Source organism: Adiantum capillus-veneris, chromosome 16, assembly GCF_014529385.1.
Source record: "Adiantum capillus-veneris isolate H3 chromosome 16, ASM1452938v2, whole genome shotgun sequence".
NCBI lineage: Eukaryota > Viridiplantae > Streptophyta > Polypodiopsida > Polypodiales > Pteridaceae > Adiantum > Adiantum capillus-veneris.
Window position 1 is genome coordinate 141,184,064 of NC_140946.1, and position 72,089 is coordinate 141,256,152.

Sequence of the window (72,089 nt, forward strand, 5' to 3'; positions counted from 1 at the left end):
CTGCACTTTGGAGACCTGTTCAGAATCTTGTGCGAAAAACCCCTAAAATTTGTTTTCGCTGCGCGAGGCGCCTTTGGCATCTGGTCGTGGATTGCGAACGAAGAGATTGTGATGCTCTTGCTCTCTTAGCCTCTCTTGCCTGCACCAGGCTCTGATACCATGTAAAGAATGAGGATGCAAGAGAGCTACACAAGACAAGCACAAAGCACACAGAGATGGAAAGCTTCTTCTTCTTCCTCACAGAAAAGAGAGTACAAAATGACTAAGTGCTAAAGCTGAAAAGTAGCACATATGTACATGCGGTCACTAAGTGTGAACTCGCTAGAAGCGTACTAGGCTGGCACTATAAGTGTAGTCTAGCTATAGAATCACTGGCAGAGATCCTCCGTGTCGGTCACCTAACGCGCCAGTGAGTAAATGCCATAAGCGGCCAAGACCCGTAGTGGATGCCAGCTCAAGGTGTAGAGCTCGACATCTCAACAATGACAACCGACAAGGTAAGAGAAAATTCAATGGAGTCACTACTAAGCAAATAGAAGGCTCGATGACTGCCCAATGTTCCCTATCGCTTGGTGTTGACCTTGATGCTAAAGCCATTACAGGTGACGTCAAAGACCTTGAGGAATGATAAGCGACAATGGAAAGACAAAATTCAGTGAAGTCAATACTGAGCGAATAGGAAGCTTGGTGACTATCCAATGCTCCCTATCGCTTGGTGCTAACCTTGGTGTAACCAACAATGAAGACCATGGTGATATGATTACAAAAATATATTTGAGTCAATACTGGGCAAATAGGAATCTTAGTGACTTTCGAACGCTCCCTATTGCTTGGTGTTGACCTTGCTCTTAAAGTCATTACATACAACAGTTGAGTCAATACGAGGAAAATAGGATGCTTGGGGACTGTCCAACATTCCTATCGCTTGGTACTAACCTTGGGGTTAAAATCATTACATGCGACAGTAGAGTCATCACTGAGCAAATAGGAGACTTGGTGACTGCCCAATCCTCCCCATCACTTGGTGCTGACCTTGGCAAATTGGCGTTGGCCCAGTACACTTCCACGGATATCACATTTTTAATTCCATATCTATCAATGAATAATCCCTTCAATACTTTATTAATATTTTCCATGCTAATAAGTACTCCAATAATGTACGTATCCCAAAGGCACTTTTTTTCCAATGGACTTTTTCCCTTTGTTCATCTAGGTATTAGACCCTAATTTAGAACCTCATCATTCTACTTCCCTTGTACATACTTTTCATAAATAAACAGTAGCCTCATCATTATGCTATTACAACGAACAAATGCAACATCATCTCTCACATCAGACTATTTAGACCAATGAAGATGCTGCAGCAAAGTGAACCTCATCAACAAATCCAATGACAAAATGAAGAGGATCAGCCCATCAACAACCAATCAAAAACCTTCCATAGCCTCCACGGACACTTTTCAACAGTGCGCGAGGACGGGCACTAAAATCGGAAGGGGGGAATGTTAACTGAGTTAACATCCGTTAACAAAAGCTGCTAAAGACCAAAGATGTACGAATGCACATCAAGGATGAATACGAAGAAGCAGTAAAGATTGGAGTCACACATTTTTCACGTTTTCCCAAAATGGTCATGTATTGTAAATTCCCGATTTAATTCAAGCCATTGTAATATTCTAATGTGTTACGGGCTCAATGGGAGTTCCAAGCTATAAAGAATAGGTCAGCTAGTGTGCCTAGGTTGCGGATTCAGTAAGTGGTGGAGCCCTAAAGGCCTTGGGCACCCAGACATTGCATATTTTTACCCTAGGTATATAAGGCAGTGTGTATAAGAAATTAGGGTTAAAAAGATCATTTGTTGAGAGCACTCTTTGGTGAGAGCTCTTGAGGTGTGTGGCTATGGAGTCCTTGAGCTTCTCCTTGCTCATGATATTTGATTAACACTAATCAATGATTCATTCTCTCTCACTATGCCTCTCTCATGCTTCTTATGATTGCCTATGATGCTTAGATTAACTAGATCTTAACTAATTAGTGGTTAATCCTTCTCTAATCTTGTGTGATTGCCCTCTTTTGCCCTCTTGTGTAATCCTTCTCTCTCACTGTGCCTCTCTCGTGCTTCTTATGATTGCCTATGATGCTTAGATTAACTAGATCTTAACTAATTGTGTAATCCTTCTCTCTCACTATGCCTCTCTCATGCTTCTTATGATTGCCTATGATGCTTAGATTAACTAGATCTTAACTAATTAGTGGTTAATCCTTCTCTAATCTTGTGTGATTGCCCTCTTTTTCTTGTGTGTGCATGTAGGTTTGATTGGAGTGTGGTGCTCAATAGATCTATGTGTGTGTGCTTGCAATTAGTGTGTTGCATGATAGGATTAGTGTTGTGTGCATCTTGCAATCATAGTGTGTGTGATTGGGTTGATTAGAGGTGAAGAGAAGTGGATTTGGAGATTGTCCTGCATTGCGGCTTAGCTCCTCCAAAGGCCGAGAAGCACACCACGTAGAGTTAACATTTGTGTTGCCACGATTAGCTCACTAACCGTGTGAGTGTTTCCATGCCCTATCTCGGTAGCTCATCCTGCCGGATTGATAATTTTGTTGGTCATTGGAGCTATTTCAACGATGGAACCCCCAACATACTCTCTCTCTAAAGAACTTGTGGATGGTTAATATTGGTGTTGATATAAAACCAAGTCACTTATCTACCAAGACATTGGAATAGAAATAAGTGATCCTTTTTTAAAAATCTTCTTTAGAGTGTGGATAATAAAGACTAAAAATTGGTGATTGTGCAAAATTTGTAGGGAAGATATGATAAGGTGTGAGACACAATTGCATGTTTTTCAAAGGTAATACTAAGATTTTAATTGATGCATACAAGCATTGAGAGTGGTTGGAGTTTGAGTTGTTTGTAAATTAAGTAGTTTAAAAGAACAAAATCCTTCATGTATAGTGAGAAATATAGGGCATAGGAAATAACCATTTGTTGTATTGCATACTTGTAGAGATACCTGATACAAAGAACATATGTTCTCCTATGAGGGCAATGTATAAGCAAAAATATTCACAAAAGGATCAATATCAGGAGTTAAGAGCATTAAAATGTGATGTATGTGGTTTATTCTTTCCAGGTTCCTCGCTCGATTTATATCCCTCACTTGCTTTTTTCCGCTCATTAAATGATATCACCCGCCAAGGCTACAACCACCCCCAACAAAACATAACACATGACTCTAAACATATCATGTCATCTTGTGTATACATAATAAATCCTTTCCAAACCAATCAATTGGGTTGCTTCATCCAATAAATCTATATAGTGGCTCTTCAAGGAGCCTGGGTGCAAAAATATAGACTAAATGCAGTGGGGAGCAAGCTATATGTTGACCATAACTCTTCACTCAATCCGAATTTTCACATTAGACATTAAGATAAAACACCCTAAATGAAGTTTTTAATCTATGATTCAAAGGGTTTGGACTCATTCATAATGGTTTAGGAGATACGACCAAAATAGTGTCCTTGCTAAATCCACCAGTGAATCTGAACAAGTACTTGAATGAGAATGGCTAGACAAAGGTGCATCCAGCTTACTGCCATGCAAAATATGCACCAGCTATTTTGACATACCTCTGGCCTACTCATTTTAAAGGAAACCCAAATATTGGGGATCTTACATCCTCCCATACTTGAAAGATTCAAGATGTCCTCACCTTGACATGGATAATTGTGTCTCAAAAAATCATCCCATTCCCAAGTAGCATCTTCCTCAGGATAAGTTGACCGTTTAACAAGGTGTTTATTACAAAGAAGTTTGGTTCTTTTGTGAAGAATCGTGTCAGGATGTACTTCAAAACTACCATTGATTGAAGTAGACAAGAGAGAATACTCAAGAATTTCACTTGATTTAGGTACATATTTCTTAACTAATTTGACATGGAAAACATCATGTACCTTGATATCTTAGTGGTGGTTGTGTTGGCCTATTATGCTAATAATGAGGATTCAGGTGACCCCTATTGTAGAAACATTCCTCAATGGTATGATTTGTCCACTTATTCTCAATGGCACACCACTTCTGTCTAGGATATTGTTGTGGCAACAAGGGACACTGATGTGACATCAAGTGGTCTCCTTCACATGTCAAGCAACGTCTCACTGGTGGTATTCTCTGGTTTTGGAATTTCAAGATATGATGCATTCTCTTTATAAGTTCATCTGCAAGATGATCCATATTCACTTGCTATTGTATTGGTGTTGTCCTTCTTTTATTTGCATCATTAGCTATATCTCGTGAGTCATTTGAAGCTATATACATTTCTTGTCATACCTCTTTGTAGATTGTGTAGCTGGCTACTAAATAGACAGTCTCTCTTGAGACCTCATCTAAAGTCGCACACTTTTTCAAGTGTAGGTCATTCTTGAGATATTTATTCATGATTCCCTCAATGAACAACACTACTAATTGGTGATCCTTCTAGGGTTTCTCTCGTGGTGGGCACCTCTCAATGTGTTGCTTGAATCACAATGTAGCCTCTTGTACTCTCTCATTCTCTTTTTACTTGAAAGAATAAATTTGGGACACTTTATTGTGCTTAATCTCTCGCATGGAAAACTCCTCAACAAAATCTTTTAGCAACGCTTCTATGTTTCCATAGTCTTCCTTTTTCAAAGGTTGGAACCATGTAAGGGTAGTGAGTTCCAAAGTTGATCCAAAAACTTCAAACTAAATGTGGAAATTTGTGGCATGTTCAACTCTCAATACATGCTTGAATAATGATGAATGTGCATGGGGATCCCCTAATCCGTTGAACCTCAATGCCATGCATTTTGCAACTTGATACGGACACATGGGCCTTGGTTCAGTGACATATCTCATCACTTCCGGAGCTCCTCAAAACGATTCCTCATAAACTATAGGTATTTGTGTGCTAGGTACAACTCTTGGTACTTCTCTCATAGTTGCATCTGGCACTACTCTTTCGGTAAGGTGTGGCATATATGACCATGTAACGGTCCTAAAGCAACCTTTGTCTGCAATTTTCTCTGGATGAGTATCCTCCACTCTAGTTGTTCTTGTGGTAGAATCTACTCTTCTAATGCTTGATTATTCTCTCAGCGTTGCTGATGATTCAACAACTCCAATCGTGGGTTTTAAGGTTCTTGGCTCTAGGCTTACACTAGGAGTAGTAGGTATGGTCAATTGGTCAATCACTAGAATCCCACAAAAAGTGATTATTTGAAAATCCTTTCTTGATATTGCTTCAAATTTGTATTCAAACTTGTCTATGATCAAGACAGTCTCTATAGCTGTTGAAGCAAAAACATATAGGATATTCTCTTTTGCGATCGCCTAGTATCTAATGGATGTCCCTTTGTACATGTTGATATCTTCTCCTATGGATGTCCAATAGAGAGATATGGATGTATCATCTATCAAGGAATGTTTTGTTTTCAAGGAATGGACATGCATGAGATGTTCTAAAGATGGAAATGGCCATGATTCAGGCACTATATCTCTTTGTATTTCATATACTACTCATCCTAGGTTGTCTACTAGGTTTGGATCTTATACCACTTTATAAGTGACACTAGTGAGATCCACATATCTATCATTTAGATACTTCATAGCTGGCTCTTCAATGAATCCCATCAGATGATCATCAATTTGACAAACAAAGTGATTATAGGGATCTGCATAGATCCTTGCCCAAAATTGGTTGTCAAATTGATACACTAAGCTCATGTCATAACCCATTGCCTTCAGTGGCACTATGCTAGAACTAGTTATCTCATGTACTTTCTTGCATAAATTAGAATCCATTTCTAGAAACCAAAAGACTCTAAAGTTGTTTCAGACACGTAGTCCTCAATGATATGTTCTAGGACTTCCATAGGCTTTGCTATAAGTTCTTGATCGATCCTCTCATCTAATGAGATGCTACTCTTAGTCTCTCTCTTTGACCTAGCCTTTGGATTATTAAAAATTATTAGATCTTAAAAGCGTGAAATAAAAAACAAATTGATTGTTTACGCAAACCCAACCTGCTACCTATTAACACTAGGTTGAAAATGGGACACTTTTATGTCTTGTCAAGTGACTGCTTGAAATAATTGAAACAGACACTACAAGAGGTTCTTCATATTAGCGAATATTAGCGACACTAGCACTGTGACACTAAAATGTGAAAACCCACGGCGTCGCTATGCTCGTCACTATACTATGTGTTAAATAGCGACGCTCAAAGCGGCACCGACAGGGGTAAAAAAATAAACTGAGAGCCCCAAAAACTCAAATTTCAGATCTAAGTTTTGACGCTCTAACGAAATAGGTATACATGCACCTCCCCCCCCCCCCCCCCCCCCCCCCCCCCCCCCCACACACACACACACACACACACGCTTATCTAGTCTATAATTCTTGGACTAAAACTTGGCCGATTGGTTCCTTCTTTGGTAATCTCATTCTCGCTATCTCTCATCTTTCTCGGTTTCTCATAACCTCTGTGACCGCTTCTCCTGTGAATCTTCATTTGTAGCACTCCCTACTCGGGCAACACATGTAACATGAAGAGTATTTAAGGACTCTTCACTAAATTCCAACTCTTAAATACCCTGAAGATATAGATCACCATGTTGGCATGTGACATGTATGCTGGCATATGACACTTACCAAACCTTTGGCTCATTCTCTTAATTTGACTTTTTCTCTCCCTCATCTCGATTATAGATATATGCCTGTCATTGCCGGCTGGCCAAGGTGCTTCCTTGCCCATAACCTTCGGCCTCCCCTTTTTTTACTTCAAACACAACCCTTGCTCGCATGATAACATGATCTTCCTGTGTCCACACACTTTCTCTCTTGCGGGCCGCATACATACAGGTGTGTTCAATCTCATACTCTCTCTCTTGCATCTCCATACATGTAGGCGTGCTCAATCTCTTCAATCACCTTCGTATGGTGCTGCTCACAAATCCTTGAGAATCTTGATTGCTGCGCGTAGATGTACACAAGGTACCTTACTCAACACACACACACACACACACGCACACACACACACACACACGCACACGCACACGCACACGCACACGCACACGCACACGCACACGTACACACACACACACACACACACACACACACACACACACACACACGCACACGTGCACACACACACATACACACAAATGAATCAGTATCGTAACTATATCACAGAAGCATGCTGACCTACTTTTAGGTGCTGAATGATAACCATGATGGCTCACATCTGGAATCCGTACCCTTGAGGTTTTATGTTTGGTCTTGCATGATAATGCTGTCATTCACGAGAACGTGCTCTTGAACACACACACACACACACACACACACACATTGAATGTAAAAAAAATGATGTTGTATTGTTGTATATGAAATGTTAATTGAGTTTTATAACATTTTGTTTTAAAATATTGATATTTAATATATTATTTAATACAATTGTCTAAGTATGGTTCAATTATGAAGGGATTTTTCATACTTAGACACACACACACACACAATGTGTCTTAGAGAGAGAGAGAGAGAGAGAGAGAGAGAGAGAGAGAGAGAGAATGTAAACACATGCATAAACAAAAAACACATACACACACACACATTGAATGTTAAAAAAATGTATGCATACATGCATAAACAAAGAATGCATACACACACACACACACACACACACACACACACACACACACACACACACACAGAGAGAGAGAGAGAGAGAGAGAGAGAATGAGAGAGAGAGAGAGAGAAATAAAGCAAAGAGAGAGAGAGAGAGAGAGAGAGAGAGAGAGAGAGAGAGAGAGAGAAAGAAAACAAAGAGGGAGAGAGAGAGAGGGGGGAGAAAGCAAAGAGAGAGCGAAAGAGAGATAAGGGGAGAAAACAAAGAGAGAGAGAGAGAGAGAGAGAGAGAGAGAGAGAGAGAGAGAGAGAGAGAGATAGATAGATAAAAAAAAGTAGAGAAAATTTGAAATGAAATGTTATATTAAGTTTTAGGGCTAGGTTAGATTTAAGTTGGATTTAAGATTAGGTTAAATTACATTTAGGTTTATGTTAGATTTAAAATTATGTTAGACTTAAGATTAAGTTAGATTTAAGACTAGATTGGATTTAACTTTATGTTAGATGATTAGATTAAACTTAAGATTAGGTTAGGATTACATTTAAATTAGATTAGATTAAACTTAAGATTAGGTTAAGATTTAAGTTATACTTAAGATTAGGTTAGATTACATTTAAATTAGATTTAGTTTAGATTTAAGATTAGGTTAGATCACATTTAAGTTTATGGTAGATTTAAGATTAGGGTAAGATTTAAGGTTAAGTTAGACTTAAGATTAGATTAGGTTTAGGTTTATGTCAGATGTAGATTTTGATTAGATTTAAGATTAGGTTAGGTCTAGGTTAGATTTAAGATTAGATTTTGGATTTAGTTTTTATATTAAAGTTTACCTTCAATATTACGGCGTAAATTTAGAGTTAGGCCAATGGTGATCCCTCTCTTCCTCTCCACGGATGCGATCACTTGGTGTAATCATATACATGCTATATGTACTTATCTATTAGAGTTTTTAGGGCATGTTCCTCGAACAAGGAGCTGCTGTGAAGAATTGTTAAGCTGTTGTGAATTGCTACAACTAAAGAAGAGGCAAAGGGGTTTTGTCCACTACATGCATTGTCATGTAGACGTGGGTGTGTAGATTTCTCACGTCTAGAAATATAGGCATTGACCAACAAAGACGAGATTATAACCCCATGATTCGGATCTCCGTGCACCTCTAGACAGAGGTGTGCGGGGATTGGACATGACTAGAGAGTGTGAGTGTTGGCGGATACGCCGCAATGGACGTTAGCACAACGAGAACTCACCTAACAAGATTTGTCAGCTAAGCACAAAGCTCAACCCGCAGGCACATGGAAGCAAGCATAGGGTGTCAACCTACGCTCGACCGACTATTGACTACTTCCTACAGATGTCTCTAACCAATGTCTAAGCTACAGCCTTCAAGAGTACACAAGAGGAGATTTCCTAAAACGCTTTCAAGAGCCAAATACCCATCAAACCTTCTCGAAGCGGCTAAGAAACTTGAAGGAAACCCTATTAACACCAATAGGCCGCTCTCCCTAAGGTCCATGAACCAAAACCCCAACCCTAAACACCCGGTAAAAAATCACGTAGGATGTCTGGTCGAAATTTTCAAGTCGTCGTTTCTGAAAACTAAAGTGCCTAATGTGTAGCTCTACTCATTTCGAACGAGTGGATATGCTGAAATGAAGAAACAGACAACGTATGCTCACCGAATCACCAGATATAGCTCGTGGGTCAATCTCGCAAAGCTGGACCGTACACCTGCAATGTAGGTGTTGGCGTGTAGCTCTCTTCGGGGGCAACACACTGCACTGCTCCTCACTCGATTCCGATCACCAGTGCACGCTTAGCATCAAGATAAAACTCTCACTCTCTCTCATACATAGAGTACGCTCAACTCACACAGACAAAAATTTATAAAAATGACAAAGCTTTTTTTCATTAAGGTCAAAAGTGGTATAAATACCTTACAATCTCAAACCCTAATGTTCCAATTTAACCATTCACTCATTCTAAATGTCAAAAATGGGATACAATCTAGAAGCTTCTTCAAGACCCACTATTTACAAAGGTGAAATGACGGTTTCTTTTCAATTAAGGATTAATTACAAAGAAAAATAATATCCTGCCGGGCAGTCATCCTCCGTTGGGTGTGTCCAGCCGCTAACACTCCCCCCCTCCTAGATCATGTCTTCCTCGACATGGCGGTAGAGTTGCTTCTTCAGTGGAGGCTTTCGGGCATCTTTAGAAGAGACTCATATTATGCATGTTGGGCCAGTAATGTAGGGCCAAATATTTCTATATTGATGGTGAAGAAACCGTTGTAGAAGGCTTCTTCAAAAGCCTAGAGATGATACGATGGCAAAAACATTATTCGCTGGTAGAGGGCATGTATCACCTCATGGGAAGGCTGAGCAAATAGTTCATATGCACATCTATATGTGTCTTGGAAGAAGAAGATGATGTCTCTGTTACCTATCCAGGTTTAAAGATCTCAAAAACTGCTAGAAGGGTTTTACAGGTTTTCCTGAGCATGATGCGAGAGAGGTCAGGCGAGCCAGTGAACAATTTAATGGCGCCCGTTAGGGTTTTCACTATGTATTGCTCACTCATTCTCTCACCTGACTTCAAGCCTGGTAGCTTTGGGTAGTTGAGCCATGTGGGATGGCTTTTCTTCAGCAGCTCTTGTTCTTTCCAGGTCCGCATGCTTGGTAGAGGGCAAAAGCTAAGGTTGTCTCTGATTCTTTTAGGTGCCTCTACCTTACAATCTCAAACCCTAATGTTCCAATTTAACCATTCACTCAGTCTAAATGTCAAAAATGGGATACAATCTAGAAGCTTCTTCAAGCCCCACTATTTACAAAGGTGAAATGACGGTTTCTTCTCAATTAAGGATTAATTACAAAGAAAAATAATATCCTGCCGGGCAATCATCCTCCGTTGGGTGTGTCTAGCCGCTAACACTCCCCCCCTCCTAGATCATGTCTTCCTTGACATGGCAGTAGAGCTGCTTCTTCAGTGGAGGCTTTCGGGCATCTTTAGAAGAGACTCATATTGTGCATGCTGGGCCAGTAATGTAGGGCCAAATATTTCTGTATTGATGGTGAAGAAACCGTTGTAGAAGGCTTCTTCAAAAGCCTAGAGATGATACGATGGCAAAAAAATTATTTGCTGGTAGAGGGCATGTATCACCTCATGGGAAGGCTGAGTAGACAGTTCATATGCACATCTATATGTGTCTTGGAAGAAGAAGATGCTGTCTCTGTTGCCTATCCAGGTTTAAAGATCTCAAAAACTGCTAGAAGGGTTTTACAGGTTTTCCTGAGCATGATGCAAGAGAGGTCAGGCGAGCCAGTGAACAATTTAATGGCGCCCGTTAGGGTTTTCACTATGTATTGCTCACTCATTCTCTCACCTGACTTCAAGCCTGGTAGCTTTGGGTAGTTGAGCCATGTGGGATGGCTTTTCTTCAGCAGCTCTTGTTCTTTCCAGGTCCGCATGCTTGGTAGAGGGCAAAAGCTAAGGTTGTCTCTGATTCTTTTAGGTGCCTCTACCTTACAATCTCAAACCCTAATGTTCCAATTTAACCATTCACTCAGTCTAAATGTCAAAAATGGGATACAATCTAGAAGCTTCTTCAAGCCCCACTATTTACAAAGGTGAAATGACGGTTTCTTCTCAATTAAGGATTAATTACAAAGAAAAATAATATCCTGCCGGGCAATCATCCTCCGTTGGGTGTGTCCAGCCGCTAACACTCCCCCCCTCCTAGATCATGTCTTCCTTGACATGGCAGTAGAGCTGCTTCTTCAGTGGAGGCTTTCGGGCATCTTTAGAAGAGACTCATATTGTGCATGCTGGGCCAGTAATGTAGGGCCAAATATTTCTGTATTGATGGTGAAGAAACCGTTGTAGAAGGCTTCTTCAAAAGCCTAGAGATGATACGATGGCAAAAAAATTATTTGCTGGTAGAGGGCATGTATCACCTCATGGGAAGGCTGAGTAGACAGTTCATATGCACATCTATATGTGTCTTGGAAGAAGAAGATGCTGTCTCTATTGCCTATCTAGGTTTAAAGATCTCAAAAACTTCCAGAAGGGTTTTACAGGTTTTCCTGAGCATGATGCAAGAGAGGTCAGGCGAGCCAGTGAACAATTTAATGGCCCCCGTTAGGGTTTTCACCATGTATTGCTCACTCATTCTCTTGCCTGCCTTCAAGCCTGGCAGCTTTGGGTAGTTGAGCCATGTGGGATGGCTTTTCTTGAGCAGCTCTTGTTCTTTCCAGGTCCGCATGCTTGGTAGAGGGCAAAAGCTAAGGTTGTCTCTGATTCTTTTAGGTGCCTCTACCAGATGAACTAAATACTGGGTTAATTTAGTTAGCCATGCCTTTCTCCATTTTGGTTGAGAGTCCACAATCAGCTTAACTCCTTCTGGTTTGGAGATATCTTCTTCGTATAGTGGCACTATTGGCTCCTCTTTAATCTACTTGTTTATTGTAGCAGCTTCATACTTGAGAAGAGGATATGGGAGAGAAGGTTGTAGCCATTCATGTCGAACGACATTTGCATCTAGCTTCTGAATGGTCATAGACTTAAATACCCTCTGCTCCCACTCTATTGTTTCTTTGGCCGTGTCTTTTATTGCCGCTTCTATTTCCCTTTGTAAATTTTGTTCTTCTTCTTGTGTCAGATCCCGGGGCTCTTGGGATGGTTCCACAAGTATGTCCTCTTGCATTGTTGTGTCCATCGGGTCTGACACATTGTCTATGTCAATCACTTCCATTGCTGCTGGCCCTATGCTCAAATGTGGCTCTTCAATCTGCTGTTGGCCTTTCAGCTCATCAATCTGCTTCTGCTAAGACTTTCTTTTCCTGTTCATCTTGATCCCCCATGTTCACTAAGAGGTCGTTCAATTCCGCATTGGCTTTTTCAGCCTCTTCTAGCTTCCTCTTGGTGTCTTCATTTTCTGTTTGCATCCTCTTTAGATCCTCGTCCATCTTCTTTTTCAATGCTTCTAGCTCATCTTTCATGGCCTTGTTCTCATCTTCGACTAGACAGATTTGCATCACTAGATAGCCCTCGGCCAGCATCAATCTTTGTCTCTTCTCTAGTATCAACTCCTTTTGGAGTTCCTTCATCTGTTCTTCATATATATCCTTCTCTGAAGCACTACTAGTTAAGGTAGCAGCTCTGACTCTGGCCGGAGATGCCCTTAGCCTCTGGATGGTTTGATCTTTCACTTTCATTTGATCTTTTAGCTCTATCACTTCATCCTAGCTTGCCTCATGTTTTAGCTCAACTTTTTCCTTAGCATTCCTCAAAGTTTCCACTTCTTTGGACTCATCGGCAAGTTGGAGTGTCAAATTATCCCTTTCTTTCTCTGCATCAGTCAGTGATTTGCTGATTTTCTTGTACTCCTCCTCTGCTCTTTGAAGATTTTGATCTGCTGCCTGACTCTGTCTTTCCATCTCTTGGCATCTTTTGAGTTCCGCGTCCAGATCGGCTTGCAACTTGGCTTGCTTCTGTGTGTTCTCTTGGTCCTGCTTTTGCAGCGAGTCCACCTTGGCTTTGATATGAACTTCATTTGTTTTGAGATTATCAATTTCAATCTCAGTGGCCATAGACCTTGCTCCGAGCCCAATGAGTTTTTGCATCACTTCATCCCAATCATTGGTTTGCGGCTGTAAATCCACTGTATTAGTGGCCATTTACTTCAACTCCACCAATCGAGGGCTCATCATATATTCTTTGGGTTTTGTGCTCGACAACCCAAAAGCTGCATTAGCTGCCTCTTCTCAAGAGTATCAAGCAGCTAGGAGATCAATAAATATTCTATAGTTTCTTTATTCTGGACCTGGCTTCTCATCTTTTGTTTCAACTTCTACCTTCTGCTCTTCCTCTTTGTTCTTCTCTTCCTTGGAGTCTTGTTGCCCATTAGGTTTGTTCAACTCCTCTTTTTGTCGGGTTTGGGGAGGACTAAGAGGAGGTGGTGATGGTGGAGGGCTGGATTCTCGGCTTGATAATGGAGTTGGTTGCTTCTTCTTGAAATCTCGATCCGCATTTGTTTTCCTCTCTCTTTCTTGGCCTTCCTGCTCCTCTAGCAGCTGCCGTCTCACATCATCAACCTCTTCTTCTGTAAAAGGTATATTTGGTATATTCTCCGCTGTAGCATCTAAGATCTCGAAATTCTTGACCGATCCCTTTGAGTCCTTTGAGATGATCTAGACATAGCCTCAAGTGATGGCTTCCATAACTTGCTCATATCCCCTTTTAGTGCTCTCTCAGCTCTGAAACTTTCCATTAGCCTTTCTAGCCTTGCTGCTTTCTGTGACTTTGTTTCCTTTACTCGCGCTTGTAGAATTTCTTTCTTTCCCTTCTTTGGCTCTGGCGGCTCTTCTAACACTTTCTCTAAACGGCGCTTCAACCTTGTGGCTACCCTTGGCGCCTTAGGAGGTTCCTCTTCTTTGTCTTCCTTCAGCTTGAGCCAATCATTTTGGGAGGGAGGTAGAGGCCAATTTCCCTTGGCATGCAATTCTCCATAGATGAATTTGGTTATCAACTCACCAGGCACAATATAGGTGGGATTTTTGCTCCCCATCTTCACAAGGTTGTTGTGAATGTAAGCGGCATAGTTTATCTACTTTGGTTTGCTCTTCTGCATCGCCCAGGTGAAAGTGGTAGCAATATCTCCAGGTGGCATCGTGTATTTCTGTGGCTGCTTGGTACACATGTGGAAGTACTGATTGTATAGTTGGCTGATGATGGCCACCTTCGGGTTTGCAATATCTTCAAATGTATAGTTATTCTTCTTTTCCGAGTAGACCTTAATGTCATCTCGCCTCTTACTCACACTGTCTCCTTTGTTAGAGATGTCAAGCGCTACTGCCACCACTTTCTCTGTGATGACAATCATTGTATTAGGCTTGTCTTGCAGATCTGTAACTCTGGCTATGCCGTCCTCTTTGATTGTGGTGACAAATTCCCACACTCTTTTAACATCAATCTTTGCTGGCAAGGCTTCAAAGTAATTGTGGAGATCCAGTTTCTCCAAGTAGTCCCCCATCTTGCTCCTGACAAATTCATTGAGCTCTTGAGGTATCATGGGTAGCTCCATGGAATTTCCCTCCGGATCTTTAAATACTCCTTGGTAGATTCTTAGATCATTGGTTTCTAGCAGGTCATCTTGAATCCAAGTGCTTGTGGGCTTCAGGGTTCCTTCTTGGATAACAAAAGGCTCCACTTCTTCTAAGTAGTCCTTGATAGTCATCCTCTTCTTCTTTGCAGGTGACTTTGTGGCTGCCATTGATCTTGTTGCACTCAGTAGTTCAAAGTTAGCGTTTTTTACAGATTAGCTGATAAAATGAGTTCTGACTACCTAAATGACTTGAAAATTGAAATAAAAACTTAAAAGGGACTAGGAAAACCATGCATGTGCCCACATTAGATTTTTGGATGAAAAATAAGCATGTAGATATCCTACGCGTAGGATGTCTACCTTCTCTGATTTTGATGAAACTTGACAGGCTTGTGGCCCTTGACTTGCGCAACATGGCTATGTACTTGGAATTTGGTTTGGACGTCAAAAAGTGCAATTTTGAGCATATTTAGGCTTTTGGCTCACAAAGTGGATAGGATGTCCTATAAAGATGGCAAATGATATTCAATTGGGTTGAAGTTTGATATATGGGCTTCTTATACCATGTAAAAGACTCCCATGATGTCAATTCCTGCACAGAAGGTCAATATGACACTAGAGACATCCTACGCGTAGGATGTCTACTTTCTCAGAATGACTTGAATTTGGTTCTGTGGGTAGCCCTTAGCATGTAGAACATGGCCCTGCTCTTAGATTTTGATTTGGATAAGAATTGGTGTTGTTAGGAGCATGTGTAGTGTTTTTAGGCTCAGAAAAGTGCATCTTTGAGGTTTTGGGTCCAAATGTGATGGGTTTGGCTTGAAATTTGATACATGAGCTTGTGAAGATGTAATAAAGATATTTGGAACTCAAAAAACCAGCTGGAGGTCAAATAGGTCATTTAGACATCCTACACTTAGGATTTCTATTTCATTAATTTTCATATCTGACCCCACAGTTAGCTTGGCAATGTGCTAATGAGTATATTGTGCAAGTTTCATGTGATTTGGACTAGTTTTGGTAGGTCTATGACCCATTATTGCCTCTATGCTTTGACTTTCTGTTTTTTGACGCATATGAGGTCAACTCTTGTCCAAATGTGATGAAACTTGATGGCTAGCATGTATAAGGTATGTAGAAGCTGTGTATGAGGTGAGATGTTGAGTTTGGTGCCCAAACATGGCCATGAGACATCCTACGCGTAGGATGTCTCCTGATGAAATGTTTTATGAGAAATGCTACTAGTACATGCCTTGAGCCCCCCTGAGTCCCCTTTAAGCCATATTTCAATAAAAAAGTCAAAAAGATAGATAGAAACTCCCTCTTTGGCTTTTAGAGCCTCTAAGTCTTTTTCTGACTCTTGGAGTGCTTTTCGGCGATGAAATTTCTTGATGTTAGTCTCCATAGCTTCATGGTTCCTTGGGGATCCTTGCCATATGGTTTTTGTTGGCTTTGGCTTCACCGGAGCTTCGTTTGGCAATTTGTCGCTCTAGAAGTGCCCGTGGTTGCGTTTACATGTCGTCGATGACTTGTGGTGGTCTACCACCATAGGACTTGGTTGTTGATGGTTTAGGAAAGCCGCTCGTGAAGTTTGGTGGGAAACAGACATCCGGTTTGGCCGTGAGCTCCAGTTGACGCTTTGTGTGTCTGATGTCATTTTTGAAGCTTAGTCCCGCTTCGGGTCCTTTTATGGCCATGTGGGCTATATAGCCTTGTAGAGCATGTTGAGATGCTCCTACCCATGAGTTTTGGTAGCATTTGGGCGACTTTCCACCGATTTACCACTTGGTGGCCTCTTGCAGGGCTCTAGAAGTTAGGGCTTTTTCCAATGGTTTTTTGCCGCCTTTGTGCATTCAAGTGGTCTCCTATGCTAGGGTAAGCCCCCTATGAAGCCTTATTGCTTTTGGGTTAGCCGTTAGGTGGCCACCTCTACCTGTAGGTCTCTACTTCCCGTTTCCCGCGTGAACCCTACACTAGTTTTCGCGACAAAACATCAAACATACGCAAAAAGCTCAAGGTGCTGAGCCTACCTCTCATATTTGGAGCCTATCGGGTGGTCGTGCGCATCGTAGAAGTAGCTAGAAGTCCGGTTCACTCTAGATGGCAAGGGCTCTCTCTCAAGAAGGAAATAGTAGAAATGAGCTCTAAGTGAAGTGAAAAAATATTATAATGGGGGTCCCCGAACCACTTTTTATGAATTTTGACATGTGCTCCCAACTCCTTCCGAGATGGGGTTTAGGCTCGAAAAGTTCTTGATTTGGACTCCTTTTGCTCAGTTTCGGAGAAATTTGATGTTTCGGTCAAAATCTGGCCAAAACACGCCTCCCGCTCCTTTCACATAATTGCACCCCCATTGTACCATAGGTTGTCCTATAGGGATGCATTTTATTTGCGAGCTTTTTAAATCGTTCTTTTATAAGCATCATACTATTCTTAGAGCTTTTTGGCTACCAATTATCTATGATCCATCACAAAGGAGCTGTGAAATGTACCAACAAGATTAATTCCTACAATGCACACCTTTCAATATTCATAAGAACCAAAGCACTCTAATAGCGATCCCATCATGATTTTAACTTACCATTGTTCTTTAATACACAAGAACCTTAAAGCACTCTAATGCCAATTGAGCATTCACAACCTTTAGTCCCAAAAAATGTACCAAAGTCTAATCAACTACTTCAATGCTCCCACAAGCAAACTCCCACTGATATCTTAATTTGCTACCTCTGCTATCCTCCCATAGCCAATTATCTATGATCCATCACAAACGAGCAATGAAATGTATATCAAAAGGAATAATTTTCATACGATACCATTTAACATTATAAGAACCAAAGCACTCTAATAGCAACCCCATTTTGATTTCAGCTTAGAATTATTTATAAATAGACAAAAACATTGAAAGAAGCATTCAAAAAGGTCAATCCAAAAAGATGTACAATAGTCTAATCACTTCTTCAAAGCTCCCACAAGCAAACTCCCATGAAATTAGCCACATCGGCTATCCTCCCATAGTTGTCTTTACCTTCCGTGGTTGACCCAGAACAAAGGCTAAATCTATGACTGTGAATGTTGGCTGGTGAATGACCATGTGCTCCTTTGGCTGAAGACCAAGAACATGTGCATACACATAGTACATGTGCTTGCATGCAACGAAAGTCTTTTTTGCACACTCTCTTTTCTGAAAATCTGGGCAAGTGCATCTAGGCTCCTCTTTGATTTGAACATCATAAACATTTTCTGTCATTACTCTAAATATTACATGTTGCTTTTGTATCATAACGATCTCCTCCAAAAGTGTCATATCCAATCTGTTAGCTGCGTCAATTCTTTTTTGAGCTTCTTTGGAAATGCCATGTCTCCACTTTCGCTTCCTGCTACCACTGCCCAACTCTGAGGTACTTCTACATATGTTGGTGGGTGGTGTCTGCAATGGTGTGTTAACACATGCTATCTTGAATCCAGCTGCTCTTAAACTAGAGAGCTCCTCATCTGAAACATTTGTTCCACTCGCAATATCCCAAAGAGCAGGTACCTCAATTAACATTTTCACTTGCTTCTTGACTGCTTTTGTATGTTCCACATCATGATTGCAAAACCACAACCACTGTGCAATAGACTTGTCTTGATAAGTCCTTTCTGACCAGATCGAAGGTGCCACCAAACCTCTTTCACGGCTTTGGATTAAGGTATTACAGTTCTTCCTACCCAATCTACCAAAACATTTTCTAACACAATTAGGTGGCATCCTGCAAAGTGCCCATTGCTCGCGCGATACCTCAACTTCTTGTATTAAACATGACGTCGTGTTCGGATCATTGTTATCATACTTGTCATTGCCTACCTCTTGCATCTCATCCTCCTTGCCTTGAACAAACTTCTCTTCAATGCCAATATTATCAAAGTGGATGTGCCTTGGCCGCCCCTTTGGGTTACGTTGTCTTGACTCCATGAAGAACTCCGGCCTATGAGAACTGAAAGCTTCCGTGCTTTTTTTTTTCTTTCTTTGGACAGACTCCTTGTCTCCATGCACAGTAGGATCTTCATACATTGGTGTCCCCGCAACAACTTCTCCAATAACCTTTGCAATAGAACACGGACTCTGATTTCTCTGATTGGCTGCCTTGCTTAACATGGACTCCATTGAAGGCCCAGTTCCAATAAATCTACCTGTCATAAAACCCAATCGCTTTGCACACTGGATATACGAGTTCAAGACGTCACTGACGCAAGCATCATAAAGGGATATATTTTTTTTGCCACCTTCTCCTGACAACCAGCTTGCATGTACACTTTCTGAGAGGTTTATACTGGGAACTTGAGCACGCTCCCATGGACTCATCTCAATCTGCACAATCATGAGTACATAGAAAGATTCACATATAAATGAATGAAAAACAGATTTACTAATAGAATTGAAACTCACCGTAGTTGTGATACTTCCCCAATGCGATATTCTTTTTTCCCACCATTTAAACCATCTTTGCAAAACAATGATATTGTCTTTGTTGACATTATCGGTCCACCATTCTTTGATTGCCTTTGCACACTCATTTGCTTCATGAATAGTCATTGCGTTTCTCCATGCTTCACATATGGAGATGTGTTCTCGTTGTTTACTTGAAGAAATGAGCTTCTTGGTGTACTTGTGTAAGCTTTGTTCCCAATGAAAGAGGCAAGAACGCTCTCTTCCCTCAAGTACATTTTGAGGTCCTCCATTATAAACTGTTCTAATTGCTAGCCAATTTGCTCCTGCCTCATCTGACATAAAGCCAGCAAAATCGGGAGGTGCTTGTCCACATTGCGCTACTACACTATTGAGCATCTCCCAGAACAACACCTGAGACTCACAATCTTCCTCTTTTGATTCACAGATAGCTATTACTTGCAAGGCTCGCATGCTGCGTAGACAAAAGTTGTAATTATGCAATGTAAACATAGCAAGAATATTACTAAAATAATCAGTTGTCAATTTTATATACCTAGGATCGTACACAGAACATGACATTGTTGCCCAACCTTCTATGCGATGTGTGTGATCAAAATGTACCCAGGCATTTCTCAGATCTCCTGTACCTGTGCGTCGCATGCGATTAATCAAGTCTACTCCAGAGGCTGGACCTTTGGTGGACATTTTGAATAGGTAACATTTGTCTTTAAGCCCTCCCTGTCCTGGAAACCTACTTCCATGGAAGAAAGGAAACATACAACGTCGTTGCAGTTGCAAAATATTATCATAGCCATCGCCGATCAATACTCCTTGTTTTGATTTTTCTTGTGTCACTATTCCCTTGAATCTAATTAACAATAAACAATAATCATACGTTTATAAAATGAAAGTGCTATATCAAATGTTTGAAACCAAAAGATAACATATAGTTCTTACCCTTTGTTTTGAACGAGTGGCATCATTTCTTCCAAGAAATGATTGAGATCTTTCTCGGTTGTCATTCCATCATCTTCTTTGGTTAGAGAATCGAATAATATCTGGCGTGCAACCATCATCTGAATTTTTCTAGGTCCTCCTCTCTCAATCTTCAATACCGTGCTAACTAGACTTCTCACTTTCTCAATGGAGGCTCTGTTTGTTCCTTGTTGAACGCTGTGTGAATGTTCACCAACATGTATTGCCAAGCGACTCATTTGGTTATCTTTTGGAAGAACATAGTATATCTTGCAAATACAAATAGCAGAACATGTAACAATTCTCTGACAATAGTGACATGTGATGCCTGAGTTAGCTTGAGCTGCAGGTAATCCCTTGCTGATTGGTCGATCAAGATGTCCATGAAAATATGCATCGTTAAATTTTTTCTCATTTTCAAAGTAAGAACATGTTATCCTGTGACACATCAGGTAGCCCAGACAAGAGCTGAGACGGATTGTGCAGTCTATCGACATGTTTGTTTGAGAAGGTCGACTCCATAAATGACCATCAAATTTCTGTTCCATTCCAACCATCCGATTTTTTTTTCCAGATGCAGGTGGTAGTTCGAAGCACACTGTTCCATCATAAACTGCAGGAAGCTCTTCTACATGAATCGAATCTCCACAAATGCTCAAAAGTTTCTTGAGTCTAGCTGCACCTGTACTTTCTTTTATCCAGTTGATAATAGATTTTCTTTTCACATCTGCATCGTCACTGTCAATTGGAATGACAATAGGGTTATGACGCAAACCTTGTATAACTTGATCTTCCTTTTGCGTGTCAAAGTGTACATCAGACATTGCCTCATCATCCAAGCATAAAGGAGATGACTTAGCTCCATAAGATGTGAACTGAAACATAGTGTGTGTATCATCTTCTGCAGATTCGATACTATCAGAAACATAGACGCAATCATGAGAGTGAGCTATTTTATATGTTTTTGAAAGTGTTCCATCAAGCAAATAGTGCTCGTTTCCTTCATGATCACTTCTTGGTGTCACACAGATCTCAGATGGTTTTTTATTGTCAGTTTCAACAATGGCACTCAAACCCAAAAGTTTACAGTGAGGAGGCAATAAGCTCTGCAGAAAAAATGCACTCAATAGAACCTCATTATCTCTCAAAGACACTTCATGCTGCAGTAGCATTCCATCAACTTTCCAAGTTAAAATGATAGAGCTAGAAGGACTCATTTAGGGTCAGTAAGAGAAACTAACAAAGAAAGCAAAACATATAGTGATAAACATGGGGGTAATAAAAGAAGATAACTTAGATAATAGAACCTAACAACAGAAACCGAAACTACAGAGTTTTTGCTATGGCAGGAGAAGCTAAAATGTGAACAAGATGACAACTCTCTGTCAATGTATTTCGTGCATTCAAAACGTATTTTTAAATATTTCTCAAACTTTCTCTCTTTCAAAATACTACTCTCTGTCTCTCTCAATACTGTCATTACTCTTTTTATCATTTCTCTTATGAGCTCTCTTTCTCTCTCTTGCATCCCTCTTTCACTATATCTCTCAATATCTCAACAAATCTCACCGCCGTCACTGTTATCATACTTCTTTTTCTCTCTTTATTACTTATTCACTGTTATCATACTTCTTTTTCTATCTCTCTCTCTTTCCTCCTCTTTCACTATATCTCTCAATATCTCAACAAATCTCACCGCCGTCACTGTTATCATACTTCTTTTTCTCTCTTTATTACTTATTCACTGTTATCATACTTCTTTTTCTCTCTCTCTCTCTTTCCTCCTCTCTCACTATATCTCTCAATATCTAAACAAATCTCACCGCCGTCACTTATCTCTCTTTATTATTTATTCACTGTTATCATACTTCTTTTTCTCTCTCTCTCTCTCTCTCTCTTTCCTCCTCTCTCACTATATCTCTCAATATCTCAACAAATCTCACCGCCGTCACTTATCTCTCTTTATTATTTAGTCACTGTTATCATACTTCTCTTTCTCTCTCTCTCTCTCTCTCTCTTTCCTCCTCTCTCACTATATCTCTCAATATCTCAACAAATCTCTTAACTGTCACTTATCTCTTTTTATTACTCATTCACTCCTTGATTTGATGTAAATTGATCTTGTTTATTTGAATTAATTTAATTAAATGTAATTTGATTTAATGAAGTAATTTTGTTTGTTTGAATTTATGAAATATATTTTGACTTAATTTAATATAATTTGATTACATTTAATGTTATAAACTACATATTATTTTTAAAAATTGTATGATTTAAAGCTTGCTTATTAAGTTGGGCGGACAAAGTGAACACTAGAAAACCCTGGTCGGACAATGTGAACACTAGAAAACCCTAGATCTAAATGTGTATTTTATCAATACATTCTTTCATTCTCTCCCTCTCTCTCTTTCTCTCTCTCTCTCTCTCTCTCTCTCTCTCTCTCTCTCTCTCTCTCTCTCTCTCTCTCTCTCTCTCTCTCTCTCTCTCTCTCTCTCTCTCTCTCTCTCTCTCTCTCTCTAACTCGTTGCATGTCGACTCCTCCGTTCTGAGGTACTCACCGTCGTTCGTCGGTCACTGTCTCCTCCGTTCAACTCCTCATCAGGTACTCTTGAATTCTTTTTGCAAATCTGGACCCGACCGTTCAATCCCAGTTCAACTGTGTCTCCGCCCAACACCGTTGCCCCTGGCTATGGAAAGATAGGAGGAGCAGGGGGCTCCCCCACCACAGAGCTGCTAGTCATGCTGCTATGTACTGTGGTGGGGAAAAATGGGGGGGCCAAGAGCCCTCCCATCATCCGCGCGCGCGCGGATGATGGGAGGGCTCTTGGCCCCCCCCTTTTTCATCTCACTACTTGGGCCAGCTGAGGGCTGCGGCTCATGTGTCAAGAGTGGAGTGCTCCCTGTCGGTCCTGAGACCGGTTCTGAGAAGAGAAAAAATGGGGGGCCAGGAGCTCTGCCATCGTCCGCGCACGCGCGGATGATGGGGAGGCTCCTTGCCCCCCATTTTTTCTCTTCTTTTTCTGAGTAAATTTCATTCCAAATACTAGCACAAAGATCTTAGTTGATGTAGTCAAAATATCATCTTATTAATCCTTGTGAATGTGGCAGAAAGCTAGCGAAGAAGTCTAAATGCTACAAAAATAGCCTATTGATCCTTAAAAATGAATGTAGCAAAAAGCTTATGATGGCTAGTTGGGTTAATTAATCAGATCAGGTAGAACAACAGCTAGCTGTGGATAGGAAATAGTGATAAATTTGATAAATTTGGGTACAATGGCTAAGACGGAGATAGTACTAGTCTTTAAACTGGGTGTCATGATTCCTGGTAGGAACACTGATATGTGAAAGTATATATATTTTGATGGAAGGGAAAGAGTCAAATTTGAAAGCAATTAAGGGCAACTTGTGTCTGTGTGTACAGTGTGTGTAAGAGTGAGAGAGAGAGAGGTATGAATAATTGTAAGCATGCATACGAGATTGAGGATGGCGAGTACTTCACACTAGTCATGATGTTTGCTGCATATGAGCTCCGGTGTGTGTAGGTGCGTCCAATTGAGTTGCGTCCAATTGAAGTGTGTAGGCGCGTCCAATTGAGGTGCGTCCCATTGAGGTGTGTAGGCGCGTCCAGCTGTCTAAATGAGGCCTAAATGAGGCACGTGGGAAGGAGAGTTATGAGGCCTAAATGAGGCACGTGGGAAGGAGAAAGGGGGGGGCAGGAGCCCCCCCATCGTCCTCGCGCGCGCGGACGATGGGGGGGGCTCCTGGCCCCCCCCTTTCTCCTTCCACCTACCCACCCACCCTTTCTCCTTCCACCTACCCACCATTCGGCGTTTACTGCATAGCGCACAGCATCAGCGTTTACTGCAGCAGCTCAGAGCATTCCCACAGTATTGTTCTACCCCGTCGCTCAACAGTGCACACACAGCAACACACAAACAACAACATACAACAACGTCGAAAGGCCTTCGAATAGGTACAATAGTTTAATTGGCTCGAAAGGTTTCACATGAATGTATTGGTTCTCCCCTCTGTGAGTACCCATGGCTAGGTTCTATGATGCAGGATTGTCATTCTTAAAGCTTTAGTTAGCTGAACACATAGATGTACATTTAAGTGCCTCTATAAATGAAAAGGTGATTCTCCCCTTTAGTTAGCTGAAAATAAGAGAAGCAGTGAAATTAAGGTGTCTTAATATCTTTCATGGTGGTCTTGTTAAAAGTTATGGAAAAGTGTTTTCTCAGTTCTAAATTACATACTTTTCACCTTGTTTCCTTTTCTCTCTTTAAGAATTGTTGCTGTTTGATTTCAATTTTTCATACCTCTTAAGAGATGGGAGAGATAGAGAGAGAGAGAGAGATAAAACATGAATGAAAACGAGACAAAAGCGATTGAGAGAGACAAAAAAATTTTAAGTGAAAAATGATTTTGTTTTGTGTTCTCAAGCTGTGAACATGGGTCCTAAGAAAACTGCAAAAAGAAGATTGCAATCTTCATCACCAAACAGTAGTCGCTATGTGAGCATGAAGTTAAGAAGTGGGTCATTGCCTAAAGTGACGTTTGAGCAAGAGGCATCTTCACGTGTAATGTCTCTTGCCACTCCGCTAACAAAGAGGGGGCGTCTACAAAAGCGTTGCATTTATGTGGACGATGAAGCTGAGGTTGAAGAGGATTCCAATAATTTAAATGATGTCACAGAAGCTACAGGTAAATTAATGGTGGTCTTTTGCTTTGATTTATTTTCTTTTATGCTTGGTAAGAATATTAAAAACATTTATGCTTTCTATCAGGAACAAACGTGGAAGAGCAAGGAGAAATCCCTCACGAGAAAGATGACAGTCAAGAAGAAAGTAGCGACAGTGAGAATGAGGACAATCAGAGAGCCAAACATAAAAGACAATTTGGAAAAAAAGTTCCTCTTGGACTCATGAAAGATGTGCTCGGACAGTTTTATGTGAAGAGAAGGAGTGTTCCTCCATTGGTGCCTCTTTGTCGTTTGGTTCCTCATGAGGCTGTGAGATTTGCTTCAGATTCGGCATCATGGTTGGTGAGTACTTTTGACACTGCTGCATATGTGGAAACCATGGGTGTTTTCTTGGTTTCATTGGCTGGTCCTAGTGGTAGTACTATGCCAGTCACTACCCAAAATTTGGAGGAGTGGGGTCCAATATGGACACAAAAACATCTAGACTTTGAGCGTTCTCTTAACAAAGAATGGCAAGATTTAAAAGGGAGAAAATTTCTTGTATGGGATGGCAATCATCGCCTCAAAACTTGGATGAAGCGCATCAAAGACCGTACGTTCTCTTACTTTATTTCATGATTAAAAATATAGCTTATAGCTTTTAGTATGATTTATTGATTATAATTTTCTGAAACATTTGAATGTAGTGTATGCTGATTCTCCTGAATATCATAGTTGTGTTCGTTGTCAATTTATTGAGGTTGACAAAGCCAAGGAAGGCGAGTTACTTCTTGCATTGGATACTACAAATGCGTAAGTTATTATTTTGATCATCATACTCGTTTATGTTGCTATTATAATAAATTTTATATGTTTTTAAATTTTTCGTTGTTTTGTTATATTTTAGTATTTCAAGAGCTCATGTAACTCCGAATATTAGCCATGAGGTGTACATGTTTCAAAAATTTGGCATAGCAAACAAAGATAGTATCTTGAGCAAGTTATCTGAAGAGGACCGAAAGTGGGCTGAGGTGGAGATGTCCATTGAAGCAAGATATTATCATGGCACTCCGCCTTGGTACAACACACCATGTGTTGTTATTGCACAGCTTGTATGGAAGGTAACTCTTATGACCTTTCTTATGTTGAAAGATTTATTTCTTTGAGAATAACTTAAATCCCCTGTGGGAGCCTCTGCGATATTGAGGTGGATGTTTCTTTTGCAATTTTGTTCATATTACAAAGGAGACTCTGTCAAAAAAAATTTGGGAGGGTTTTCATTTATCTTGTTGATGTAGGATGAGTTCAACACCTTTATTTCAAATGAAACTGCAAAAATCAAAGGGAAAGGGTTACCTGAGCATGAAACAAAAAAAAAGATTGATGCTGCCATAAGGTCAGAAGAAGAGAGGCTTAAAGATCGAGGATACAAGTATCTCTGTATTGCTAATCCTAATAATGGAGAGGAATTTTTCAAAGTTTTGTATGGACTTAAGTGGGATGAGCCAGGGATGTTAAAGATTACAAGGGACAAATTGTATTGTCTTACAAGCTCTAAGATTCCATCTGACAGGTAGATTCTTGATATTTAATTTGTAATGTTTTCTATATTTTTTTTTGCTCTTTACTCAATCACTATATATCATTTTATAGAAAAAAGGTTCTTTTGCAAATCATGAGTTTGACAAAAGCCAAAGATCCCCAATGTATGCATTTTGGAGACTACAAAACATTTCGCAATTACATGAAGAAGGAAGTTTATTGGGCACACATGTTTGTGGAAGCCTCGTTGGTTATTCGAAAGCTCGAGGTGGAAGGTCCTCAACTTCCATCAGATTTTGAGGACTTCTATAAGAGTTCTCTCAAGAGTCATATTATAGAGGTAATAACGTTTTGAGGTGCATTGTTACTATAAGTTACTATAGAAATATTTTAAAAATGTTAATATTGTGCAGGCTTTTGCTTCTCTTCTTAATGTGGTGAAATCTTCGGATGACCAACAAAAGATGCCAGAGTTAGATTTTTCGGCAAGGAGACTCCTTTTTAGGTGAGGATATTATTCTTTACATATGACTTGTCTATGAGAGATAGGGTTGAGATAGAGAGAGATTGTCTTTACTTATCAATAAAATGTATCGTTTTCTGTAGATGGTTTATGTATTGCAAGGAAGAAAAGATTCTAGGAAGTATACCATCTGTGGCCAAAGAATGGGTTGACTTAAAGGATGAGAACACTATGTACTCTCCAACAATCCAAGATCGTGGAATCACTGATTGGGAGGCTAGCATGTGTCCTTGGTGGATTGACTATCCCATTGGAGTTATCCCAAAACAGGAGAAGGAGTTGAGGATAAGTATGCAACTATGTCACTATTGTGAAGCCTCTTTTGTATCCTACACAATGTCTTGTTGTTTTGCCTTGTTATATGCATAAATATAATGCAAGAGATCTTGTAGGGTTCATGACGGAGCATGGCATTGCTGGTACAATTGACACTCATGTAGATGATGCTTCTGAGCCAGCTAACATTGATATTACGCATGTTGTGCAAGACAAGAAAGGTAGGAGGATGTTTATGTATATGTTTTATGGATTATGCATGCTATGTTTAATATGTGTCATATTATTGTTGTACTAAAATTACTTTTGTATGTTTTTGCATTTTTTCTTAGGTAAAAAAAAGGTCAATGATCCTCCACAAAAGACTCCACAAAGGACTCCAGAAATATCCAAATCTCAAGGTCTCGAGTCTGCAAGAAAGTCTGATGCAGCTCCATCTTCATCATTCGTTGCAGAGTCCTCGCTAGGACGCCCTGCATGGGAGAGACGACCTGTCACACGTAGTGTTGGTATGCAAATAACATTTTATCCGCAAATGTCAAAATCGTATCGTATTTTCTTTTCTATTTAGTTAGTGATGCGTACTCTTTGTGTAGGTTTCCATTACACTACTGTGGTTGATGCTTTGCTTGTGGATATTAGGGGTGTTGATAAGTTTGCTTTGAAAAGGTAAGTTTTTTTCTTCACTAATAGTAACACAATAGCATCTTTTTTGAAAGTTTTTGCTTGCTTGGGTTTTTGTTGTAGTATACACATGTTTCTCTCCCCCCAAAAAGTTGATTTATATAGTAAAGATGGGGTTCCTTGCAAAGAGGTTGCACGATTGATTTTTGCCGACTTTCCAAATGGTTTGTTGGTAGATGCTTTGGAATCAACTCCTGAAGGTGCATTATTTTTTACATAACCATTTCTCATTAAGTTGAATATTGTTGAATTTTATGTGATAAGTGCACGTTTTATGAATTTGTAGAGAGCGTGATAGTGCCAAAGTGGAATTTATACTCAAAGGAGTTGATTACTGGTACCATGGATCTTGCACACGAGTTTCTCGCAGATGAGGGGTTCTTGGTCACCATGTGTTTAGCTGAGCATATTGGAGAGCTCTTTGTAGATGCTCTTAGGGTTGGTCTTACACTCCATCGCACTTGGACCCTTATGTGTGCTAGTCATGGCTATAGACATCCTGTTACTCGAGAGGCGGTAAGAATTAGATTACCTAATATGTAGGATTGTCTTGAACTTCAACTAAAAGGTTAGTCATGTATTTACAGGTGCTGGATCTCACCATATGCTTGTGGCATCGTGCTGGTAAGCCTGTACCCTTGTACGATCGTGATGCTGGTGCTATGATTGATGATGTGCACTTTCCAGCGATGCGTAGTTATGTACTTGATTGTGAGATTACACCTTTGGAGGTACAGGGGATTCCCATGAGGGGAGGTGCGGAACGATCATTGACTTTTTTCAGGTGATGATGTCTCAAACATATGCTTTGTTGTATAAGAATTTTTGGGTTTCTGAATATTAAACGAATCTAATCAACAGGTGGCTCCTCGCTACTTTCACTGAGCGATATGATTATGTTCTGGACGTGTTCGCTGGATGCGGTGGCCTTGGGAGAGCGAGCATTGAGGAGGGACGACATTGTCTTTGCATGGAGATTGATGATGTTCTTTATGAGGGGTGCCTCTCTACTATTGCATGTGGACCTATGCCTCACGTTGGGCATTCACAGCCGATCAGTCTAGATTTACAGTAGACATGACACTTGAGGTCTCACTTTCAATTTTATATGTTTGGACTTATTTATTACGTGAGCCTATTTTGGTCATTTTGTGCATGCACGTCGTCACTAGTTTTATTGACTGGACATATATCATCACTACTGATGACATTCATATTTTGATATATGGCTCCTTTCGCTATGTTTTTATGTAGTTATTTTTGGAACATTGCTACATTTGTTCCATATGAATGTTGTTTCCATTTAATTCCATTAGAAAGAAATGTTGTGTTTATGTCAAAGAGGGTTTTTATGCTCGTCTCATGCTTACAATATTTGAGATACGTTAATAGTGTGTTCTCATAACTTTGAAAATATATTATTTCAAACTTCTCCTACTTATTCTCCATTGAATGCATAAAAGTTATTAAAAGAACGAAAATCAACAATAAAATTAATAAGAACGAAAATAGAAGCTCGCAAAAATTACATCCCCGTCCTATAGTCACTGATTATCCCCATAATTTTTGTTTTTCATTACGACCGTATTTCACCTGCTTTTTTATTTTTGAAGTTTTTCTGCCAAAAATTAGTAAAATTCAAAAGAAAATAGCAAAATAAACCCATAAAATCCTCAAAAATCACAACAACTCAAAAACATCACCGCAAAATACTATGTACACTCACATGCTATTTTTATGGCCGACTTTCTCCGTTTTACCAATATTTTGTCTGAGAAATATCTATTTTTATATATATACACACACCTAGAGGCATAATTTAGCGTTTGGCCCCATATACTTGTAGATTCATGCTGTATAAGGGAATATGTGCTTAGGTTAGTCCAGAAAATTTTATAATCAAACAAAAACCTTTCAAACTAGTCGAAAAACATGCCCTTTTTTTGCTCTTTTTACCTTCATTGGGTCCGCACTCAGAATGCCTCCCCCCCTCCTAGTCGGAGTCCTCCCGGACAACAAGGTATCGCCTCGGGGTATGTGCAGTGCATGGGTTAAAAATTGTGCTAATGTGCGGCCTTGTAATGTGGCCCTATTTGATGCAAACTTAGTCAATACATGGAAAAATTAATGTTGTGCGAGAGGAGGGAATAAGCAAAATGCTTATTGGCATTCGACGTCGAGGTTTCCTATTTGTTGTTGATTTGGTTGACTGATTTTCTTTGTAAGTAAAAGTTGTAACTCTATAGATCTTTGTTTGATCGTCTTTCTTGCAAAAGTTGCTTGGTTTGCCGCTACTGTCGATATGGCCGTGGTTGTCTCCGTGGAGAGAATTTTCGTGGCTGAATTGGCCGTAGTCTTTTTCTCTTTTGCTTGCCATTTGTAGCTCTATTTTGGAGGCTTTTGTAGGTTTATTGCCTCGTCCGTGGTCGTCATTGTTGTTCGGTTGATCGGCACCCACATAGATCGGTTTGTCGGTTTCATATGTAGTGAGTGTCTGGCTGCTGGTGTTGCTTGTACTGAAGGGAGTTCTTGTTTGCGTTTTGGGATCCAAATGCGAGTCACATTTAAGTGTTTACTGAGCATTCTCTTTGGGATCCATATCTTTTTTATTCCCGTGGTTGTTGGTTTAACTGTGTTCTTCAGTTGACTTCAGTTGTTGTATTGTGGTTTGTATGCCATGTCACCTCTATCCTTCTGAACCCATACTTGTTTTTCGCGTGTTGCTACCCTTGATCTATTCACTGCTGTCTGTGTTGTCTTATTTTTGTAGTGAACATGGCTGGCAGTTCCTTGGTTGTTCTCCATGTGTATCGTGTTTTGCTTTATTGGCACCCATCCTTTTTATTCTTTATCCAGTGATGGTGGTGCTGTCATCTGGTTCTTAGGGGTTTGCTGAGAAAAGGATACCACCTGTTCATCTTGTGCATGCTGAATTTTAACTCTATCCAAATTCGAATCTATCTGCACATTATACTCTTTCTGCCAAGGTTGTCCCAACAACATGGGGTGTAGTGTGCTCGCATCCTCAACCACATAAAACTTGTGGGGGTAAACATATTGATGTATTTGTACATGCAATATTGTCCAGCCCAATGTTCCTAGCGAATGTGAGGTACTACTTTCTAGCATTTGTGGAGTAGGATGTAGTTGATCTTTGGGCTTGAGCTGTTTATATAATTTGTAAGAGATCAGATTTGCTTGAGCTCCGGAATCAAGCAATGTCGTTGATTCAACTTGATTGCTACCCACTTTGACTGCAATTATTGGTTCCACTGTGTCTTCACCAAAATTCGTTAATAGAATAGCATTTATTCGCAATGATGATCCACTTTGTTGTTGTTTTCATAGAAGCCTTCTTTTTGCAATGCGTTCTTTTGTCTCTGCTTGTGCTTCTTCTCGTACCCTCTGTTTCTCCTTCATCCGTTGTTTTTCTTGATGGATTTGTTGAAGCATATCCTATGTTAGTGGTAAATGATACTTTTTTAACCGACACCTACTAATCCAATTTGGCATTTTTTCTCCTGTCAATGTAGCAAGTTTGATAGCTCCACTTTGACTAATCACAAAGGGTCCCATCCCTTGCTTTTTAAGTTTCTTGGCATGTTGCTTCAACGTATAAACAAGTACATAATCACCTATTTTGAACTCTTTCGTACATACATGCTTGTCAAAAAACTATTTTTGTCTTCTCCTTTTAGCATAGATCGAAGCTACAGCTCTCAATCGAAGTTCATCTAGCTTTTCAAGATCATCTATTCTTGAAGAGAGCTCATGCCCTGTCCATTCTAAGCGTTTCTCTATGCGTAGAGTTGGAACTAAAAACTCTATGGGTAATATAGCGTTTAGACCAAACACCATGTTGTACGGTGCTGTTCCGATTGATGTTTTGTAAGCTACCCTGTATGCCCATAGTGTTGAGTGTAATTGCTGATCCCAGTCCGTTCGTGACTCTGATACAATTTTAGTCAAAACTGTGCATAGTGTTTTATTTGTGGCCTCAGCTTTGTCCATTTACCTGTGGATGATATGGAGTAGATTTTCTATGTATGACCATGAATTCCGATAGCAGATATTCAATGACTTCATTAAGAAAATGCGTTTCTCGATCTCTGACAATTTCTATTGGTAACCAGTATCGTACAAAGACATTCTCATACAAAAATTGTGCAGTGGTTCTTGCATCTGCTTTTTGTGTTGCTGTAGCTTCAGCCCATTTTGTGAGATAGTATGTAGCCACAATGATATATTGGGTATAGGTGTGATATGCAGGGGGTGAAATAGGTCCCACAAAATCAATACCCCATTTTGCAAATATCCGTGCTCCCATCATTGGCCGTAGTGGAATCTCATCTCTCTTTATTAGCAGTTCTTCTTCTTCAGGCTCTAAATCAGTTGCTATATAGACAGGCTGAGGCTCTTCGCCTGGTGCAGCAAGGTCTATCCGTTTTACATTTTCCGGCCCATCGTAAGATTCCTGGTGTATTCTTTTCCTTATTGGTGGTGTCATTATGATTTTTCTGTCTTGGATGGTGAATTTTCGATAATGGGATGGTACATTCATGTTTCCTTTTTCTGAATCCTCCTTACCATCAGTTTGTCCCTCAGTAGTCCATACCTCTCTTAACGACCGTTTTAGCTCTTGGTATTTCTTTTTACGCTCCATTTTGGTCCACTTTGGGTCTTTTGTTTTTTCCTGTTTTGATTGCTCATTTACTTTTTCTACCAGCATTGATCCTCCTGATCCTGCACTTTTGGGTTCTACTATTTCCTTGGGCCCTATGGTTGCCGCACTGTGTGAGCTTAAACTAGTTATATCCTCGAACATCTCTAATATATCCTTTGTGTGTTTTAACTCCTCGGATAGAGCCGTTTGTTCTCGTTCTCTCCTGGCTTTCATACGCACCTTTCTAGCTTTCCAAGTGCTTCTCTGATTTTTCATTTTTGCACTTGGGGCATCGGTCTTTGGCTCTTCAATTATGGGTTCGTTTGTCATTCTTTGAGCTTGTGCTCGTGTCACTGCCTGAATAGGTATTACTGTCTCGTTTTCTGACCCCTCACTGGAAGGCGCTGCTTCCAGCATGTTCAAAGTAGTTTTTGCTCCTTTTCTCGGGTTCTTAGGGAAATCACGAATCAAGTGAGTAATTCCACACTCTGTGCAATACGCGTTGACTCTAATGATTTCATCATGAGGACAGTCTCTTAGCTAATGGTCTCCACCACACTTGTAGCAGGGTCCCTTAGGCTGTTGAGGTGCTCCTTGATCTCCTCTTTGTTGCTATGCATGCCTCTACCCACTCATGCCTCCGTTGGCTATGAACAACAATGTTCGTTCACCCAAGCTGTATCTTCCTTCTCATGTTGCCTGTGCAGTTGTTGGTGGTCCTGTACTTCCAATCATGCTCCAAGGTTCTGGCATTGTGGGTTCTTCAGGTGGATAGTAGACAGGATTTGCAGCATATCCATTGGAATCTTCGTAATATTCATGCATAGGTACCAAAGCCTTCTCTTCTGGTTCGTTTACCTTTGGTGTGTCTTATGCCGAGACTGGTCGTAATCCTGGTAGGGGTGGTTGTTGCCCCAATACTGGTTGTGGTCTTTCTACACCTACAGGTCCTGGTAGGTTGCCTGCTTGATACCTAGGCATCGGTGGAAGTTGATAACATTCCTCCATCACATGGTTTGTCCATTTTTGTTCAATAGCACACCACTTCAGCTGTTTAGTCTGAGTCTTGGTATACATATTAATTTTTTTAGCACTTCCCCCACAAGCTACTCCTGGCTTACAGCTACTTCTCCTTTCCGTGTTGTCTTAGCGTACTTGCTTCCACTTTGTTGTGAGAATGAATCGTCATCAAGATCCTTGAATTCACCCTCCTTGTAGACCGCACAATTGTCTACAAGGTAAAGAGCCTCTTTAGTTAACTCATTTAACGTTGTGCTCCTCTTCATAGGTAAGTCCTTCTGGAGATCTGCGTTCCTTAGTCCTTGAATAAATATAAGTATAAGTCTTGATTGAGTTGACAGTTCTTCCACAGGGCAGAACTTCACATATCTTTTTAGTCATAGGGCTGACTTTCGCACTGATTCTCCTTCTTTCTATTTGAATTTATGGATTTGTGAGACTGTATTATGAGCTATCCCCCTTTGTGATAATTCCTCAATAAACTCGTCAAACACCTCCTCCATAGACTCAAAGTCTCTACGCTCCACAGAGTCAAACCAAGTAGTGGCATCCTCTTCTAGGGTAAGTCCAAACCCTGCAAATTGGGTAGGGAAGTCCAACACCTCTTCATCTCTAATTACACGCACAAAGGCTGCTACATGATCCCTAGGATCTTTGTTTCCCGTGTATTTTTTGTTTACCCATTTTTGCACCTGAGAAGGTCTAATTCTACGATGGTCTACAAATCTCATCATTGGTTCTCCTCGTTCTACTCGATATACCTCCTCTAGCCTTCGGTAGTGGGAAGGTTCCTCTTCCAGAGGTGTCCCTAAGCCATAATGTTTTATGGTTCTTGCAAGATGTGGTTCATCTCTTCGAACTCGTTCTATGGGTTGTCTTCCAGGCTGTGCCGACTCTTGAGTTTTTGGTTTACTCTCGCCTTGATACTATGAATAGAGTGGTGGTTCTTGTAAATCTCTTAGCCCTCGTGAGGCTGGATAACCATCTCTGTTTCTGTTTTGTTCTCATGTAGCACTTTGTCAAAACCATGCCTGCAATGATGGTGGGGTTGCTTGTTGGTTCTGGTAGTTGAACGTCTGTTGTTGGTTAGAATGTGATGTTGCATCGTACTCTCCTGAAAATGGATTTGTCGACTTGCTAGGGGTATAGGTGGACCTTGGTACTTCTTCGGGGGCATATGTTGATGTTTTTGGAACTGTTGCCTTTTCTACCTCCTCAGGGGGAATTCGTTTGTATTCTCGCCCGTACCTGTCAACAAAAATGATATCCTTTCCCATAGCAATTTCATAAGAGAATTAGTAAAGAACCTTGTCTTTGCTTAATTCATTTGGGTAGGGTTCGTTGCATAAAAAATAGGAGACTACTCCCTCGCTCTCATGCTTGTAAACTCCCACATTCTCATTATAGGTAGAGACCCTGGTTGCTTTTTTATCATACATAAAAAGAGCTCCAAGTCGATCAATTTTTGGAGGCGGCTCTTGAGCCTCTGAGACCATTTTTCCTTTTGCCTCATTATCTCCATATCCGTTGTAATCCTCAGGGTTACTAACTATCAGATAGTGGTTCCCCTTTTCATCTCGAAATCTATCTCCATCATCGTAGACTCGAATTATCTCCAGTCTTTGAGAAGGTCTTTCTTCTATACAAATACACTTACGTCCCCGATAGTCAAAATAAACTAGGGCTCCCTTAGAGTTTGTTCCTTCTAAGAAGATTATAGTGAACTTGGCATCGTTCAAAGGGTTTTGGAAGGTACTTCCTCCTAGCATTGTTCCTTCACCGGAGAAACATCCTGGCTGTTGACTACCCATCATGAAGAAGGACTTATCTGATGAAGTGTCAGTATCACTACCCTCCTCAATGATCGGTGCTAATGGATCTAGCCTTGCCTAAGTTACAGTCTCCTCAGTGGACACTAAGCTACTCTGATCACCTACCACTTTTTGGTCTCTCGGAATGTGTCTTCCTGATCTTAAATTCATCAAACATAGCAATGCAATTTATCACAAATCCAACCACTCATTTGGCAAAGGATTAGTTTCCGCACAACTTGTTTTCTTCTGTTGAATATAATTGTACACAAGCGTTTAATTTCAGCAATCGAATCAAAGCATTTAACCGCTAGATGTGGTCTTAGGAATGATTGGTATAACTGGAGGGTTAACCTCAACCACTAGTATACTTTATACACTTTGGATGTTCTTGGTTAGGTCTGCTAATCTGGAACTGTGCTTCACTCAAATGTTTGTCAGTTTAGAGGGAAAGTCTTAATTCCATCTTTGCTCCGTCAAAAGGTCAAACAAGGTCCAATTTCACTTCTGAAAGAAGTTCTGGAACTCTTAAGTCAATTGGAACATCACTCTATGTCCACAGTCAGATTTTGACTTCAATAAGGCCCTGTAGACATCCTACACATATGATGTCTACCTACTTTGTTTTGGCTGAATTTTGCACTATAGATTCCCCTTGATGTGCTAATTCGACAGCTGCTCTCACTTTTTGATTTTGACACCTATAAGCTGGTTAACTGATCAAAAATCTGTTCCAACATCCTGATGTTGGTCTAACCAGTCAAATCAACTCCAATTTGGACCAAAATTGACTAGGAGGCTTGCCTAAGGCTATACAACACCCTGCTATGCCTACAGTCAGATCTTGACTTCAATATCATGCAGTAGACATCCTACGCGTAGCATGTCTAAGTGTTTAAAATTGCTCCAAATGAAAACCACAGACTCCTCTCAAGGTGCTGATCACTCTGGTATGCTCACAATTGGATTGGGAGTGCTAAATCACTGTGAACACATCCTACGTGTAGGATATCTAAGTGATTTGTTTGACCCCAAACTTGAGTCACAGCTTCCCCTTGATGTCAGCAACCCAATGTTGTGCTTAGATTTTAGTTTAGATTTCAAAAGACCCCAATTTTAGCTATCCTAGCCTTTTTTCAGTCAAGAATGCTAAAGTCTGTCTAAAACCCAATTTTCTCACCCAATTGAGATGAAACCTTTCTCATGCACTCAATAAAAGATCATGCTCATGAAACCATCCTATGGTTTTGGTCTTAAAATAATGCCTTGGCACAATTTAGGTAGGATGTCTGACAATTTCCTTTCTTTTGGACTTATCCTGTCAAGATATGGTCAAACTTCCACTTTCTAGGTGAAAATAGGGTAGAACCTACCTTCTAAACACACTGGTCAACTCAGATTTTATTCTCACCAAAACACACTGTATACATCCTAAACATAGCATGTCTACTACTGGCTTAAAATTTAACTTTTTTTCTGACAGAAGTACTCCCTATGCTCTGCAACTCTCTCCGAAATACTCACTAAAACTTTTGAACTTCAATTCAGCTTCTAAACACTCTTTTCCGTCTTTTACAACTCTTTGATGAGCCTAATAGAAAATATAACATGCATGAAGTGCTCCGGATCATAAATCATGATGTCCTACTTACCCTACTCCTACTCATCATGTGAGATGGTGATTTTTGTGTCTCGGTTTCTTCCTGGCCTCTCCGAACTCTCAAGCTATCCTTTCACCGCCTCTACCACTCCAACTCCTACTCTCTACACCACAACTCAACTAATACCTGAAACTACCTAAGTCTACCTAAGTCGAAGGATCTAGGCCAGACACACGCTTCCTAAACTCCTCCTAAGACCTAGAGAGTCCCCCACCCTCTAATCCTATCTAAATGTAAACCAAGACTCTAGCAAGCCAAAGAATCCCTATCCTCAAGGACTAGTCTCGGTCACCTACCTAGGGTTTTCGTCCCCACGGACGTTAGCACAGCAAGAACTCACCTAACAATATTTGTCAGCTAAGGACGAAGCTCGACCCGCAGGCGTGTGAAGCAAGCATAGGGTGTCAACCTACGCTCGACCGACTATTGACTACTTTCTACAGAGGTCTCTACCCAATGTCTAAGCTACAGCCTTTAAGAGTACACAAGAGGAGATTTCCTACAACGCTTTCAAGAGCCAAATACCCATCAAACGTTCTCGAAACTCTATGGAACTTGAAGAAACCCTATTAACACCAATAGTCCGCTCTCCCTAAGGTCCATGAACCAAAACCCCAACCCTAAACACCCGGTACAAAATCACGTAGGACGTCTGTTCAAAATTTGCAGGTCATCGTTTCGGAAAACTAAAGTGCTTAATGTGTAGCTCTACTCATTGCAAATGAGTGGATATGCTGAAATGCAAAAATAGACAATGTATGCTCACCGAATCACCAGATATAGCTCGTGGGTCAATCTCGCAAAGTCGGACCGTACACCTGCAATGTAGGTGTGGGCACGTAGCTCTCTTCGGGGACAACACGCTACACTTCTCCGCACTCGATTCCGACCACCAGTGCGCGCGTAGCGTCAAGATAAAACTCCCACTCTCTCTCGTACACAGAGTACGCTCAACTCACACAGACAAAAACTTATTGCATTAAGGTCAAAAGTGGTATAAATACCTTACAATCTCAAATCCTAATGCTCCAATTTAACCATTCACTCTGTCTAAATGTCAAAAATGGGATACAATCTAGAAGCTTCTGCAAGCCTCACTATTTACAAAGGTGAAAGAACGGTTTCTTCTCAATTAAGGAATAATTACAAAGAAAAATAATATCCCGCCGGGCGATCATCCTCCGTTGGGTGTGTCCAGCCGCTAACAGTGAGGTGGTTATAGTGTGATCTGAGAGAGAGAGAGAGAGAGAGAGAGAGAGAGAGAGAGAGAGAGAGAGAGAGAGAGAGAGAGAGAGAGAGAGAGAGAGAGAGAGAGAGAGAGAGAGACGGAGGATGCCAATAGAAGATTAAATTTATGTCCAAGTTAATAGGTTTTTACATTCATTATGAGTAGTGACGACGATGTGGGGCCGTCCAACCAAAACATCTATCTCTCAACAAGGATCCTATGTCCTTGTAATCAATGCAAACATCCTGTGCGACGGACAAGACCCATTTCTTTGCAGCACATTTGCAAATTTGGCGATTTTGATCCATCTATTATAGATCAAGTTGTTTCCAATTACAACTCGTCGACTCGGACACTAGCCAACAGACAACAATCTTACAACCCAAATTGACATGTTCGCAAGCACTTCAGTAAAGCAGCATACACGAGGCCACAAGATGCAGCCTCTGATAGCTCAGAGGGTGATCATGTAGATCACATTCCCAACGAGGCTATGTTTGAGCCCGAGATCATGAAATGATCGAGATGATCATGGATTCAGAAAGGATTATCTATGATGACATGAACAGTGAAGCCGATACATCATTATATTGTGGAGCACGTGTGTCTAAATTGAAGGCACTCTTGGTTCTTCTCAACATGCAGGCAAAGATTGGATGGAGTGACACTAGCATCACAACGCTTTTCAAGTGATCTATTACAATGTGTTTACTTCAATAAAAAACTCTAGATGTATAATGATCTGATAGATTACTTACACAAGTGTACCGCATTGTTTTCGCTGTGTAGATTGCTCAAAGAGCACATAATGCCAGCTGATAATGTGATGCCAGATTCAAGAGAGGAAGCAAGAAAGATCTTGCAAAACTTGGGTATGGATTACAATTTGATTCACGCTTGTCCTAATGACTGCATTATTTTCAGAGGGGAATACATAAACACGGAGAAGTGTCCGAAATGTGATTTCAAGAAATATCTAGTAGATCTCCACGGACAAAACATTCCACAAAAGGTTTTGCAACACTTTCCTCTGCTGCCTTGCATCAAGAATTCCTTTGAATGTAAGTCCATGGCCACCCTAGCATCATGGCACGAGGAGAATAGATCTTCGGATGGTGTGCTACGGATTCTTGCAGATTGTGCAGCTTGGAAACATATAGACGACACATGGCCGGATTTCACTAGGGAAGCTCAAAATCTGTGCATCGGCCTGGCTATGGATGGCATTAATCCATTTGGTCAGAGGTCAACATCTTACAATGTATGGCCAGTTGTCATCGTCAACTACAACATTCCCCCGTTGTTGACTACCAAGAAGGGGCACCTGTTTCTAAGCTTGATTGTACCAGGGTGGTATAAAGTGAAGAATATGGATGTGTATCTTCATCTACTATTGGAAGATCTACAACAATTGTGGATTGGCATAGAAGTGGTGGATATGATCCAACACACAGGTCGACGTAATGCTTTGATCAAAGGCATTCTAATATGGACCATGCATGACTATCCCGGACTAACAAAATGCTCAGGTGATATATACTCAAACTCAAACACTATAAACCTTGGTTTTTCTCAAGCTTATCGATTGTCATGTGTATGCATGCAGGGCTTCAAACAAGCCGATACAAAGCACGTGTCACATGTGGACCTGGACTTAATGCACATCGGGCGCCCTCACTGAAGAAGCAAATCTACGAAGTTCATCAAGTGCATCTTCAAAGAATCATGGGTTACGTGATGGTTTTTTGGGAAGAGAGCCACCGAGGATGTCTGCTCAAGCATGGTTAGAGAAAAAGGAGATATGTGATAACGTTTTGTCCCCAGGGATGAAGAGACTCTCTCTATGGTACGAGTTACCATATTGGCTCAAACTCATGATCAATCACTTGCTCAATCCAATGCACATATTCAAGAATGTGGGTAATCTGTTGTGTGACCATCTCATCGGTAAGAAAGATACTTTGGGGCCCATAATTGAACTTAGAGATGTGGATCATATGGACAAATATTGGTTGCAGATAGCACCCGATGGATCGATCAAACTCCCTAAACCGCCATGGATTTTGACAGCAAACCAAGAACGTAAAGTAAAAAAGATCATTGGATCTGTGGGGACGCCACTGGTGTAATGCACTCGCTCCAAAAATGTTTCACTAAAGAAAGGAATCTTAGTGGTTTGAAGTCACACGACTGGCATAAAATGTGTTAGGTATATTTGAAGTGGATTATATCATAGTGGAAATTGTGTAACATATCCGTGTGTGGATTGTAATATCATTGCTAAACGTGTTTTGCAGTTTATTTTACTGGTGGCCATTGAGGGATGTTTGTCTCTTGATGTCCACACCATATTCTACAAACTTGCAAAGTTGGTGCAATGGATCTTACAAAAGGATATCCATGTAGATTCCATACCATCTGCCAAACTAAACATTGTGGAGGTTGTATGCATGTTTGAGAAACACTTTCCTACTACCATGCTAACCATTCAAGTGCATCTTCTTGTTCACGTAGTTGATGAGGTGGAAATAGCTGTTACAATGCATTCTAGATGGATGTTCTTTTTAGAACGTTTCATGAAAATGCTCAAGGGACATGTGCATCAGAAGGCACGTCAGGAGGGTAGCATGGCAGAAGGTTGGCTGGTATTAGAGTCCCTAGTTTACATAGGAGAGTGGCTAGATGGATTTGATAAAGCCCAAGATACACTATGGAAAACCACAGATGATGAGCGCATATCTGGGATTGTCATTTGCAATCTCAGTGTAGAGAAAAAATTGATAGAAGATCTAGAGGCTAAAATGAACCGATTTTGCATGCTTCACAATCCAGTGATGCAAAAGTGGATTTCACAATACGAGGATGCAAAGCAAGAGCAACAAAGGGCATGAATCGAGTGGAGACGGGGAAGACGACCACTGATGCATTATCCGACAGGTCTTGAGAGCCTACCAACATTCATGAGCTTAAGATGGTTGCACAACCAATTGAAAAGCGCACAACAGTGCGGTGAACAAGTGACTTAGAGGAGTGGGAGTACTCTCGGGGTTGCACTACCAAGGTAAGTTTGCAATGTACGACTCATGGATTTCTAGATGTTTGGATGACCACTCATATATTTGTTGGTTGTAGTAGAAGTCATACACAGCAGCATGGTGTAAAGGTTGACATTTTAGGGTGGATCGGATTGACAAAAAGCATTTTACACAAGATTATGGAATCATGGCAAAATTTAAACAGTCTAGTTGACGACAGTCCTCTGATGTAGATCCTGTGGTGGCAAAACTCACTTACTTCGGCATGCTACAAGAGATTTTGAGGATCAATTATAGAGGGTCTTTTGTGGATTTGTTTGACGTGCAATGGTTCAAGATAAACATGGAGGGTTGCAATGCTACTGTGCGCAGAGGAGAGTCAGGTTTCCTTGAGGTGGATTAAATTGAAAAATGGACCGACCTAAGAGACACTTCTGTACTACCCAAGCATTTTGAGCAAGTAAGTCAGTAAATATTCAACATCCAATTTTAGAGGACTGGCGGTCTGAAAGCACTCATGTAAGTTATGTGGCTCTTGTAGGTTGTATTTCATCCTACAAAGTTTGCATCAAATTGGTGGTATTTCATAGAGGTAGCCCCTCATAATTCACGGATGTATGAGGGCTACCATGTGCCAATCACAATGGAATCAGTGGAGGAGATCGAAGAGAATGCTGAGTCGAAAGCCACTGAGGTGGTGCAAGATGAGTCTGGTGCTGCTACTCTCTATGGGATGCATGTAGAGGATCTACAAAATGAAATGGAGGACGTCTGCCTAAATGGAGAGCTCTATATAGACATAGGCAGTTATGCTCAGTTATGCGAGGATGAGAGAGAGACCTCTTGAAGAACATTGTATTTGAGCAATTTTTCTCCTTTTTATAATGTAAATTGTATTCACGTGGAGTTTTGTCCGATCTTGTCTATATGCTATACTTGAGAGATTTAAATTGTGCTTAATCAAATTATAACTTGATCCAATTTTGTTCTCCATTCATCATTAAGATTTAATGCTTGTGTGTTTAATGTAGGTATGGATGATGATCAATTTCTTTCTTCCTTGTCACCCCAAAAGAGGAGGTGGCATGAGGAGCATCATCGCTCTAGAGCACCATTGCATCATTCCACTCCTTCAATGTCTCCCTCTATTTTGGAGCATTCGTGCGCTCCGAGAGTTCGATGTTGAGACAAGATGATCTACACACTCTTCTAGGCACTGACGCTCTAGTGGTGGCAGCGGTGGTTGCTGTGGAGATGCCGTTGTTGCTGCTTTGACACCGCCTTGTAGTCAACGAGGCTCCTTACTTACCCCTTCTTTTCCCACCCCCACACCAGCCAGGGCACCGCCATCTACTCCAAGTTTTGTGCGGCTATCGGCCGTTCCTGCTTACACACTACTTGCTACTCCTCTGGGAGTCACCCCAGTCAACAATCCTTGATTTGGGGCCCAAACTCCAATGGAGACACCTGTCGTCCGTACCCCCATTGAGACGCCGCTTGATATGCCACTTGAGACTCTTTTTGAGACACCCGGGTTCACACGTCATAGGCAAGAGGACTTACCGTACTCACTTGACATCAACGGCGGCATCATCTTGGATGATGACGGCAAGAAGGTGATCTCGTGCATGTGCGACCTTCGCTCTCAAGTGTTTTGACACTACATACTAAACATCTAGAGTGAAGTGCCAAATGAACTAAAAGACAGAGTCATCAACATGTTGCATGAAGAGTTTCCCATGTCAAGTCAAGCGCTTCAATGAAGACCTGATGAAGGTGCGGATATGCGAATACTACAAGCACAAGCATTCTAAAGTGAAAAAAGCAATAAAGCATGGGTGGAACAGGCCAGATTGGCTGGCCAAAGAAGATTGGAAGAATACAAAGCGAGTAGCACGCAAGAATCCTGACAAGTGGAAGCAACAAAAGGAGGTAGCCAGAGCACGAGTAGAGGCAGGGAGCTTGCACCACATGGGCAGCGGAAGGTGGGCATCATTTGAGGCTGATTTTGTAAGTGTTTTTGTATATCAACTAGCCACTCCCATTGCAAATGCAATGTCTAGAATTGTAGCTATCATAGCATAGATAAGACTGCCTACTACAATTGAAGATAGGATTCCTGAGATAACTCCAGAATGCCTCCTTTTCTGTCTCTCTTGATAACCATGCAAATTTTCCCAAATCCTTCATAGAAAAGTTTTTGTTCAACATTTGCTTTAATTTGGCAATCTCCTCAATGGAATCTCCTACAATGAGCATGTCATCTACATATAAAATGAGAATGATCAAAGAGCCATCATTGAGTTTCTTTGTATATAAGCAGTGATCCTCTTGACTCCTAAAACCCTGGGACCCATACCACTTCCTTGAGCCATGCTTTAAGCCATAGAGTTATTTTTTGAGCTTACATACGACCTCCTCCCTGCTAGGTTGTCCAAAACCTTCAGGTTGCTTCATGTAAACATCCTCTTCTAGATCCATGTGAACAAGATTGTCTTCACGTCCATTTGGACAATTTCCATGTCCTCAATGTCTACTAGGCCAAGAATTGTACACAGTGTAGTGATTTTGACCACGGGCAAGAAGATTTCATCAAAATCAACTCCTTTCTTCTACTTGAATCCATTAATAGCCAATCAACCCTCATACTTAGGTTGGGGATCATTCGATGTAATCTTCTTCTTGTAAACCCATTTGCAAGGTAAGGGCTACTTGCCTTTTGGCGATTCAACCAAGTCCAATGTCTCATTATGTACAATCAAGTTGTACGTACATTGCATGGCTTCTTTGTAACAAGATGGCTCACTGCAAGTAGTCAACATGGCATAGTCCCCTAGCTAAAATCGCTCAAGTGGATGTGAGGATCTAGTAAATCATCTTAAAGTCTGGCTACTACTCTCTACCTTGTCAATTGGGGCACTGCTAGCAGAAGGTATATCACTAGGCTTTTGAGTTTTCACAAATTCTAACAGAATCTCCTCGAATGTGACTTTTCTATACTCAACCTTTTTTATAGGTTTCTTGTGCATCTTTGACTCATTGAAAATAACGTGTGAATTGAAAATTATTTTTCAAGATTTTGAGTGCCAGAGATGATATCCCATCTCTCCATCTATACCATAAGTAAGGAAAATGTACTTGTGTGACTTTGAATCTAGATTTTTCAAAGCTCCTTGGGCATGTGCATATGCTTCCCATCCAAAGACATGCAAATGATCATAATGTGGTCTCTTTTTGAACCACAGTTCCTCTGGAATTTGGTAATTCAATGGCATAATAGATGACCGATTGATTATATGTACTGCTGTCAGTATTGCATCTTCCCAAAAGCCTTGAGTCAAATTTGCCATAGAAAGCATGGTTTTGACTTACTCTCGAATCAAATGATTCATCCTTTCTACAACTCCATTCTTATTAGGTGTGTAAGGTGCACTAAGCTACCTCTTAATACCTCGAACTCCTTTGAGACATATTCTCCACCATTATCAGTCCTTAAGACTTTGATCTTCTTGCCAGATTGATTTTCTATCAGTGCTAAAAATAATTGGAAAGTGGAATTTTCTATGAAAGTCACAAAATAGCTACCAGTGCCCCAACGTCCCGTCTCATAGCATAGAGAATGGGAGCTAAGACGAATGGAGGCAATGGTGCGGATCGTACTCAATGGGATCGGCTCAAGGATCTAGGGATGGGTTTGGTTACTGCACTTGGAGAAGAAGAGAGATTTGTAGTTTGGGGCAATGTGTGTGGTGTAATGGCTGAAGTGAGAACCTTCAGATTTCTCCCAAGCTGTGATACATTGGCATTGTAAGAAGGCCTCATTAACTTGGGAGTTGATCGTTGCATTGTTGACCAAGTGACATGCATCCCATCTTTCAAACCATTTCTTGATGTCAAGCATCCACCCCGAACTTAGTATTTTGCTCTTGCATGTCTTTTGGACCTTTTGACTTGCTTCATATGCGATTCTAGGAAGTCGATACAAAGAGCTACATTGTGTCTTAAGCATATACTCCACAACCCTTTGCATGTCCAAGACCTCAATGGGAAGCAATCCGGACTCAAGAAGTAAGAGCATGTAGGGTGTTTGTGTCTTGACTTGGAGAAAGTTGGTGAAAAAACGCTTTTGGAAATTCTCAAACTCTTTCCAAGTAGACTTCCCGATGCTACCACCCCACACCTCCACTCCATAAAGAAGCACCGGTGTCACCAATGTGTCAAAGAGGTAATTTTTGAGATCCTAACATTTGATCTCTCTAACATTGCACATGTTCTCAAATGCATAATAAGCCCTCTTTCCGGCTTCCAAGCGACGCATTGTGCAATCCTTCCATCTATGATTGGATGGAATCTCAAGGCCAAGGCACTTGAATCTATCTACCACTTCAAGTTGCTCATTGTTGTACACAATGCATGGATTTTCATCATTGAGGGTCTTTACAAGCATAACCTTGGTTTTGGATCCATTCACAATCAACCCGCTATATAGGCAAAAGCGTTCCAAGACACTCATAAGCTTTTGTGCATCTTCTAAGGTATGTGCCAAGAGCTCTACATCATTGGCATAAAGCAAAAACATGATCACCACATTTCCGATCTTAACCTCTTCTATGCCTTCTTGTTGTATAAAATCAAGAACCATGCATTCCAATTTATCAATGAGTAGCCCAAAGAGGGTTGGGGAAAGTGGGAATCCTTGTTTGACACCAATGGTACTTGCAAAAAATTCTGAAATTCCATCTCCCATACGTAGCCGACATATCACTTTTTGGTAGATGCGAAAGACTGCATGCATAAATTCTCTCAGCACTTGAAGGCTTTGCATACATCTACAAATATTTCCTCGCAGTACATATCAAAATCTGTCTTGAAATACACAAAGGAATAATACAACTTTTTTCCTTTCAATCGAGATGTTTCCATAAGGTGACAAGGTGATCAATAGTTCTATGATGCTTTCAAAAACCTGCTTGGCCTAGCGCACATTTGCCATTCTTTTCAGCCCATTCCCTTATCTTCATCTTCATGATACATCCAAATAACTTTGCCATCAAAAAACCAACCATTATAGTGTGATAGTTGTTCACATTGTTTACATCTCCTCCTTTGTGCAAAGGTTTGATCCAATTTTCACTCCAATCATGAGGCATGCCATGCTGAACTGTAAGGTTAAGCATATCGCATATCCAATATCGTGTTTTCTTGCTTGTCCGTTTAATCATTTTAGCCTTTACACCTTGAAGGTCCCCTGCCTTGCGGGTAGCAAGTTTCTCAAGCGCGCAACATACATCTTCAATGGTAAAGAAGGGAGGCATAAACGGAAGGGAGCTACAACACTCCATCTTATCAACATTGGGTTGCTCATAGAGGTTCTTGCAATGTGTATACATATTGTCAAGAGTCAAGTCACCAAAGCTCTCAACACGCTTGCCTTTTAGATTTTAGTTGTTTTTTGAGAGAGAGAGAGAGAGAGAGAGAGAGAGAGAGAGAGAGAGAGAGAGAGAGAGAGAGAGAGAGAGAGAGAGAGAGAATGACGCAGGTGATGAAAACCCTCGGGGTGTGAGGGAAAACTATTTTCAGCAATATTTACAACAATCTTATTTTTTGTGAGGTGGCAACCATGGTGATAGAGAGATAGAGGGAGAGATAGTGAGCCTAATAGTGCGTTCTCTAGAGGTGACTCACAGACACGGAGATTTCTACTAGCGTGAGTATGTGTGTGGCGACCATGGAGTTAGGGTGTCGACACGACTTCTTCACGTAGTTCTTATTCCAAAAATGCTACACTAAATCCCCTCTCTCTTGATGCAAGTGTTGCCAATCTCTCCCACCAAAATGCTACCAAGTGCTGACCCCTCGATAGTGACTTCTCAGTGCCTTTTTACAAGTGTTGACTAATTTAGGTTAGGGTAATCTGATTAGGTTTAGGGCCCTAATCAAGGGAGACAAAGCAAGGCAGTGGGTCCTAGATGGTTGACCCTTGCTTTTTCTTGGGGAATTTAAAAAATGAAAACTCCTAGGTGGGCCTTTGGGCCATCACCTAGAGAGAGGTGATAATTTACAAATTGGGATTTTTACAAGATTTGGTTTGGAACTGGGGAAAAATGATGATAACCTACGATTTCACTAAAGGGGGCGTCGTGGATGCGATGCCGATAAACGGCGGCCCTAGCTGGTGCATCGATGCAGCGTGTTCGCCAATTTCGGACGGGGCATGCCTTCGGTGTCTTTTCTTGTTTCGGTGTCGGCGACGCGCGACTTGGCCTTCCTTTATTTTTTTGTCATTGGCATCGATTCATTTGTTTTTTCTATTTCTTTGTGTGTGTGCGTATATGCGTGCATGTGTTGTGAGTGTATGTGTTTATAGGGATGTATGTGTGTATAAGTGTGTGTGTATAGTTGTGTACGATAAGAGTTGTGCGTGGGAATGGGGGGTATAAGGGAAAATATGTATATTTAATATATATATATATATATATATATATAAATATTATGCATTTTTTAAACGTGTTTCTTGCTACAGAGATGGCGTGAGGAGGGTGTGTGAGTGAGGGCGAGATGGTGTGTGTGTGTGTGTGTTACGACAAGGGTGTGTGTGTGATAGAGAGAGAGAGAGAGAGAGAGAGAGAGAGAGAGAGAGAGAGAGAGAGTTTGGCCGTGCGTCACCTACGGGATTGAACACACACACACACACATAGAGAGAGAGAGAGAGAGAGAGAGAGAGAGAGAGAGAGAGAGAGAGAGAGAGAGAGAGAGAGAGAGAGAGTGATGTGGTGACCTACGGGTGGAAGAAAAACAGGAGGGGAGAGGTGAGGGGAGAGTGAGGTCGAGGGAGTGTAGACGAGAGGGGAGAGGAAAAGGGTGAGGTATGGTGGCCCATCAGTGGAGTATGGATAAGCGAGGAGGGGTAAGAGAGAGAGATAGTGCACAAAATAATGAAAGAGAGAGAGGGAGACTTTGTAAAAGCACGGCAGCCTGCCATGGAAGAAAAGGGGTGGCGGTTTGTTTTTATGAACCCTTTGGGCTAGGTGACACAATAGGAGAGATAAGAGAGAGATGGCAGATTGGCGGAGTGGAGCAGGAGAGAGAGAGAGACCTCTATCTTCTGGTGATAATGGAGAGAGGTGTGGCCAAATTGGTGGCGGCCTGCTGTGGCCAAGTGTAGAAGGGGGTGGTGAATGTTAAAAAACAACTTTTTATCGTTTTTTTCGGTAATGTGCTCCTCCCTGATTGGGGTTGGTTCTTGCGGCCGTGGTTTTGAAAATCGGGCGTCACTACCATCAATTAAGTTCACCAGCTATGGTCACAAAGTAATCTCACAAAAGTGCTTCACCTAATTTCCTAATTCCGCTACTTTTAAAGTTCATAGGCCATTTCCATTACATTGGTATCAGAGCATTTGGTTTCTGTTTTCTTGCTTAAGAAGAGAGGTCCTTAAGTAGCCTATTAATGGTTGATTTTGTTAATTGTATTAGGGTAAGTGGGACTGGGATCTAGTATCGATTTTGTTGAGCCCACTATGTGGGATATGGTGCAGACCTTGGGTGCTTTGGTCTTGATAATGGAGTCTTTTTAGACTTGCTTATGGATTTACCATTATTGAGCCATCAGAAGTCCGAAAAGAGCTATCCCTCGGCAACTTTGCTAATCTAAGACTCACTCCACTACTCTCTATAATTAAGGCACATCAAATGGCAACCCTCTTCAGATCTCAAATTTTCAAGCATCATGGCTTTCCAACATTCATAGTGTCGGAGAAAGATCCTAGAATGACCACAATAAATTCTAGAAGGGTCTCTTTGAGAATCTAGCAAATAGATTAAATTTTTCTTTCGGTCTATCATCCACAAATGGATGACCAAAGTAAAATACCTAATCTAATGATTCTTGATCTACTAAAAGCCTATGTCATGAAAGTGGATCAACGTTCTAAATGAGAGAAGTACCTACCTCTTATAGAGTATGTGTATAGTGACATTGTAATACTTCTATGGGGAAAGCACCTTTCGAAGTTAAAGAGGGAAGATCCAAAAGTCCCTTACTACTTAAAGTACATGGGAGGATCTTTGCTACTACTGATGAATATAGCCGAGACTCACAAGAATCTTTTCCAAAGATTAAAGAGGTTATATCCATCTCAAAGCAAAGGCAAAAAGGGTTGCTGCTAATAAGCATAGAAGAGCCTTAGCCTTTAAGGAAAATGATTGGGTCTTGCTAAAGTTTCACAAGGCTCATCTAAGGCATACTATGGGCCACCAAGAGTATTGTGCTAAACTAGAAAAAAGATACTATGTTCCTTTTAAATTCTTAAGCCAATCAATGATATGGCTTAGCAATTAAAGTTGCCCAACCATTGGCTCATGCACCATGTTTTCCATGAGAGACTATGTAAGCCTTACGAAGGAGATCCATCAAAAGAAGAAAAAGTTGCAGACCCTCCAAAAATCAAAGTTCAAGAAGAAGTACTTCAATCTGAGTCCATCCTATGACATGAAGACAAGGTATTAAGAAACGCTAAGATTATCTGACAATATCTTATTAAGTTTAAGAATTATTCTTTTAAAGATGCTAGATGGATGCAAAGAACCTAGCTTAAGGATAATATGAAAATGCATTTTATATGAACAATGTTTTTGTCTTATAAGACTATTACTCCTTTTATTGTGCACAAATTTAAATAGTATGCATGCTTAGGATCATGTTTGTTGTGGCCACGTCTCACAAACACCAAATAGAACTTGCCACTCCACTTTGGAAGTATGATATGGACTAAATAGCAGACAAGCTTGCGGCAGCTACGTCTCCCAAGCACCAAATGGACTAGTCATCCATCTTGGAATAATGTTGTAGGGTAAAAAGAAACATGGACTAATGACTAGGCTTCATCTTCTCTATCTCCTAGTTGAGGACGACTATGATTTCAAGAGAGAGGTAATGTCATAAAATATAATATCTAACTTTATCAAATGATTCTCTCATATTAATTTGATCATTTAATGTGGGAGAATAAACGGGAACAAGAGTTAGAATAGAGACATGTGCTTCTAGATCTATCTCAACACGGGACCAAAAGGAGAGATGGTTGCATCTCAATAGGGGTCCAACAGGAGATGGTCTATCAAAGGGCAATGTGCAATAAGTGCTTCTAAACTTACCTCAGTAGGGGACCAAGAGGAGAGATGGTTACATCTCAATAAGGTCCCAAAAGGAGGTAGTCTATCAAAGAGAAATGTGCATCTACTAATGGAGCTTAAAAGACCTTAGGGTTAGCTTCAATAAAGGCCTCCAATGGTTAGTGTTAAACTTCCTTTGACCTTAGGCAAGCTAGGGTTGAGCTTGAGGTGGGAACCCACCTAAGCTTGAGGTGCTTGTCGTGCTTGATGACTAAGATGCGTGCTTGATGACTAAGGTTCTTGTCGTGCTTGATGACTAAGATGCTTGAGATGCTTGTCATGATTGATGACTAAGGTACTTGAGGTGCTTATCATACTTAATGAGCAAGGTGCTTGAGAAGCTTCCCATGCTTGGGGGGTAAGGTGATTGAGTCAAAAAGAGACCCTACAAACTTAATTAGAAAGGTGCTTGAGAAGCTTCCCATGCTTGGGGGGTAAGGTGCGTGAGTCAAAAAGAGACCCTACAAACTTAATGAAGAAGGTGCTTGAGAAGATTCCTATGCATGAAAGTCCCAAAGTTAGGGGAATCTTTGACTTAACCTTCCACTCACCTAAAGGGCACCCCTTTTCTCAAAGGGCACATGGGACACATGTCAGACTCTCCCTAAGCATAACCACATGGTATGATTGAATGCTATTGGTTGGGCTAAAGTGTAAAGAATGAGGATGCAAGAGAGCTACACAAGACAAGCACAAAGCACACAGATATGGAAAGCTTCTTCTTCTTCTCACAGAAAAGAGAGTACAAAATGACTAAGTGCTAAAACTGAAAAGTCGCACATATGTATATGCGATCACTAAGTGTGAACTCGCTAGAAGCGTACTAGACTGGCACTATAAGTGTAGTCCAGCTGTAGAATCACTGTCAGAGATCCTCCGTGTCGGTCACCTAACGCGCCAGTGAGTAAATGTCGTAAGCGGCCAAGACCCATAGTGGATTCTAGCTCAAGATGTAGAACTCGACATCTCAACACTCCTCCTTGAGCTCTGCATGTCGCAGAGCCCAAGCATAGTCCAGAAACGTCGAAGCTTCTCAAATCCGAGGGCCTTGGTAAAGATATCCGCTATCTTCTCCTCTGTGCTGACATAGACCAAGTCGATGTCGCCCGCCAACACTTGCTCTCGAACGTAGTGGTAATGGACCTCTATGTGCTTGGTCCTAGCATGGAACACTAGGTTCCTAGCCAACTACATGCTGTTGAGGTTGTCACACTGGATGACAATGTGCTGGTCCACCTGCACTCCCAAGTCCTCAAGTACTGTGCGTAGCCAAGCTACCTCGCACGCCGCAACTGCTGCACCTCTACACTCGGCCTCTGTGCTCGATAAAGAAACCGTAGGCTGCTTTTTGCTGCTCCAAGTAGTAGCAACACTCCCAAAAGAGAACATGAAGCCACTCGTAGATCTCCTATCAAAAATGCTACCTGTCCAATCTGCATCTGTATACCCCGGTACAATGCTAATGGCGCATCTGCTGCATAGAACAATGCGCAGTCAAGAGTCCCTTGCACATACCGAAGTGTGCGTCGTACTCCATCCAAATGTGGCTTCCTCAGAAGCTGCATGAACTGACTCTCCAAGCCTACTGTGTAGCTCAAGTCTAGCCTCGTGATAGTCAAGTAGATTAGACTACCCACAATCTTCCTGTACATCTTGACATCCTCATTAACATCACCCTTCTCTGCACTCAGCTTTGCATTCACATCCAAGGGAATAGAAATTGGCTTACAATCAGCCATACCATACTTTGACAACATGTCCAAAGCATACTATCTCTGTAATAGCCATACACCCTCTGGAGTCCTGATCACCTCAATGCCAAGAAAGTAGCGCAACTCACCCAAATCTTTCATTTCAAACTCCCGTTTGAGAAGAACCTTCACATGGTCAATTTCCATAGCATTGTCACCCACAATAATAAGGTCATCTACATATATGGTAATGACCACAATACCCACATCACTCTCACATACATAGAGTGAATGATCAGCATGAGCTCTCCTAAAACCAATACTGACAAGATACGTGGCAATCCTGTCATACCATGCTTTAGAGCCCTGCTTCAAACCATACAAAGCTTTGAGAAGCCTGCATACATAATGTGGGTAACCTGGATCGACATAACCAGGTGGCTGATCCAGATACACTTCCTCTTGCAACTCACCATTCAAGAAGGCATTCTTTACATCCATTTGATGCATAGTCCATCCTCTAGATGCAGCCACTGCTATGACAGCTCTCATAGTCATCATCTTTGCCACTAGAGAAAAGGTCTCCTCATAGTCTATGCCATACGTCTATGCATAACCCTTTGCGAACAGCCTTGCCTTGTGACGCTCAATGTTACCATCATCCTTATGCTTGGTTTTATACACCCATTTACAGCCAATAGCTTTCTTGCCACTCGGCAATGGCACCAACTCCCATGTGTCGTTTGCTTCCAATGCAGCCATCTCTTCATTCATTGCATCATTCCAATGCACATTTCCAACTGCATCCTCAAAACGTGTGGGCTCCACATCCTGTATCACCTTAGCCATGTAGGCTTGGTGATGCGCTAGATACCCATTATAAGGCAATTTCTAAACTGGATTTATGACTCTGTTAGATCTGCGCGGTCCTGGGTCACTCCTTTGCCCTCTAACATCTTCTTGTACTTTCCTTACACCAGGTGTCCTGACAGCCGTAATTCCAAATTCCTCATCAAGACTTTGCTTAGAACCATCTGAATCCATGTCTACATGTGAAAAACCTAATGATGCATCAACCATAAAGGGAGGTTCATCAACCTTTTCCTTTCCTTTTCGTGATACATTCCCTGTGAAGGAGTACGAGCGGAAGTGCGACGTGAGAGAGAGTGCGAGAAGAAGAGCACAACGATATGGTGAACTTGCTCTACTGTAATGTGTAGAGCATAGTGAGTTCTTATTAGGTTTTTACAAAAGAATATGTGTACATATCTGGCGGCCCGCCCACTTACCTAGGCGACCACATTGGGCTTTATACCCCAACAACCTCCCACTTAAAATCCAATGTGGTACTTTAAGTGTGAGAGAAGCTACTATACAAGCTAATATACAAGAGATGTAGAGAAGTGATGTACTACCCTACACCTAACTGCTTGGGAAAATGCGCAAAGCTCTCTAAGGGAAGTCCTTTTGTAAGTAGATCAACAGGATTTTCTGTGGTGTGAACTTTGAGAAGCTGAAGTTGCTTATCCTCGAGCATTTCCCTGATGAAATGATACTTCACATCCACATGCTTTGTCTTTGAGTGATAAACTGGATTGCGAGCCAATTATATAGCACTTTGACTATCACAGTATAACATAGGCATTTCTTCTTTGATTCCCAAATCTGTTACTAGTCGATTAAGCCAAATTGATTCTTTGCATGCCTCTGATGCTGCAACATATTCAGCCTCTATAGTAGACTGAGTAACACAATCTTGTAATCTAGAATGCCATGATACTGCTCCACCAGCCAATGTAAAGACATACCCTGACGTAGACCTTCGATTGTCTAAGTCACCTGCATAATCTGAGTCTGTAAAACCCTTTACACTTAGCTCCTGACTCCCATAGCATATGCGCATACTCTTTGTAGCTTTCAGGTATCTCAATATTCCTTTCACTCCCTCCCAATGTTTCTTGCCTGGGTTTGACATGTATCGACTTACTACTCCCACTGCAAATGCAATGTCTAGGCGAGTAGCAATCATTGCATACATCAAACTACCCACTGCAGACGCATATGGAATCTTATCCATTTCAGCCTGTTCTTCCTCAGACACAGGACAATCTTGTTTGCTAAGTTTCACATATGGTGGCAATGGAACACTCAATTCCTTTCCCTTCTCCATATTGAAACGTTGCAAAACCTTGTCAATATACTCTGTTTGAGATAACCAAATCAACTTCTTTGATCTGTCTCTCTGAATGCGCATACCAAGTATATGACTTGCCTCACCCATGTCTTTCATGTCAAACGATTTTGCCATCTTTGACTTCAAAGCTGAAATTTCTTCCAAGTGCTTGCCAGCAATCAACATGTCATCCACATACAAAATAAGGATCAGCCAACTACCATCCTTAGCCTTCTTTGTATATAGACAGTGATCGAACTCACTACGTTTGTAGCCTTGAGAAAGCATAAACTTGTGGAATTTATGGTACCATGCCCTCGGTGATTGTTTTAAGCCATAAAGACTCTTTAACAACTGGCATACCCAATCTTCCTTTCCTTTCTGAACAAACCCTTCTGGTTGCTGCATGTAAATTTCCACATCTAAATCACCATGCAAGAACGCTGTCTTGACATCCATTTGGTGCAACACCAAATCTAATATGGCAACCAATGCAAGAAAGCATCTCAATGTAGTCATCTTGACCACCGGAGAGAAGACTTCATCAAAGTCAATGCCTTGTTCTTGCTTAAACCCCTTGGCAACAAGCCTTGCTTTGTACTTTGGCTGACTATCATGAGTGGTGATCTTATACCTGTAAACCCATTTACAAGATAGAGCCTTTTTGCCTTGTGGTAATTTAACTAGCTTCCATGTCTGGTTTTTATGCAGAGCTGTCATCTCTGACTGCATGGCCAATTGCCAATTCCTAGAGTCCTTCATTTGCACTGCTTCCTTGTAACATGAAGGCTCATTGCAATCAGTCAACATGACATAGTTCATAGATGGAACAAACCTATCAGGAGGTCGCGTGATACGTCCAGATCTAGGCACAATAGGTGGCTCAGGCTCAGCCACAACCTGTGGTTCCACTCTATCCTATCCTTGCTCCTCTTGAGCCTTGACATTTTGTCTTGCACATGCAGGTCCATCTTCTTGGAAGACAACTCTTCTAATCTCCTCAACCCTCTCTGGTTTAGAATGATATTTGGCTTCATTAAAGTGAACATAATTGCTGCGGATAACCTTTCTGGATTCGAGATCCCAAAGTCTGTACCCCATCTCACCAGAATTACCATAGCCTAGAAAGATGCACTTTCTACTCTTTGGCTCAAGTTTGTTCCTAAATTCCTTTGCAACGTGAGTATATGCCTCACAGCCAAAGACTCTGAGATGCTTGTATGAGGGCACCTTGCCTGACCATACCATCTCTGCCACTAAATCCTTCTGCAAAACCTTGCTAGGAGATCTATTTATAAGATACAGCTTCAGCCCAAAACCCATTTGGCAACTGTGCATTAGACAACATGCTTCTGACCTTCTCTTGTATGGTCCTATTCATCCTCTCAGCAACACCATTTTTAGGAGGATTGTAAGGAGCAGTAAGTTCACGTTTTATACCTTTTGACTCACAAAAGTCCTGAAAGGCCTTTGAAACATACTCTCCACCATTGTCAGTGCGTAAGCATTTAAGATTCTTGCCACTCTGATTCTCCACAAGTGTCACAAACGTTTTGAAAACACTAAACGCTTCATCCTTGTTCTTGAGAAATTAAACCCATACTTTCCTCGAGTAATCATCTATAAATGTCATAAAGTAAGAAGCTCCCCCTAGAGATAGGTTAGGCATACGTCCACACAAATCACTATGAACAAGTGCCAACTGTGTATCTCTTCTGCTGCTTCTATGCTTATGTGGCTGTTGTGTTTGCTTACCATACAGACAATGTTCACAGAATTAAAAATCATTAAATGAAAAGCAAGGAAAATAACCAGAACGAGACAAGATTTCCATTCCCTTCTTGGATATATGTCCTAACCGGCTATGCCACAAAGAAACGTTCGGCTGCTCGGTTACATTGATTACATTTTTAGAGACATTTGATACATAAATCATGTAAAGTCCTCCAGACTTTACTCCATGTGCTACTGTCATAGAACCCTTGGATATCTTCCACATGTTCTGTCCAAAAGTGGTGACGTAGTGATAGCCGTTTTTCGGCTTTCCGTAATTGCCATAGTGAGTTAACCCACCCTACCAAAATCATCCAAACACTGTGGCTATCCCTACCATTTCACTGTACATAGGCGTGTGTGAGTTAGGGACTTTCTCCATATTTTCTTAAAACCCCTCAATTACCTAGTCACTGGGCTAGTTGAGCCAAAAATAAAACAAAAAAAATAAAAAATATATAAGTATATTATGGCCCATTTGTGTGTAAATATTTTATTGTATATAGGGCCTAAATAAAAGGATTTTTCATAATTATTTTGGTATTTATTTAAATATTTATACTTAGGTGTGTGTTATTTATGCTATGTACATTGACTCACCATTACCATTATTTTTCTTACCATTTTGCATACTCTTTATTCCATATAAAAATAATTTCATGCAAGCTTCTCTTATTTTTGGTGTAACTCCATCCCAAAAAAAATCCAAAAAAACTAGTTTTATTTATGTGTATATTTTTTCACTATTGTGATTTTTTCCTTCCTACATCTATTCTCTTTTACTCTCATAAATTAGAACACCAAAAATATTCATCTTTTTATGGTAGACTTATAATGAGAGAGATTTATTTTGACCCCTTTATATTTTTTCCACCTATATTATTTATATTTGACATGTACATATTTTTTTAGACCCCTCAATATTTGATTTTCTTAGTTGTACTATTCACTTATATCATGATCTCAACAATATCTTCAATTATAGACCTACCAAATAAGGTCAAGGGTATGTGGCATGCACTATGCTATAGCTTGAGAAGCCAAGAGCACTATGCTATAGCTTGAGAAGCCAAGCTCAACCTCTCTAGAAGGAGCTCTTGAGTGGAAGCTCATTGTCTTATGCATATGCATGTGTTGTATTAGGAGTGATTAGCAAGGGAACTCTATGCCATTGTAAGATAGAGTGATCATTCAATTGAGATTAGGAAATCTATCATTTCTCCTACTAGTGTAAGCCCAACATTTGATGAATCAAGGAGGGTGGATTTGGACTAAGCTTGATACTTTGTCTCTCTTCCAACGTGAAGTAATGGACAACAATGATGTGTAAGTGTCTTGGTGTTTTCTTAAGTTCTTCATAGCTTGTCTCTGGGTGTTGTCATCAATTTAGCCATAGATCCCACATACTGTAAGAGGGCGACAGGGTGGAGAGGACTCCCCTGGCCTTAAGACAATGATTGGGGTGGCTTTTCTTGTGATGTGTTGTGGTGTAATTTACTCAAGCTATGTTCAACAAATACTAATCTCACTTCTATTGTTCATGAGAGATTTGTAGGAAGGTATTAATGCAACAAGCACCCCCTCCCCCTTCTCTCTCTTTCTTACATATATAATTGTGTTTGCTTGATCACTGCCGATACATTTCAAAGAAGCCCGAGATCTCTCTCTCTCTCTCTCTCTCTCTCTCTCTCTCTCTCTCTCTCTCTCTCTCTACGCGTCCTAGTTTGCATCCAAAACTAGGTGGTGCTCCAAATTTGTGTAGGGTTAGGTTGCGGGTTTGTGTGTGTGTTTGTTGTTTTTTCCAACCCCAACCCAATTGAGCAGCACGGGAGCCTAGAAGGGTGCTTAGAGGCCACTCTTCTTGTTGCCCGCCCTGGACCGCCTCAAATTGGTGGCCCCACTGAGGACGGCTTGTGTATGTTTTGTGTAGGCTCAACCTTTAGCATAATCAAGTAGCTTGCATGAATCATGATAATTTGTATGATCCCTTCATTCCCATTGCAAGGCAAAAGGTACACATAATTGCTAGTACTAAGTTGCAATTTCAACGTGTAATTTGTAGAAGTTTAGGTCCTCTTAGGTTGGCAGAGATAAATGCATCAGTAAATCCTTTTATTTTGCCTCTCATTAGGTACGACCTTAGTTTGGATGTCTATGTTTTTGTTTTGTTTTAAGCATAAGGTCATGCATAGACAATGGATAATGGCCCAAGAATAGAGGTTTTCCCCTTTCATTTCACTCCACACATTAGAATAAACATTGCAATTAGTAGAAAAATCCATTTTCAACAACGTATGGTGTTCATGTTTGGTGCCCAAAGAGTAGGAGAAATTCTCGCATCACCAAACCCTGTCATCCTGCCTCTTATTGATTATCATAGGTCATTTGATGTGAATATTTTTATTTTGTTGTAGAATAGATTGCAATTTAGAAAACATTATTGTGTAAATTTTTTTAAGAAAGAAAAACAAAAACGTGTTGTCACTTTGAAACCGATTCAATGGAGGCCCAACGCCAAATGTCCAGATATTCTCTTTTCTTTGGAGAGCCTGGAGAGGATGCAGAATTATTTTTAGCAAATTTCAAGATGTCTTGTCGTATCAAGAGGATAGTAACTGATCAAGAATGAGTAGAGATGTTTGAAGTGGTCCTTAGGAAAGATGCTAGCACTTGGTTTGACTCGTTGCTTGAACAAGTTAAAGGGAATTACACGGAAGTTGTGAATCATTTCAAGAGATACTTCTTTGATCCCCAAAACACTCAAAAACTATGGCAAGACATTGTTTCTCATAAGCAAAAAGACTCAGATGACTACTACTTGTACAAGCAAGAGTTTCTACGTCTTTGGGCTCTATGGATACGAAATGTTGCTAACCCTGGTGATGGTGCAGAATTTCTAAAGAAGGAGAGGTTCATAGCCGGACTCTTTCCAGACCTTAAGGTAAAAGTTGAGGCGGGTGCACCTGCTACCTTTGATGCAGCTGAAACTAGGGCTGCTGAGAAATATAGGAAACTCAAGTGCTTAAGGGGGGAGGTTCCAATAGAAGGTCTTAGACCCAAAGGTAAGTCACAAGCATCAACATCTAAGGAGATTCTTGAGGTAACGGCGGAAGTGATTGAGAAGTTAAATGAATCTTTAAGCAGCCTGTCAATTCACCTTGCACAAGCTGTAGGTCCAAAGGGACAAGCAAAGAAGTCTGAAGAGCGAGATTCACGACCTAGGAGAGTCTTGCAATGTTGGAATTGCGGTGAGTCTGGACATGGGATGTATAATTGTCCTTTGCCCCGTGGGGAGCCAGGGAGACCTAACTTGAATTACCAAGTGATGAATGCAGGAGAAGGAACTAGTCAGCAACCACGGCTTCTACAAAGGCCAAATGGAGCAAGACCACCTCCACAAGGAGTGGAAGGAGTTCCACCTTTGCCAGACCCAAATGTGCATGTAGTAGAGGTGACAAACTCAAATGAGGTTGACATGGAAGCAAATGGCATTAAGCGTGGTCGAGGAAAAGGTAAAGAGAAAGAAGGTGTCACATCACAAAGTGACCATGGACGAGAAAAGAAGGCAAAGGAGACCAAGGAAGCTAAGAGGACTCGACCTCGTATCAATCTCCAAGACTTCCCTCTTGGACATGGTATGGCTCCATACAACCTATTGGAAGACATGAGAGGTAAGGGTCCTGATATCTCACGGCCTCAGTTTCTTGCATTATGCCCACAAGTTAGGAGGGATTTAACAAAGGCAGTTAGCACTAGGAGAAAGATAAAAGAGAGTGTTCCTGTTGTAAAAATTGCACATGCTGAAATGAATGAGGATATTACACCTGTGATAGATTGTCACATCAAAGGAAGATTGGTTAGGAAAGGTCTAGTGGATGGGGGTGCACAAATTTGCATCATGACAGAGGGACTCATGCAAAAACTAGGCATGCACATCCATGAGACACCTGAAATTAAAGTCAAGATGGCAAACAATAGCGAAGCTAGGTGTGTCGGCATTTGTAAAAATGTCTTTGTGGAAGCCTTTGGCATTAAGAAGGCAGTGGATTTCTATGTCATGTCTACCAAAGGAAATGGTTACCCATTTATCCTAGGGAGACCATGGCTAATGAAAATGCGAGCTTTGCAGGATTGGGAGAGTGGAAAGCTATTTTTCAGGAATGACAATCATAAGAAGGTTGTCTTTGACATGAAGGAGCAACGCCAAGAGGAGCTCCATGAAGAATCATCTCAAAGTGAGACGGAGGAAGGCTGGACCGATAGCACTTCAGAAGGAGAAAGTAGCGGCAGCATTACTGAAGAGGAGTCTTCCATCGAAGTCATGGGGGTAAGGTTTAATCCAAACAACCAAGAGACCTCTTGCCCAGGTTTGGAAGAGGTAGGTTCCCAACAGAACCAAAATGTCCAAGATGAAGGAATGTTAGAAGGTATATTGTCTACAACACTTACAAAGGACGAAAGAGAGGAGTTCAAATGTGTGCTAAGGAAATTTCCTAGGCTTTTTGCTAAAGACTACACCGATGTGCGTGGAGTAGATGCTGTTCAACACAAAATTGAGTTGAAGCCAGAGGCCACACCTAAGGCTCAGAAGCTACGAAGGCTAGGAGTCATCAAGGAGCAGGCTTTACTCAAGGAGGTAAGAAAGCTTCTAGCAGTAGGTTTCATTTATCCAGTGGATAATTCAGAGTGGGTCTCTCCCGTTGTTGTCACTCCTAAGAAAAATGGCAAGTGGAGGGTGTGTGTGGATTACCGTCCACTCAATGAGGCAACAAAAAGAGATCACTTTCCCCTCCCATTTCAGGATGAGATACTAAATGAGGTAGCTGGTCATGAGAAGTACACTATGTGTGATGGCTACTCGGGTTACTTTCAAATAGGTATCGCATTGGAAGATTAGTTGAAAACAACCTTCATCACTCCTTGGGGTTGTTATGCTTTTAGAGTCATGCCATTTGGACTGACAAATGCTCCTGCAACTTTCCAACGCTTCATGAACATGGTGTTTCAAGCATTCTTTGGAAAGTCCATTAGGGTTTTTATTGATGATTTTTGCATTTATAGCTCAAAATCATTGCATCTACAAAGGGTAGAAGAAGTTTTAAAGAAGCTCTACGACATGGGAGGTCAACTCAACCCCGACAAGTATCACATAGGTGAGGATGAAGTGATCTTGCTTGGTCACAAGGTTTTCTATAAAGGCATTGAGGTGGATCCTTCAAAGGCAAAGGCTCTTATTGAGCTCCCATCACCCAAGAATCTCAAAGAGGTTATCTCATTCATTCAAAAGGTGAAGTGTATGTCACGCTTTATTCACTTAGCTTCGGAGTTGCTTCATCCTTTGCAAAAGTTGACACAACAAGTAGAATTTGCATGGTCTTATGAGCTTGAAGAGTACTTTTGTAACATTAAAGTCATTTTGTCAGAGCTACCAATACTCATGCCTCCTTGTTGGGAGTACACATTCTTTGTTAGCTCTAGTGTTGGGAAGAAAACAATTGGTGCAGTTTTATTACAACAAGATCCCCACAGTACCAGGATGCGACCCATCTACTTTGCTAGTAGGGTCATGAATGATTTGGATAGAGGCTACACGGAGGCAGAACTCATGATGCTTTCTCTCATGTTTGCGGTGAGAAAGTTTAGATCCTACTTGCTACCAAAACCTTCAATACTCTTCCAAGGTAGAGGATAGTGTGCGTGCACAATTGGCAGGGATTCTCACTTATAAGGTACATGAGAAGGAAATTAAGGTGCCTGAAGTAAAGACCCTACCATTGCCACCACCTAAAAGTATTCCTAATGCTTTTACCTTGTTCTTTGATGGAGCTTTTCGACGAGTCACAGGAAAAGCAGGGGGAGGGCTAGTATTGCTCAATCCAAGTGGAGAGGTGGTCATGAAAGAGAAGGTCAATCTACTAGGTTCAACTAGCAACAATGAAGTAGAATATGACACACTACTTCATGGTTTAAAGATATGCATTGGCCAAGGTATACAACGTCTCATGGTAAAAGGGGATGCACTTCTCATTGTGAAGCAAATTTTAGGCACAGGAAAAGCAGGGGGAGGGCTAGTATTGCTCAATCCAAGTGGAGAGGTGGTCATGAAAGAGAAGGTCAATCTACTAGGTTCAACTAGCAACAATGAAGTAGAATATGACACACTACTTCATGGTTTAAAGATATGCATTGGCCAAGGTATACAACGTCTCATGGTAAAAGGGGATGCACTTCTCATTGTGAAGCAAATTTTAGGCATTTGGGCATGCAAGAATGAAAGCCTAAGGACAAAAGTTCATGCCATTCGTAGATTGTTTAATCAATTTGAAGAAGTGCAACTATATCATATTCCTAGAAAACAGAATGAAGATGCCGATTTACTTGCACAACAAGTAGTTACATGTGTTGAGAAAGAAGTGCAGGTCATCATGGTAGTAGCAACTGTCAAGCAACCGAGATACCAGGGATTGGAGTCATTGACTCCCATTATTAGCTACATTTTGGAGGGTGAGTTTCCACAAGACTTCACGAAGGCTCAGAAGAGGAGACTCGTGAAGAAGGCAAGGATCCCTCTACCAAAGAGGGAAGGATCAAGTGTGCAGAAGAGTACCAACTATTGAGGAAATCCCAGCCATTCTAAAAGGTTTGCATGAGGAAGCGTGTGGTGGTCATTTTGCAGAGGAACTCACTGCAAAAAATATTTTGCTTGTCGGATATGTTTGGCCAAGCTTGCACATTGATGTTCAACATTGGTGTAAAAGCTGTCACAATTGTCTGATTAATGGAAACAAGCGTCTATTACATGGTCCACGTCAGTTAGTCCTTGCAAATCGTCCATTTGAAAAATGGGGCATTGATGCTATGGGTCCATTGCCTAGGACTAAAAATGGGAAATCGTATATCTTGGTGGCCATAGACTACATGACGAGATGGGTAGAAGCACAAAGTGTGGCAAAGGTAAATGAGAGGACAGTGAGCAAATTTGTCTACACTCACATTTGTTGTAGATTTGACACACCTTTGGAGATTGTTTCTGATAATGGTCCACGGTTTAGAAATGGCTTGCTTATAGAAGTCTATGAAGAACTTCACATTCTACATCGTCATAGTACACCCTACTATCCCCAATCCAATGGTCTGGTAGAAAAAGCTAATGGTGTCATTGCAGGCATCATTAGAAAGATGGTGAAAAACAAGACAAAGTTGTGGGATGAGTTCTTGGATGGTGCCTTGTGGGCATATCGAACCACATATAGGAAAGCCACGGAGTTCACACCATTTCACTTGGTCTATGGTCAAGAGGCTTTACAACCAATTGAGCTCAACATTCCAACAATGCGACTTCATGGCAAAGCATCACAAGATGATAAAGAATCATGGATGGATCGACTTCTTACCTTAGCTAAGCTTGAGTGGAAAAGAGAAGCAGCATACGAGTTCTACAAAAGGAAAGCTACACAGGCGAAGGAGAAGCTTGACAAGAAACTAAAGGACAAAGGCATCAATGAAGGAGATCTTGTGCTAAGGTCTGACAATCGACTCGATAATCGTTTTGATGCCAAATTTGAAACTAGATGGCAGGGGCCATACATAGTTAAGAAGGCTTTCAATTCAAGTTACTATCAACTTATGGACTTGAATGGGAAAGAGCACTCTAGGAAAGTAAATGGTTATCGCTTGAAGCCCTATTTGAGTCGCCTTCTACTAAAGTATCTACCAAAGATCTGTCAAAGGGCAGCTGTCTTATGTAAGTATTGTTACATGAAGCATGAGTGTAACTCTAGCCAAAATTTTGAGGGGCCAAACAATGAAGATCTCTTCAAGGACTCTGAAGCACTCTCTTTGGAAAAGATGCTCTATGATGGTACAAGAATATACCATCATCCTGGGGGAGGGCTAATGATAGCCGTTTTTCGACTTTCCGTAATTTCCATAGTGAGTTAACCCACCCTACCAAAATCATCCAAACACTGTGGCTATCCCTACTATTCACTGTACATAGGTGTGTGTGAGTTAGGGACTTTCTCCATATTTTCTTAAAAACCCTCAATTAGCTAGTCACTGGGCTAGTTGAGCCAAAAGTAAAATAAAAAAATAAAAAATATATAAGTATATTATGGCCCATTTGTGTGTAAATATTTTATTGTATATAGGGCCTAAATAAAAGGATTTTTCATAATTATTTTGGTATTTATTTAAATATTTATACTTAGGTGTGTGTTATTTATGCTATGTACATTGACTCACCATTACCATTATTTTTCTTACCATTTTGCATACTCTTTATTCCATATAAAAATAATTTCATGCAAGCTTCTCTTATTTTTGGTGTAACTCCATCCCAAAAAAAATCCAAAAAAACTAGTTTTATTTATGTGTATATTTTTTCACTATTGTGATTTTTTCCTTCCTACATCTATTCTCTTTTACTCTCATAAATTAGAACACCAAAAATATTCATCTTTTTATGGTAGACTTATAATGAAAGAGATTTATTTTGACCCCTTTATATTTTTTCCACCAATATTATTTATATTTGATATGTACATATTTTTTTAGACCCCTCAATATTTGATTTTCTTAGTTGTACTATTCACTTATATCATGATCTCAACAATATCTTCAATTATAGACCTACCAAATAAGGTCAAGGGTATGTGGCATGCACTATGCTATAGCTTGAGAAGCCAAGAGCACTATGCTATAGCTTGAGAAGCCAAGCTCAACCTCTCTAGAAGGAGCTCTTGAGTGGAAGCTCATTGTCTTATGCATATGCATGTGTTGTATTAGGGGTGATTAGCAAGGGAACTCTATGCCATTGTGAGAGAGAGTGATCATTCAATTGAGAGTAGGAAATCTATCATTTCTCCTACTAGTGTAAGCCCAACATTTGCTGAATCAAGGAGGGTGGATTTGGACTAAGCTTGATACTTTGTCTCTCTTCCAACATGAAGTAATGGACAACAATGATGTGTAAGTGTCTTGGTGTTTTCTTAAGTTCTTCATAGCTTGTCTCTAGGTGTTGTCATCAATTTAGCCATAAATCCCACATACTGTAAGAGGGCGACAGGGTGGAGAGGACTCCCCTGGCCTTAAGACAGTGATTGGGGTGGCTTTTCTTGTGATGTGTTGTGGTGTAATTTACTCAAGCTATGTTGAACAAATACTAATCTCACTTTGATTGTTCATGAGAGATTTGTAGGAAGGTATTAATGCAACAAGCACCCCCTCCCCCTTCTCTCTCTTTCTTACATATATTATTGTGTTTGCTTGATCACTGTCGATACATTTCAAAGCAGCCCGAGCTCTCTCTCTCTCTCTCTCTCTCTCTCTCTCTCTCTCTCTCTCTCTCTCTCTCTCTCTCTCTCTCTCTCTATGCGTCCTAGTTCGCATCCAAAACTAGGTGGTGCCCCAAATTTGTGTAGGGTTAGGTTGCGGGTTTGTGTGTGTGTTTGTTGTTTTTTCCAACCCCAACCCAATTGAGCAACACGGGAGCCTAGGAGGGTGCTTAGAGGCCACTCTTCTTGTTGCCCGCCCCGGACCGCCTCAGTAGCCAGTATCATCAAGTAAACCTGTGCTGATCAAGCTCTTTGTAATTGCGGGAGCATGTCTCACAGTCTTCAGCGTGAAAGAAGATCCATTATGAAACTTCAATTGAACATCTCCAACACCTAAGATCTCACATGTCTGCCCATTGCCTAGCCGAACATGATCTTTAGTGGTCACATAAGAAGTAAACCACTCCTTGTTTGGAGACACATGAAGTGATGCCCCTGAGTCTATAATCCAGTCACTCACTGCATTTCCATCAGATGCTGTAAGAAGAGCTGAGTCCATTGTATTCTTCAAGAAGTAGATGTCTCCTGACACTAGACTGTCATCCTCTGCAACAGTGTTTGTCACATTTATTTCTTGAATCTTCACTGAGGACTTGTTCTTCTCACCCTAGTCTTCAGCTTTTTCTTTGCCTTTTTCTGCTTTCCATTCTCTACAGTCTCTTTTCATGTGACCCTTCTTGCCTTAATGGTAGCATTCTATGTCACTCTTGCCTTTAGCACTGCGGGACTTTCTACGAGATTGATTCCTCTTTCCATCTTTGTACTTTTCTTTGGTCCTTACCTTCTATTGGTTTATTCAATAAGCATACTTCCTTCTACACCTGCTATGTTCAAACCATCTGGAGGTGCAGAATTACTCAAAGCTGTGCGAAAAGTGTCCCAACTTTCGGGCAATGTGATCAACAGGAACATAGCTCTAACAGGTTCATCAAACTTGACACCTTGAGCTGACAACTGACTATAGATTGTGTTGAATTCATTCAGATGATTGGACATAGGTGTCCCTTCTTTCATCTTCAAGTCAACAAGCTTCTTAAGCCAATATACCTGTGAAGCTGCACTCTGCTTCTCATAAAGATCACTCAGCTTTAACCATGCTTGATAAGCCGACAAGAAAGCTTCAGATTTTGAAGAAATTTTGGCAGAGTCTCCTTTGTAAAATGGCTTTGGGGTACTCAAAAAACAGACCAAAAACAGCTCAAAAAACCACTATCTCTCTAACACTGTAAGCTGTGGGTAAACCAGTCCTGCACTTGTACTGTCTCTCACTGTCCTGTCACTGTCCTGTAAGCATAGACTCCGACAATGCCTCAACGGCAGTAAAGCAAAGATGCAAGCCCAACTGTCTAACCCACAGTCAATACATCCTAGCTGCCTATCTAAGGGTGCTCGAGGGATCGCTCCAAGACCTGTATACATAGACTTCCCACAAAGTCATACATCCACAAATTTCCCAATGTATGTTGTAACCGCTGCGACGGTTGTTTGCTGCGTGACTCACAGCCAGCAAACCCTCAACAGACATACATCATCTCTGACAATACATCCCATGTGGAAGTACCTGCAATGTCAGGATGAAATCTGGAATATCAAGCAGCAAACACAAGCTACCTGATGAACTAGTGGAAGTGGCCTACAATCTGTGTGTAGATGTGCCCGTGTCGTATGTGACACACCTCCAAGAACTGTGAGCCGTCCTTCGTTGTGTAGACAGCCAAAAATTAGCACTCTGGGAGTGCCGATATCCTCAGCACCTGCAGTCGTAGGCCGAAACCCCAAATTTGCAGAGTCATATCTGCAACCGCCGAGACCACGTAGTCGAAAATGGCCTGCGCAGAACTCTGTCGAAGCCGAACGGTGGTTGAGATGACCTCAGAATGAAATTCTGAGAACACTAAGCCCTTCGGGCTTACCCACAAGAGTTGGGGCCGTGTCTTCGCCTCTGGCTACCTGCAAATGCTGCCCCGAGCCTCGATCTGAGCTCTGATACCAATTGAAGGAGTACGAGCGCAAGTACGACGCGAGAGAGAGTGCGAGAAGAAGAGCACGACGATATGGTGAACTCACTCTACTGTAATGTGTAGAGCATAGTGAGTTCTTACTAGGTTTTTACAAAAGAACATGTGTACATACCTGGCGGCCCGCCCACTTACCTGGGCGACCACATTGGGCTTTATACCCCAACACCCTATACCTACTGGTGGAGTAACCTGCGTACGTAGTCTACCATTCCATGGCTTCTCAACACAGCCACGAGAAGAGGACTCTTGTGGTCCACTCAAAACCTGTGAATGTGGCCTCACATTTTGTAGAACCACATCATCTTTTACATCATCCCCAATAGTGCCATGTGCATTACTGTACTAGCTACTCATCTCATCAAAGACTATATCTATGCTCACTCGTAATTCTCGTGTAGTAGGATTGTAGCACCTGTACCCCTTTTGTTCAAGGGAATATCCCACAAGAATACATTTCTCTACTTTAGGATCCAATTTCCTACGCAACTCATCTGGCACATGCACGTAAGCTATGCAGCCAAACACTTTCAAGTGTGCCAAATCATGCCTTGTACCTGTAAACTTTTCCTCAGGTGTTACATCATGCACCACAGCTGTAGGTGTCCTGTTCATAATGTACACAACTGTATTTATAGCTTCATCCCAGAAATGATGAGGCATGTTCTTCTCATTCATCAATGCAGGTGCAACCTCTGCAATGTGCCTGTTTTTCCTTTCTGCGACCCCATTTTGCTGTGGTGTATATCTGCATGTAAACTCCTACGTATACCATGCATTCGCAGAAAATCTGAAAAATCATTGGAGAAGTACTCTCCCCCTCCATCTGACCTCAATGTCTTGATTTGCATATTTGTCTCCTTCTCAATCATGACTTTGAAGTCCTGAAAGTGACCAAACACTTCACTTTTGTTACGCATGAAGTAGACCCATACTTTCCTTATATGGTCATCAATGAAAGAGACATAATACCTGCAACCATGTATACTTGCAGTATCAGTTGGCCCAAACATCTGTGTGCACCACCTCAAGTGGATTTTTACATACATTGCGCTCATGTGGAAATGAGACCTTTGACTGTTTTCCAAACTAGCATGCTGCACACACTTTATGCATACCATCCACCTTGAATTTGGGAAAACCTTTTACAATTTGTTTTGATTGCATGTTGCGCAATCTCTGCTCATTGACATGGCCAATGCGTTTGTGCCAAATGTCAACATCAGCCACAACACCTGTGCCCTGTGCAAATAATACAGCTTTTACCTCAAGCATGTCATTAGGAGATTTCGGAGGTCTTTTGGAGGGCCTTTTGGAAGAGAGAGGGAAATAAGTTCCTCCAATGAGAGAAGAGCCTACGTTACGTAGAAAAATAGATTGATATTAACAAAAATATAAAAGGTGTCCCTCTCCTCATTTAATAATCTAGTGGTCCTTGAAGACGAGCACTCTCTTTCATTTAATGCGAGCACCTTTTTCAGAAGGTAGATGCGCTGCATTTGATACAGGCTACGTCATCACTAGAACTCAAAAAGTCACAAAACTATCAAGTGGTGGAAGATTTTGAAACTTTTGATATTGTCAATGCGTCCGGAACGCACATATCTCCTAGAAATGAATGTCCAATTGTCTCGCTTAGACATCCAAAGAGGTAAAAAAATATCAAAAACCCCTAAAAGAACATTTTACTAACGGCGCGCGAGGGGCCATTCCAAAATTTTGTAATGCCTCCTCGCGCGCCGTTAGTAAAAATCCCCATTTTCCTAGTCTTAGGGAGCTTTTTGAGAGGAAAATGTCCAAAAACCTCTAAAAAGGGGATTTTTGGAAAGATAAGTGTCCAAAAATCACTAAAAGGAGCTTTGTACTAACGACGCGCAGAGGGGCATTCTAAAATGTTGGAATGCCTCCTCGCGCGCCGTTAGTAAAAAGCCCCTTTTTCCTTTTTTTAGGGAGCTTTTTGAGAGGGAAATGTCCAAAAACCTCTAAAAAGGGGCTTTCTGGAAAGATAAGTGTCCAAAAATCACTAAAAGGAGCTTTGTACTAACGGTGCGCAGAGGGGCATTCTAGAATTTAGAAATGTCTCCTCGCGCGCCTTAAGTAAAAAGCCCATTTTTTGGGGTTTTTTGACATTTTTTGCCTCTCTGGTTGTCGGAATGAGGCAAGTAGACATTCGTTTTTAGGGTATTTTGGCGTTCCAGACGCATTGGTGGTGTCAAAAGCCTCAAAATCTATCATATTGTGACAGTTTGTGACTTTTCAACTTTTAGTGATGACGCAAGCTGCATTGAATGCGCCACACTTGCCTCCTGAAAAAGACGCTCGCATTAAATAAAAAAGTGACCGTTTTCAAGGACGATTGGGAATATAAATCTACTTTTTAGAGTGTCTGGTTGTCCTTTTGGACGTACTCACAAGGTGCAAGTGCATTTTATAAAAAGTTTCTAGAGAGAGAAATACAATTTCTTACAAGGCCCTCCAAATGACCTACGAAATTTTCTAATGCTACATTCAACGTAAACATTTTGCCCACACATTTGCCCTCTGTGATCAGCTTACAGCCATTCTGGAAATCTTCTACATAACAACCATTTGGATTGAAGCGAACCTGCAAACCCTGCTCAACCATTTGTCCAACAGAAACAAAATTGTTTGTAATGTTTGGGACATGAAATACATCTGCTAAGTACTTTGATTTCCCACTCTTCGTATTTAGAGGTATGTCCCCTACATGAGCAATGAGGTGAGCTGTGTCATCTCCTGTCTGCACATAGCCTGACACATCTGGTTTGCGCATATCTCTAAACCACTCTCCACGAGACTTCATGTGATTAGAGGCACCTGAATCCACATACCAAACATCATCTTGGGTGGAATTCTCTGCAGTCATTGTATTCATTACATGCTGCATAACAAACATACGCTTGCTTTTGCTGTCATCTGCATCTCTGCTAGTAGATGGATAGTTGCCATGTTCTATCTGTCCACTTGATTTTCCCTTTGGACAGTCACGTGATATGTGACCTCTTTCACCACAAGTCCAACATTCTCTGCTATTTGGAGTATGTTGCTGCCTGCTTGATCCTGCACCACGACCTCTTTGACTCCCCCTTCCTTGAGACTGGTTTCCCCTGCCACCTTTATTGTTTTGATTTGATTGACCTTCTTGAAATTGGCCCCTGCAACCCCTTGGGCCTCGACCACGACCTCTACCTCTACCTCTGTTGGAGTTAGAATAGAAGGCCTGTTCAGAATTATTTCTTCCATGAGAAGAAGATGTGTCAAGGTTCTTCTCCTGAAGAATAAGCATAGAAATCAAATTTTGGAACACGGGGATGTCATCTCTTGTATTCATGGAAGACCTGAAATGTACATACTCATCTCCTCGACCATCCAAGCATGCATGGACAATGTCATCGTCTTCCACTGAGACTTTAATAGATCCAAGAGCCTCAATGATACTCTTGATCTTCAAGGCATAATCATTGATTGAGAGGTTATTCCTCTTAACTTGATTTAGCTCCGACTTTAGTTGAAGCTTCCTGGCCTTGGTGTTCACCTCGAACACTCTGCCTAAGTTTTTCCATGCAATGGCGGGGGTTTCAGCATCCTGTAGATAGCCCATCATGCCATCTGTGATGCTCATAGAAAGCCAATACATCACTTTGCTCTGGCCTTGTTGCCAGTCCCTCAAGGCTTTTCTTTGTTCTGCTACAGCATTTGCCTCGGGAATCTCTGGTTCCTTTTCATTGTCTCCTTCTACATAGTCCTAATAACCTTTTCCTTCATTAGGCAAAATTTGGACTCACAAAGGGGCCCTTTAAGGAGTTTGACTTTACCTCTCTCTACCAAAAAGGGCGTATGGATAAATTTTTGCAAACAAACTCCAAATTTGGCGGAGGTTTGACAGTTAGAATGTCCTCTTCAAGCTCTATCTACTGGTATATAGCACGGCATGAGATTCCTCATATTTTAGAAGATTCTTTTTTTGATTCACTTAGATTTCGACAGAGTTGTCACATCATAGGTGAATCAAAAAAAGAATCTTCTAAAATATGAGGAATCTCATGGCGTGCTATATATCAGTAGATAGAACTTGAAGAGGACATTCTAACTATCAAACCTCCGCCAACTTTGGAGTTTGTTTGCAAAAATTTATCCATGCGCCCGTTTTGGTAGAGAGAGGTAAAGTCAAACTCCTTAAAGGGCCCCTTTGTGAGTCCAAATTTTGCCTAATGTTAGGAAATTAGTTATTCTGAACTTCCATGCAGGGTAGTTATTTTTCTCAAGCTTCTCAGTAACAATCTGGCTGAAACCGTCAGACATCTTGAAGCACTAAGACAAAATAGCTGCAATCTGCAAAAACCTGCAAATCTGTTGAACCTGCTATCGTGGTACCTGTAACTCTTTCTACACTCAACGAGTGTCCACAATCAAGCGTACATACAACCACTTTACTTGTACAGTAAATCTCTTTGTACTTCACTTTGGAGACCTGTTCAGAAACTTGTACGAAAAATCTCTGGTTTTGGATTGCGAACAAAGGGATTGTGATGCTCTTGCTCTCTTAGCCTCTCTTGCCTGCACCAGGATCTGATACCATGTAAAGAATGAGGATGCAAGAGAGCTACACAAGACAAGCAC

The 72,089-nt window shown here is 41.1% G+C and overlaps 1 protein-coding gene across 1 annotated transcript; it reads left to right on the plus strand.

Moving 5' to 3' along the window:
* Positions 1-24,612: 24,612 nt before the first annotated feature.
* On the plus strand, positions 24,613-29,135 carry LOC147439973 (uncharacterized). Its single transcript, XM_086484440.1, has 12 exons — positions 24,613-24,865; positions 24,949-25,455; positions 25,550-25,655; positions 25,750-25,963; positions 26,141-26,415; positions 26,496-26,724; positions 26,798-26,889; positions 26,991-27,196; positions 27,300-27,404; positions 27,516-27,692; positions 27,780-27,852; positions 28,729-29,135. Exons 1-12 carry the CDS (start codon positions 24,613-24,615, stop codon positions 28,940-28,942), a joined length of 2,451 nt encoding a protein of 816 aa, XP_086340566.1. The 3' UTR covers positions 28,943-29,135.
* The last annotated feature ends 42,954 nt before the right edge of the window (positions 29,136-72,089 follow it).

What these genes read in the sequence shown, in the direction of transcription:
- LOC147439973 (XM_086484440.1), top strand. Translation starts at nt 24,613, where the DNA reads ATGGGTCCTAAGAAAACTGCAAAAAGAAGATTGCAATCTTCATCACCA. An exon ending in GATGAAGCGCATCAAAGACC is followed by an intron (nt 25,456 to 25,549) that starts GTACGTTCTCTT and finishes ATTTGAATGTAG; the next exon opens with TGTATGCTGATTCTCCTGAA. An exon ending in GCATTGGATACTACAAATGC is followed by an intron (nt 25,656 to 25,749) that starts GTAAGTTATTAT and finishes GTTATATTTTAG; the next exon opens with TATTTCAAGAGCTCATGTAA.